The following is a 60,948-nucleotide window of genomic DNA, read 5'->3' as shown; positions in this document are numbered from 1 at the left end:
TTTAGTTTTTCTAATGGAGTTAGCCCTAATAATCACAGTATTCAAACAAATTCTCTTCCACAATTTTTTTAGGTGTTTGCTATTGTCAAAATGGAAGCAGGGCCTCCCCTGGTGGCGCAGCGGTTGAGCGCTGGGCTGCGAAGCTGCCTGCAGCCTCTGCAGCGCCAGTTCGATCCCCCGCCACTGGCGAGGGTCCCACATGGCATGCAGACCTCTCCTGCCGCACCCGCTGCTCCCCTCAGCAGTGTATTTCGTCAGTCTGCCTGTTCTGTTCTCCGCTCTTGCTCTGGTGAATTGTCACCCTCCCATGCTTCTGACTGTACCCAGTGCTTGTATAAATAAATAAATCTTTTAAAAAAAAAAAACCACACAAAAAAAATCAAATACAAAATGGAAGCAGCTCTAACACAAGGTACTCTTGAGGGCTAATGAAATAAGTCAGGGAGAGAAAGACAAATACTGTGTGATCTGACATGTGGAATCTTAGAGGAAAAAAAAAAAACAAACCCAAAACCGAACTCAGAGACAATGGGCAAAGATGGTTAACAGACTTCTACTTATAAAATAATAAAATTATGGGGATATAAAGTACAGGATGGTGATTATTCATAATACTGTATATTTTTAAGAAAATAGCTCTTAAAAGTTCTCATCATATTAGAAAAGATGTAACTATGTGGTTAACTAGGGAAAGACAGAAAACTTCCGAAGGCAGAGTAAATGAGCCCTTTCTCATGCAAATAAAAAATTACTGTCATTGCAGACTCATGGCAAGTGTTCACCTGGTCATTTCATACAGTGCACTTGAGCCCCAAATTAGAGGGAAGTGTGAATCGGTGGTATCTGCATTAAAATGGGAGTAAGAACACTTAGTTTCCAAATTCCAGCTCTGCTACTAGCAGTTATGATGGGTATTTCATTGCACCTTCCTGGAATTCCAATTTCTCCCTAACATGAAAAGAACCAAATTTATTTTGCATGACTTAGAAATATTTTAAAAAATTAATGTATGTGAAGGTAAATTATAAAGAACTATTTAAAGATACTAAGAATTATTTGAAAAGATTTTCCTAATGATATAACACTATAAAATGTAATGATTATCTGGAAATGATTAGATTTCTGTATTTTTATTTTACTGCCTTAAGAATGGGGTCCTTCATTGAATAGTTAATAATGCTACTGAATTTGTTTAATAGAGGAAAAATTATTTATTTATATCTATAGAGTATTAATATAGGGAAAATATGAACTTTGGACTTAGAACCTGGGTTTCCTAGATGTCATGTATTTGCAAATTTGTGTGTAGACATATTCTAAGTCTTCAGTTTCCTTTCTCTTTATATTAGAAATAATATCTTCAAAAAAAAAAAAAAAGAAATAATATCTTCCAGGGCTGCTGTCTGTGTTCAAAAGTATAGTGGCTAGGGCAAAGCTTGCAGGGAATATTCACCTCTTTCCCTCTTAAGAGTACAGTAATCTTGGGATACTAATTTTAAAATCTGAGTACTAATATTTCTCAATAGCTGAAAATTCTTAGCTATCATTTTTATTTGTTTTGCCTATTTCTATATCATTTTTAAGTATCCATCTCCCCACATGAATGCTTTTGGAAAGTAGTCTTTATTTTGTATGATTTTTCAGATAATAAGGAAACACCAGTTTAACTTAAGTTTACACCATGGATGGTGCAAAGAAGAATGACAATTACAAAGATGACCTTCTGCTTAGGGTGGGACTTAATGATAATAAAGCTGGAATGGAAGGATTAGATAAAGAAAGAATTAACAAAATTATAATGGAAGCCACAAAGGTATGTTTCCTGTTTCTTTCCTTTTCATTAGTATAGTAATTTAAAATTTTTCTGTTTAAAAGATACATTTTAAATATCTTTATTATAAATGTTAATATTTCAATTTGTAATATTGTTAAACTACAAGCAAAAAAAGAGGAACTTATCTCACACCACACACAAAAATTAAAGAGTCAAAGCAATAAAACTTTTGGAAGATAGGAGAAAATCTTTCAGACCTATGGTTAGCAAAACAATTTTTGAATTGTCACCAACAGTCAATAAAAGAAAAAGGTGATAAATCAGAACTCATCGAATTCAAAATCCTTGTTCTTCAAAAGATAGCATTAAATAGGGCCTCCCCGGTGGCGCAGCAGTTGAGAGCTTGGCTGTGAAGCTGCCTGCAGCCTCTGCAGTGCCGGTTCGATCCCTGGCTGCTCCCCGGCCACTGGAGGAGGGTCCCACGTGGCGTGCAGACCTCTCCTGCCGCCCGCTGCTCCCCTCAGCAGTGTACTTCGGTCCTTCTGCCTGCTCTGCTCCCTGCTCTGGCTCTGGTGAGTTCTCTCGCCCTCCCGCGCTTCTGACTGTACCCAGTGCTTGTATAAATAAATAAATAAATCTTTAAAAAAAAAGATAGCATTAAATAAAAGCAACATTCTGAGCAAAATGTTAGCAAAACACTCAACTGAAAAAGGATATCCCCAATATATCAAGAATTCTTATAACTCATTTATAAGACAAATAACCCCAATCAAAAAACTGGACAAAAGATAAAAGTAGATATTTCACTAAGACATAAGAATGGCTTGTGAGCCCATAAAAAGGTATTCAACATCATTTATCATTGGGGAATTGCATACTAATACCATCATGAAATGCCACTCACATGATTATAGGCGAGAATGGCTGTAATGAATAAGAGTGACAATAACGAACAACCACAAGGATATGGAAAGATTAGAACCTTTATACATTTGCTGGTGGAATGATAAAATGGTTCAACCACTTTGGAAAACTGTCTGGTAGTTCCTGAAAAGATTTTACATGGAGTTACCATATGATACAGAGATTCTACTCCAAGATACATAAGCAAGGAAAATGAAAACATGTCCACATAAAAACATGTACATGAATGTTAATTATAGCATTTTTTCATAATAACCAAAAATAAAAATAATCTATATGTCTATCAACTGGATGGATAGGTATTATTTTCAATGATGGGATGATGAGTACTTTAATGGTTTACATTAATTTTTCGAAGTTACATTTAAGTCAAAGTGAAGAAGATAACTAATAACCCAGATGTCTAAGGCTTTGGATATGTGCAGTGAGTCCTACCTACCTTGTCTCATAGAGTTTGTACTATGCTGAGTTCTGGCTCACACTATAGGCCAGTAATTTAGATAAATATAAATTTATTTTATAGATAAAAAACTGAGATTAAGTAATTTTAGGGCCACTGATATCAAAAGTAATGAAAGTAAGTTTTGAATTCTCATTCTGATTCCAAGGTCTGTGCTCTTGGCCTTCGGGTTACACTACCGTAATCACGCTTTCCTTTATATACTTTTCTTATGTTTTGTTTTCCTACATAGGGCTCCAGATTTTATGGAAATGAACTCAAGAAAGATAAGCAAGTCAACCAACGAATTGAAAATATGATGCAACAAAAAGCTCAAATTACCAGCCAACAACTAAGAAAAGCACAATTTCAGGTATCCGTTTAGTGCTAAATGAAGGGGAAGTTGGTAGAATAGTAATTGAGAGTAAACAATGCATCGTGGGCAAATCATACCTGAAAACACAGAGAAATGCAAACGTTTGATGTATTATAAAGCATAAAAAATAACAAATGTACATTCTTTACTTTGTTAAACACTGATCTACTTTTTTAATAAAGACCCTGCACGTAGACCTTCCATTAGGTTAAAGAACTTGCGCAGTTTCATGTAAGTATTTCACTGAGCTATGATTTAATACAAAATTTATATTCTAAGTATTATATACATACTTTACTCTTTGAAAAGACCTCAGGATAAATGTGGCATGTTTTCAGCAATACTGATTGTACAAGAAAATTTGGGGGAATATGTTAACTGATTAAAACAAAAGTAAAATGCCAACGTGCATGAATTTTTTAGATAAAATGCAGTACTTCTAAAAATGTGGGGACTTTGACTTCTCTGGTATATTTGGGAGTTAAATACTCAAGAGTTTTCTCTGGTATTAGAAATTATTTCAAGGGAGAAGTTTGAGAAGAGCCAAGCTACAAAGCATCACATGGTAGATTGAGAACTCAAAGCATCAAGGTTCTGCTAGTAAAACTAAAGTTTACTTTCAACTTTGAAAACTAACTTTAGTTTTACCTTTTGTCAACATCTGATTCAATTTAGTAAAGCACTTTATGCTATAACATAACTGTAAATTATAGTGGTAAGCTAATATGCTATAAAATTCTTGTGATAGATTCAGAGATCATAGATTTAATGTTTTCTTTACTAATCTATAATGTGTTGTTATTTTCATATATACTTTCCCAAAACACAAGCTAGTTTTAATTTCTTTGTTGTCTGCAGACATGACAAAATATGATTTCTCTGTAAAATCACTATTGTAATGCTTTATAGTATTCCACTGTATGGCAGTACTGTAACATATTTACGTTATCCACCTTGGCTTCCATATTTTGTTTTAAATACAACCTTATAATGATCATTTTTACTCACCTATAGGGGAGAAAAGCATTTTTTCCTTCTACCCTTTTAGGGTCTTGGCCGAGATAACCCCTATTAAAAAGAACAGATTAGCAGGACAAAAGCATATTTAATTTTGTGTATATGGGACCGCCCCCCACACACACTTAACACTCCCCAATAGTCAGGCAATTGGAGGTTTTATGCCATCGAAGTTAGAGAGAAGAGGGTAGGACTCTGGGACTTCAAAGGGATAGAAGAGAATTTACAGGAAGATAGGAAGAACAAATATTTGGTAAACAAATGTTTGCCATACAAGGCAGAGACAAAGGGACATAGAATTTTAACCAAACAGGCTAACAAGTTCCTTGCTAAATCTCTCTCTGTCTACCACATAGTCTTTGATATAGCTTATATTCTTTGTAATTATCTCTGGTGATATCTCTTTTCCTGATATTGGGCTTCTGTCTAAATTATTTTGGATAGTTGAGAGGAAAAAGTTTTTCTTGACTGATGAGTCTTAATTGCCTTCAGTTTAAAATAATCCATAAGCGAAAGCATACATTTGGGGAAAGCTTGTTCTGAACCCCTGTCATACTTCTTTATACTCTTGTTCTGTTATTTTCACTAAAATTGTATGTACCATTTTACATTTTTTACATAAGAGTGCTGTTTCCTCACATATTTGTTTAAAACCAATTGATAAAATTTTATCTATTTTATCAATCTAAGGTTTTGCTGATAACAGCATCCCAAATACTTCATAGTTGTTTTAATTTGACTTCTTTTGATTATGACAGAGAAAGAACATTCTTTCATATATTAGTTGGCCATTAATATTTTTATCTTATGGGTACTTCCTCTTTATTATCTTAGAATATAGACTAAGTATTTGACACAAGAGCCCCAAAACATAATGGTTCAAACTGAGATCTTTTTTTCACATAATAGCTTAATATTTCCAGTGGGTCAGGTATTTATGATCACCATAGTAATTTAAAGATCAATGGTCTACAAGGATGATGATGTTCCATCATCCCCTAGTGTCATCCTTGCCTGACTTGACAAAACTGGATTACCTCCTATACATAGTTCAGCCCTTGGTGGGGAAGAAAAAATGAGGGAAAAACCAAAGCCAAATAATTTGCCATTAAACAGGTGAAAAAAAAGTTGTGTGTATATTGTACACACATTCTTCACATTCTTTTGGCAAGAATTTAAAGTTTCATGGCAACACCTATTTGCAAGAGAAGCTATAAAATACTCTGGTTCTCTGCTCAGCTAAAAATCTATTACTATGGAAAAATGAGAGAATGGAATTGGTGTTCAACTAGCCATCCAAAACCGTATCCTCTGCCCACATTTCTAGATGAGTTTGTATCTTTTTCTCTTGATTTATAGATCTTAGCATATATGTATTTTTTTCTCTGCACTGTTTTAAATATTTTTCCAGTATTCTGTTTGTCTCTTAATTTTTCAGACTTTTTTCTCTATACAACTTTAAATATATATGTGATTAAATTTTTTTTTTCTTGGCTTTGGTATTTATAGTTATTCTTCACAAACAAGCTTTTATCTTCTTAATATTTTAATGTATTTGTTATATTCAGAGCTTCAGTCCATTTGGAATTTGTTTTGATGTGTAGATATAAAGTTTGTTCCATAAATTATGAGTATTATATTTTACCTAAATAGTATTAATTTTCTAAATGAAGATTAACTTACCCCAACACCATTTATTGAATAACGAGTCCTTTCTCCAATAAATTGAAATGAGACACTCCCATATACCAAATTCTCATTGTATTTGAGTTTCTGGACTCTTCTAATCAACTGAATCTTTTCCTGCATCAGTACCATGTATTTTTAATGATTTTTAAAATAATTTTTTAAAAGATTTATTTATTTATGCATACAAGAGCTGGGGTTCAGGCCAGAGATGCAGGGGGTGAGAGGATTCACCAGAGACAGAATGGGGAATAAAACAGGCAGACTGACTGAAACACACTGCTGAGGGGAACAGTGGGCGAGACAGGAGAGGTCTGCTGCGCCATGTGGGTTTCTCCCTGCCCGGCCAGGGATTGAACTCATGCTGCAGAGGCTGAGGATTGCTTCATAGTGCGGTGCTTAACCCCTTGTGCCACCAGGGAGGCCCTTTAATGATATTTTTAAAGATAATATTATAACTTTATATATTCTCTCACTGCTCTTAAATTTTTTTTAATGCATTGTTACCTTGAAATAAATTTTAAATATCATTTCATCAAGTTAAAAAGAATTTCCATCTGTTCATAATCACATTGCTTTTACATTGGTGTTAATTTTTAGGAAATTTGCTTTCTGGATCTCTTTAATAAAGCTTTAAAGATCAAGTACACATGAGTAATCTAGTCCTTTGCTGTTTATACTCTTTGTAAAGCTCATATTCTTAAGTATACTAATAATCTGAAGGAATAGAAAATACCTTACATTGTGTAGCAGGACTTCAGACTTTGTGCAGTTTCTGTTGGCTATTACATGGGAGGCTCTCTGGCATCCTTTGCAAGGGGAATGGCAGGAAATGTGTTTTTGTTGATTGTTAGATTATTTCATTTGTTGAGCTTCCTTTAAAAGAAGTTGCGTAAATGGGAGGGGCTTGAGGAAGTTCTTAGGAGTCAAGAAGCTCTGAGAGAACAGAGAGGTTTTCATGGGAAATGTGTTTTTATTTTTAGAGTTCTAAGATTGCCGAATAATAGATTTTATTATGAGTGATAAGATAGGCCTTGTCAAGCAGAGGTAACTGTTCCTATAAGCTTTATGAAGAATCTTTCTGTTTCCTAACACATCCCATCCTCTTCTTAAAGACAGTTATTTTTGTACAAGCTCAAACATGTTATAATCTGGTTTCATAAATTGAATAGACAAACATCCATGTTATATTAAATAGTAACTACACAGCAAATCAGTGCATTTTAATCATTTTAATGATTTTATGAACTCAAATATACTCAACATTTTTTAGGGTAATACTAAAATCAAGAAAATGAAAAACAGTATTTCTGAAAGGCTGCTAAGTCCATTCAAAAGGGGTTTTTATTAAGTAAATAAATAATTTGAATATAAAATATACCACTGGAGTTTGGTTTGAGCTTATTTCAGTGTTAAAAACTGAAAAAAAAAAAAAAATTGGGACCTCCCTGGTGGTGCAGAGGTTAAAGACACAGCACTATTAAGCAGCCACTACAGCACGAAGTTTGATTCCTGACCAGCCAGGGAGCTAACCCACATGGCACAGCAGATCTCTCCTGTAGAACTCGCCTCTCCCCTGAGCAGTGTATTTCAGTAGATCTGCCTGTTCTTCTTCCCACTCTGTTTCTGGTGAATCCTCTCACCACCCCCAGCCCCTGCACCTCTGGCCTACACCCCAGTTCTTGTATGCATAAATAAATAAATCTTAAAAAAAACACTTAAATAAAATCTATTTTAGGGGATTATCATAAAACAATAGAAAGAGCACAGGGTTTGGGGTATTCTAACATTTACCAACTGTATGACAGAGCACATGCTTAATCTTCCTCAGCTTTGATTTCCTCCTCTATGAAATAAGAATAATAATTTATCTCAGGATTATTTTGACCTTTAAATGATAAATGAATTAACATAAACATTTAGTATATTATATGGCATTTATAATATACATAGTAACATACCACTCTGCTTTTAGAAGTATAAAGTCATTGACCTCTTATACCATGTCCCAGGATAAGTACATTACTTGAGTATCTCTTTTAGTTCTTTCAGCCTTTTGAGTTTCATTTAGTCTCCCTTTACAAGTAAGGAAAGTAAGGTTGAGAGGGGTTAATCTGCCCACTATCATGTAAGTAATAAGTGTCAGACCTGGAGTCCACACAAAGCCCTCTTCACTACTGTAACAAACGGTGGTTCTGAACAATAGTGAAAGGGATAATGTCCATGTTAGAGACACATCAGAATTTGAAAGTCACTTGGTAGAGAAAGTGAAAGAAAGGAAAACCTGAATGAGGATTTCATTCGAAAAACTTGAAAAAAGCAGTGGTAGTGTGCATTTGGTATCTGTAGAAGGGTTGAGACTAGAGTGACTGATGAGAGATAGTAAAAGAAAGTGGAATGTATGAGTCATTGAGTGGGGAGATTTCCTTTTGGCAACTGTTCGCTTGCTTTAAGCACAGAAAAGACAATAATAGATTGTTGGAGAAACTCTCATGGCAAATATACTAGTTCAAGGAGTATCTTCCCATTTGGTTTGCTTTCTATTTATTATCTTTTTCCTTTCCAGTGAGTCAGGGTTGAAATATTTCAGATGCTGCTCCCTTCTCAATTGACTCATGACTTAGGCATATTTTCTGTATTAATATAGAGTATTTTTTTTTAATTTACCCTTTTGTTTGATAGTCTCCATGATTTGTTTACATCTTTTTTTATGTCAGGATGCTGTCTCCTAGTTTAATAGTAAGGCAGTGGAAGAAATAGTTATAAATCTGCTTGATAAATTGAACTAATGTTCCAAAATTTCATTTATTCATTTACTGTGGTATCTCATTGCAGGAGATCAGCCTTTTCCATATTTTTTTGACATATACTATTTTCTCTTTTTTAACCAAGAAAAAATTTTGTGTGTTAAGTTTTGTTTCTTTTCTCCTTCAGGAGAAAATTTTCCTCCCTGAGGAAAAAAATTTAAATGCAGATGAGGTCTTTCTCCTGATGGAATTCACAATTTAGTATCTAATGCAATAAGTGACAGTAAAATCAGGAAAACAAATAAAGGAACATCAAATTCTGTGGTACAGATGACAGAGATCCAATTAAGTCACAGAAACATAGCTGAGCTGATCCTTGAAAGCTTTGTGACTAAACTAGGAGGGTCATTCTAAACAGAATAACAGCCTGAAAAGGGCACAAAACACCCTGGATTGTTCAGTGAGTTGCAGCCTAAACCGGAGACAGCTTTCTAGAAAGTTTTTCAGTGGTTACTGGAGACAAATATGATTCAGGATGATTGTTTCCCAAAAAAAAGAGTTGCAGTTTTAACTTGGAACTAGCATCACTATAATGCTAAGAAGGAAGACCATAAGAGAAATTTCTACAGCATGGAAGGAAGGTTGAAATCCAGTGAAGGGGAAATCCTGCTATAGGTATTGCCACATAATGGAAATTGCTTTTGTTCCACAGTTCACCCCACTTGTTTATTTCTGATTGTCTTCCCCTTCTTTTGGATTGTTTTGGATTGTTTTGCAGTTATTTATTGATCCTTTCCATAATCAATTACATTTATTGAGCCTGCCACATATGCCAACCACTCTTCCATGCTTTTTATGTATTTTATCTCATTCAGTAGCTTCTTTCTCTTTTTTCTCATGATTTTTCCCTTAATGGAATTATTGACCTTATATGTTATATATTTCAAAACAGTCACCCTCAGCTTCAGGGGAATCTGTGACAGTGTATATTTAGCTTTTTCAGTAAAGGCCACAAAAAAGGAATTCTTGGAAATGAGTTTGTCTGGTACATAAACTCTTTTCTTACTGCCCTGTTTTGGCTATTTCTACCCCTTTTTATTATTTTTCTTCTTATCAATCCAACTCTTTGTCTCCAAAGAAATTTGAAATTTGTTGAAATTTCATGAAAGAATAAATTACAGCTTAACTTTTCTGTTTTGATTTGTGTAAGTTAACAGCTATCAAATTTTAGCCTTTCAAAAGCAATTCTACACAAGGAGTGTTGTAATTATATTTTGTTACATCTAGCTGTATAATATTCAGCATAAACATCATATGCCAAAAAGTATAATCATTTGTTGTGTATTTCCTTCATTGCTGTTTTAAAACATTAATAGCATGAGTCAGATGGGAGTTGTTTATTTTACCTAACCTGGAACTTTTCGTCATAATAAGTTTGCCAAATTTTAAAACAATAGAATCAATCATTTGATACAAGCACTTGGAATAGTTGAATCGTTCAGAAATATTTATTATGTTACCTGTTATGTGCTTGGTGGTGTTGAGAGATAAAAGATTTGGTAATAAATGACACTTGAGAGCATATGACCTATGTTCATGAAAATAGAAGTAATTACTGGCCTTAATAAACAATAATCAAATAGATGAGTAGATGGTTGGGTGGGTAGATAGGTGAATGGATGGATGGGAGACAGACACATGGAGAGACCTACTAAAAATAATGTTAATTTTATATGAGAGGTGTTTGACTATTACATTGCCTGAAAGTATGTTAACCTTTTGAAAATGAAGGTTGACAAATTTGCAATGGAATTAGAACAGAACCGGGATCTGAACAATACCATCGTGCACATTGACATGGATGCTTTCTACGCAGCTGTAGAAATGAGAGACAATCCAGAGTTGAAGGATAAACCCATTGCGGTGGGATCAAAGAGTATGTTGGTAAGTAAGTAAAGAGCAAAAAGAAAATTTCATAACATACTCAAGTAAGCCTTACTGGTTCATGAAAGGGGGAAGGAAGAGCCTTTATTCTATCAGTTTGTTGAAATTTTTTTTCTGGCTGCCAAATGTGTTCAATTACTGAATCCTTTCAACATCCCTGAGGTGCACATTTTTATCTCTATTTGACAGATAAGGAAATAAATTCACATATTTAAAAGTTTCCCCAGTGTTAAAGTCCAGTGACTATTAAGACTGACATTGTATCTTTGTTTTGCAAATTATATTTTTCCTAAGTTAACTGTTTTAGTTAAAGAGAATTGAGGGGGAAAGAAAAGGAAATGAAAGCTCAGATCTATTGTCAGCTTGCAAGTTTTGTCTTTTTCCTTACCATTTGTTTGGTTTCACTATATTCTGCATATAAATGATACCATCCAATATTTATCTTTTTCCTTCTGACTTATTTCACTTAGCATGATCCCTTCCAGCTCCATCCATATTGTCACAAATGGTATGAGTTCACCATCTTTTTTGATTGTTGAGTAGTATTCTGTTGTGTACATATACCACATCTTTTTGAACCATTCATCTATTTTGGGGCATTTAGGTTGCTTTTCAAAAGTCAGAAGAGATAGCAACCAAATTGAATGGAGAAAATATTTGCACATCATATATCTGATAAGGGACTCATATCAAAGATCTACAAAGAGCTTATACAACTCTACAAAAACAAAGTCACAACCCAATCAAAAAATGGGAAGAAGAACTAAATAGACACTTCTCCAAAGAAGAAATGCAAATGGCCAACAGATACATTAAAAAAATGTTCAACATCACTTTTATCAGGGAAATGAAAATCAAAAACACAATGAGATACCACTTCACATCTATGAGAATTGCCCATGTTAAAAAACAAAACAAAACAAAACAAAACAAAAAAACTAGAAATAACATATGCTGGTGAGGGTATGGAGAGTAAAGAGCCCTGTTATACTGCTGGAGGTGATATAAACTGGTCCAGCCACGATGGGAAGATGTGTGATGTTCCTCAAAACACTAAAAATGCATCTACTATATGACCCAGCAATTCCACTCCCAAGAAACTACTCGAAGGACACAAAAACACTAATTTGAAAGGAAATCTGCACTCCTTTGTTTACTGTAGCACTGTTTACAAAAGCTGCGTACTTCTTAAGGGGTAAGCTCAGGACACACACAATGTTATTTTCCTCACATTCTTCTGGTTAAAGCAAATCACTTGGCATACAGAACTAGAACCCATCTCTTAATAGGAAGAATTGTAAAATAATGTGGCTAGAATTTACAATCTGCCACAAGCTTAAAAGTTAAAAGAAGTCATATTTAAAATTCTGTTTCTATTCTACTAGAGATCTAGTTTTTATATCAATTCCATTAGACTTAATTTATATTTAAAACACTAGACCTTATATTCTAGTGTTAACTACATTTATTGTTCCATATACTGTTCCAGAATATTTACAAATGATTAGCATAGTTTTGAGTAATAGAAAAATTTTAAATGATGTTTGAAGATCACTAATCCCAAATTGAGAATATTATTCTGAAATGATTCTGTCATTTGATATATTCTGTTTTGCATTTCTTTAAATTTTCACTTGAGAATTCGAAGATCCCATTTGCAGAAAAAAATTTATAAATGATACCGTGGCCTATTCCATTGACATATTTTCTCATAGTATCATCAACAGGGTCTAATAAGTAATGTTCTTCCCTTTCTAATACCATATTTTTTTAGGTCCATCTCCTAGTCAGAACGTTTTCGTCAGAAGATTTTCAAGTCTTAGAAATAAAACTTAATTTTTGGGCCTCCCCAGTGGCGCAGCGGTTGAGCGCTGGGTTGCGAAGCTGCACGTGGCCTCCGCGGCGCCGGTTCGATCCCCAGCTGCTCCCGGCCACCGGAGGAGGGTCCCATATGGCGCGCAGACCTCTCCTGCCGCCCGCTGCTGCCCGCTGCTCCCCTCAGCAGTGTACTTCGGTCCTTCTGCCTGCTCTGCTCCCCGCTCTGGCTCTGGTGAATTCTTTCACCCTCCCGCGCTTCTGACTGTACCCAGTGCATGTATAAACAAACAAACAAAAAAACAAACAAATAAATAAAAAAATAAAATAAAATAAAACTTAATTTTTAAAGTTCTTTTAAACTTTAATAACTTCCCTCTGGATATTTAATTTGCTTTACCATATAGCAGACCTTCAATTCCTGTTCTAGATGAAAAATTTCCAGAATATCTAGTAGAGCAAATTTCAAATCTGTACTCTTATACTATACTGTTACTTCCTATATGATATTTTCATGTAACATTTATGGTATTTGTACTATAGTGTCACTTTATAATTATACTGTTACTATACAACTGCTTTCATGTAACATCACCCACTAGCATCCAAACTTTGATATATTTAGTCTATATACAGGTATGCCTTTAAACCAGTAAAGTTTAGTTACTGGAAATGTAAGATAACCTTTTTATTAGCATAGTTTGGTTATTACCTGATTTCACATTGTAAATATGGGGACAGCCATGGGAAAGGGTCATACATTAGAACATTGTAATACAATAAAATAAAAGCTTGGTTTGAGACTGTGACCTGAAAAAAATGTCCTTGGAAATGCCTATCAGTACTTTGTTTCTTATGAATGTATTGATCGTTATGGCCATTTACGTTTGAATATTTTCCCATGTGGTCCATTTTTTTTTTTCAGTCTACCTCAAATTACCTTGCAAGGAGGTTTGGTGTTCGCGCAGCGATGCCAGGATTTATTGCTAAAAGACTCTGCCCACAACTTATTATAGTGCCCCCAAACTTTGACAAATACCAAGCTGTGAGTAGAGAGGTAAGTCTGATATCTCACCTCTACCTAATAGCCTTTCACTGATTTCCTGTCACCTACAGAATCAAGTTTGAATGCCTTTGCACATTAGGATTTGGCCTTATTAGCTTATCATTTTAGTCACCTCTTGCCACTTTTCAACTTATTTGACTAATAATACATATGGTATCTAGAATACCCCCATCTACTTCCCATGACTTTGCTTTCCCACATCTTTTTTCTGCTCAGAAAACTCTTATTGGGCCTCCCTGGTGGTGCAGGGGTTAAAGTCTCAGCACTATGGCGCTATCCCAGCCACTGCCTCATGAGTTCAATCCCTAGCTAGGGAGCAAACCCACATGGCTGGGGAGCTAACCCACATGGTGTGGCAGATCTCTCCTGTCTCCCCTGCAGTTCCCCTCAGCAGTGTATTTCAGTAGATTTGCCTGTTCTGCTCTCCACTCTTCCTCTGATGAATCCTCTCTCTCTCCCTCTCGCCCCACCATCTCTGGCCTAGACCCCAGTTCTTGTATGCATAAATAAATAAAATAAAACTTTAAAAAAGGAAAACTCTTATCTTCCCAGAAAACTTTGAATTGCCTTATTATCATGTAAATTGACTTTAGCTATTTTTTTCTTAATATGCAATATACATTTTCTTCTAGAATCACCTTATTTTTATCATTTACAGAATCTACCCAAATCATTAATTTTAACCTTTTTTTCTGAATACATTTTTATCAGTGTTTTTATTTTTTTGTTTTTATTTATTTATTTATTTATTTATTTATTTTTGTACAGATGTTTACGTTCTTTTCTTTTTCTTTTCTTTTATTTATTTTTTTTTTTAAGATTTTTTTATTCATGAATACAAGAACCAGGTACAGGCCAGATGCGCGGGAGGGTGAGAGGATCCACCAGAGACAGAGTGGGGAACAGAACAGGCAGACTGACGAAATACACTGCTGAGGGGAGCAGTGGGCTAGACAGCAGAGGTCTGCTTCGCCATGCGGGATTCTCACTGGCCAGCTGCGATTGAACTTGTGCTGCAGAGGCTACAGACAGCTTCACAGTGCAGCGGTCAACCGCCTGTGCCACCAGGGAGGCGCCTATCAGTGTTTTTAAATAGTGACAAAATTATTTTGATTAGCTGCTTTCCATACAATTTAGTGAAGATGCTTTTAAGTACTTAATGTCTAAGAAACTGATAACCAGAAAAAGGGAAATAATCCATTGCTTTGAAAAGGATCTCTGAAGTATAAAGATTTGACTGTTCACTAAAATTGCCTAACTCATCACATGAAAAATTAATTTTTTGCTATTTTTGTTGAAAACTAAATTGTCATGCCAGCACTTGAACTTAAGCCATAAATTAAAATTTTAGAATGTTACACCAAACCCTTTTAGACTATTATGGTAAAAGGCACTATGTTATTGACTTTGTCTGAATTAAAGCACTTAATTATGGCTTAGCACCTATCACCATGTAGTCATGCAAATAGTTTTTAGATTTGTCCATCTTACTTGTATTTCACTTCATTTCCCCTAGAAATGAACTTCTCCAAATTAAAATAATATCCCACTTCAAATTTAAAAAAAAAAAATGGTTTTCCTTCTTTCAAAAAGAGTCTGTGGGAGCAAATGCTTTTATGCCTACCTCTGAAAAGGTGGTGGGAGACAGGGAGGTACTTTCACATTGGTTGCTGTATATTTCTTTTACTGTATTCTTATTAGAAAGAGATAAAATGCTAACCATAATTATTATGGCCTTTTAATAAATTTGAAATTCTTCAAGGTCTTTTGTTAGAAAGAATTTTTTTAAAGTCCTCAGTATGACAAGGAGAACTAAATCATATTAGTTACCTTTAGTCTGTTTTCACATGTCAAAAAAAATCTATCTTTAATTTTGAGCAGAACCTGCCTAGTGCATTTGCAGATAACAAATGGATTCTTGATTGTAAATGAATCTCGGCACACATTTACTGACTACAAAAGCATTAATATATATGGCTTGGTATTAAAGTTTAAAGAAAAGTCATTTTTTATCCACAAGAGTGGAACAGCTTTAACTATTCTCAAAGACTATGTGCTTGATTTTTACTAGAAGGTGCCTGTTTCATTTTGAAAGCAGTATCCTAAGTAAAGGAAGTTAGTGAGTCCTCATTGTCTTTAGGGAGTACTTCTCTTTCACAATAATCTCAGTTGGCTGCCAACCACAGACTTTCCAGAGTTTCATTCTCACTGGAAAAGATTCCGTTTGAGTAAAAATGGCTTCTGTTACTGAACAAAAGTAATAAAGGTACTCTTTTGTAAAGGGTAGCCATTTTCTGTCACCATTTTCTAAAATTATCTTTGACTCAACTGTTCAGAAGTATATTAAGCTAAAAAGCTTTCTTTTTATAAAACATCAAAGTTTTCTCATAATACAACAGACAACTTTTAAATACTAAACAGAAATATAGTTCATCAAGAGTTTTTCTCATACATATTATTTTGGCAACAGTTTTTTCTAATTTCAGCTAACAATTCCATGGTTAAAAAGTCCATAGTTTTATAATAAAACAATTTTATATAAAAAGGAATTTCTAGAATAATATTGAGATTCTGATCTCTTTATGTATTTCTTATATCCGAAGATACAACTCCAGATTTTTCTCCATCATTTACCGTAGTCAAATACTTACACTACAGATTTTATCATCTTTTCCCGCTCTAAATCTCAATAATTGAGTTTTGTTTTACTTAAAAGACACATGTATCAATGTGTATATTGTGTGGAGTTTAATGTGCATACAGTAATTAATTGAATTACATCTCCTTTCTATAGCATTGTACCTTCATGTAAGATTGTTCCTTTTTAAAATGAACTAAAATGGGGCCTCCCCGGTGGCGCAGCAGGTGAGTGCTGGGTTGTGAAGCGCTGCGCTGGATCCCCGGCTGCTCCCTGGCCACCTGAGGAGGGTCCCACATGGCGCACACCTCTCTTGCTGCTCCGCTGCGCCCGCTGCTCCCCTCAGCAATGTGCTTCAGTCCTTCTGCCTGCTCTGCTCCCAGCTCTGGCTCTGGTGAATTCTCTCACCCTCCCACGCTTCTGACTGTACCCAGTGCTTGTATAAATACATAAAATAAATAAATAAATAAATCTTTTAAAAAATCAAAATAAATAAATAAATAAATAAAAATTTAAAAATAAATAAATAAAATGAACCAAAATGAACAAAGCCATCATGAAAGGTGATGGGGAGCAGGATCCATCTTTCCCATTTCTATTTCTACTTTTGACCAGCAATCTAAATTATGTTGCTTAACCATTTTTTGTGCCTACCAGAATTATGTTTTTTGAAATTTATTTTAATCACTTATTATATCTAGGGTATATGTAGCTAAGTAGATATTGTAGCAAATGTAATTCTTTCATGGTCATCTGCCTTCATGATCTATATTAATATAAAAGAATTTGGACAAACTTGCCTTGACAGTAAATTATTTATTCCCTAAATCCATGATTATTGATTGCAGAATCATTACTATAGTTTCAAAGTAAGATTATTAATGTTTCTTACAGCTGTTTATGACAGGTTTTGCTATAGAAGCAAAATTTAAATCCTATCGTTCCTTTTGAAGGTTAAGGAAATACTTGCTGATTATGACCCCAACTTTATGGCCATGAGTCTTGATGAAGCCTACTTGAATATAACAAAGCACTTACAGGAAAGACAAAATTGGCCAGAGGACAAAAGAAAGCATTTCATCACAACAGGGAACTCTCTAGAAAATGGTAAGCAATTTATTAGAACAATAAAACTAGAAAGCAAACCAAAGACCTTGTTAAATAATTAGCTTGTATAAATGGTAAAACTATGAAAATTATTAAAAATTAAATATCAGAAACTTAAAATATACCAGTTGGCTTTTTGAGTTAAGTATGTGGAATGTTACTTTTAAACCAAATGAGAATTTTAAATCTCTAGACTTTAAGAGTATGCAGAATCCTGTACAAATTAATTTCAGTCAGCTCTTTTCCTAACAAAGGGTTGGATTACATTGAATCTGTTTATGTTGACTTTGTTGTAGATGTTAATAGAAAATAGATATTTTAAAAAACTTTGCCTTAAAACTATATCAAAATATTGGGTTTTTTTTCTTCCCTTCTCAAATTTTCTGTAATCTCATTATACACTGATTATGAGTGTTTTCAACCTTGCCAAAATGAATGATTCCCCATCACCCTTCTTTACATTAGACCTTATTTGATTCTTTTATATAGAATAAAACAGGAGTTTCATTGGTTTTCCAGATGGTCCCTTTACTACCTATCCAAAACAGGGCCAAGAAATATGCAGCTAATACACTTACTCAACTGTCTGTCAATTGTGTGATTACTTTTAGTATTGGAACTGACATGGACCCTAAGCAAAGTTCACTTGGAAAAAAGGTAGCAACAGGGTTTGCTCATAACCCACAGCTACGGTTCACATGAACACCTGATTAGCTACTTTGGTGGGGACAGGCAGTAGTGGGAAACTGATTTGTAACTTTCCCTGAAGGAAGTGGCAGATCCTCAACAGCATAATCTAAGTCATATTGTTTGGGATTCACATCTATGGAGCAAGTTTAATGTGAACACCGAATCACAACTGCATTGGTATTTAGAACCCTAAGAGGCAGCTGTCTTCAGTAGACATGTTAAACAATGAAAAAGCATAATTTCTGGACATGGAAGCTTGGAGTAACAGGTTATCTTTGCTTATTCTAACTATTGGAGGAAGTGGCACACAAAACCTGATGTCGTTTTAAAATCTCATTTTGTTAGTTCTTTAGTTTTCATAGTGAAGGGAGAGGAACCTTGTAGGTAACATCCGAGAATCCCCTGAAGGCTTCCTATAACTATTTCACATTATGTTAAAAAAAAGTACATTGGCACACAGGTAAATATTTTCATTCTCTGCTAATGTTCTTTTCATTTGTTTAAAGTCCAAACTCATTATGAGGATGTGTCAATGTGAATGAGGATATGAGGAAGTAAATTTTTAATGTCTATTGCTTTTAACATATTTATGTACTTTCCTCTTCATGCATCTCATATTCTTAAGCAATTTAAATAGTTTTACTTTTTTCCCCACATATATAACTCCCTGTGGACTGGACTTTCAGGCATATTTGTTCCATATTATGCATGAGAAGCTGTCAAAGTGAGTTGGAGCCATGGTAGGTGATTGATACTGTTCCCTAAAGTCCAAGGCATTTTTGTTTGCCCTTTTTAAAAAGGTCCAGTCTTTGGAAAAGTATTGCTAATTACCAGTAATAATTATTGTTATTGTGTGTTTATTCTGCCATATAGGTCTGGATGGTGAGTGCCAGCCAATGTATTAATAAGAAGCTGAAATACTATAAACCTTTTAGCACTTGCCATCCAAAAGGGATGCTTGGGCCTCCCCTGGTGGCGCAGTGGTTGAGCGCTGGGCTGTGAAGCTGCCCACAGCCTCTGCAGCGCTGGTTCGATCCCTGGCTCCCGGCAAGGGTCCCACATGACGCGCAGACCTCTCCTATTGCGCCCATTGCTCCCCTCAGCAGTGTATTTCCGTCAGTCTGCCTGTTCTGTTCCCTGCTATGGCTCTGGTGAATTCTCTCACCCTCCCGCGCTTCTGACTATACCCAGTGCTTGTATAAATAATTAAATAAATCTTTATTAAAAAAAAAAAAAAGGAGGATGCTTTACTCCTAGCGTTGCTGAATATAAGAAACCTTAGTTTTATACTCTGAATCCCTCGATTATGAGGATTATAAAGATATTTCTTTCAGAGAGCAAATTTCAGCAGTTAGTTGCACAGCCAGGCCTCACAGAAAAGTACACTATTGTGACCACACCTGAGGGGAGAAATCCTATGCTGTGAAAAAATAAACAAAGGTGTTAAGAAACAGAAGAGACAGAGTGAAACGGTAACCATGTCATTCAGCAATAGCTCTCACAATGAACCCGGAAGACAGCACGATGGTGTTTTTTTTTACCCCCACTAGAGTGTTCTACCATCAGAATGACTCACCTAAAGGCATTTGGTACACAATGTGGCTTAAGGGCTTTTGCGGAAGGAAGGGCTGTTATCTTATTTATTCTGCAGATTTTCTACAGTTTCTTTTACCTTCACTCTACCCATCCAGGTAGAGAAAAGGGGGTCCAGATAGATAATCTGTCAGTTGTGCCAGTCTTAGTCCTCTCTGAACTGCTCTGTATTGTAAAATCAAAATATGAAAGGAAAAGGAAATAACGCACATCACTTTGATCATAAGGTGTATTTTGATATCACCTGGGGATTCAGATTTAGAAAGCCTCTGTCTAACAATGCATATTACATTCTTCAAAATTTGAAATTAATCAAATTTTTGTCATTATTTACATTAGCTTAGAACATTTTCTTAAAAGGTTAAGTTCATTTTTTTAAGTAATATACATTCTGTGTCCTGGAACTGGAAATTTAATTTTTGCTTCTACATTTACCTTAATTTGAAAAATATTTATATGTAATAAAATTATGAAATGGGATCAGAAAGCTTTGTTATTAACCTTAGTTGTTATAAATCCATTTAAACTGCATTTCTATTCCATTAAGCCCAGAGAGTAAAGTCTTTAATGGATTTGTATTTGATAACCCAGTTATGAAAAATGCAAATAAAATGAGGTAATAAATAGCTTGGTATTTTTACTTTGCTTTTCAAAAATAATGTTAGTTTATAAGTTTGTTGATAGTAATAAAGACTTCTTTGTCTTAAACTTGGACCGTAGTTAATCTGATCAGACTTTAAGAATGTGTGTATTTAAAGAAGTATAACTTCCAGAAGTAATTTTTATTTTTTTCAGATGTGCCCTTTGTAAAGTAATACTTTATAAACAAGCAAGTCCAAATTAAAACCAGCATTTGAAAAAAGAGAAAATGCAGATTATGTTGACATTTGAAAATTTTCTTCTATAAATGAAGAAAATTTGAGTATTTTTCCCTCTTAAAGCAAAACTTTTTTTTAGGCATAATTATTCTAGATTGCTTCATGCCTTCTTTTCATTCCTAAACTTAAACCTAAGAAATTCTTCCCCCCTCCCACCTACAGAGATGAGTAATGGAAAAGTTTTTATTTTTACTTTTTAAGAAAAAAAATAATGTGAATCTAAGTGCAATTCTGGGTTTCGGTTAACTTGTGTTAACCGAATATTTCCTCTTAAAATGTATGCTATGGAAATGGATATATTCTTTTTAAGAAAAACCTGGAATTAGTGTTACCAAAATATAAGTGATATCATTTTTTCTCTTGGCTCTTAGAAACAAAACTAAAACTAGATTTGTTTTGACCTTAGAAAGAATGTAGACAAACCTAATATATGAAGTATGTGTTTCTTAAGATGAATTACAATTCCTGTTTATCATTTAGATAAACCAGGAAAGGATATTAATAAACCGAGTGAACTTGAAGGCTCCATCTCTCCACTACTTTTTGATGACAGTCCTCCTGAGTTACAGCCCCCAGGAGATTCCTTCCCAGTGAACTTTGAAGAACAAAATAGTCCTCAGCTACTCCAAAATTCAGTTGTTTTTGGAATATCTGCTGAGGAAGTGGTAAAGGAAATTCGTTTCAGGATCGAGCAAAAAACAAGACTGACAGCCAGTGCAGGTACTAAAAAAGATATTGACGGCTACAATGGTTATAATTTTCACACTGACTAATTCAAGTGTATTATTAATAGTGTCTCATAATAAAGCATATACTTATCTATTTTTTATTCAACTTCTAAAATTTTACCTATTAGAATGCTGTTAACAATGGGTAACTTGAAATTAAGCAACAAAGTCTTTAAGCACAAAGAAAAATCTAACATAAGTCTCCTATAACTATCCTTTTTTAAGTACAAAATATATTTTAATTGGCTTTGGAAGATTTTAGCTATCTCCAAGATTACAGTGTAAGAGAGATCCAACATGACCACAAGGTAGGAGACAGAAGAAACAGCAACACAGAAATCTAGGACCATCTAGTGAAGGATAAAACAGTTTCACATATGTCAGTAAGGGTATCACTGTGTCTTAGCATAGAAACTGATGTTCATCACGAGGATCCTAAATTATCTTACAAAAAATTCATAATGGTTAGGTCAGTCTTTTCTATACTAAAGCATGCGAATAGGTAATAAATGGTAGAGATATGCATGAAAACTGATATGATTTATTTAATCATTGTATTTAAATATGCCTATTTCAAGTTATTTGATCATTAAGGTTCCTAAAAATTGTACAATGTCTTTCTGAAAAGTAGTGATTTATTTTGTGAATAACATAAAAATGATGCATGCATTTATTTATCATTGTTTTAGATATATTGCAACTCAAATTCTTTGGTATTTTTCCTTTATATGTGTAATCTCTACAAAAGTCCTTTTCAAAGAGTTAATATCCAACCTAATAATACTCTAGATCTCTCCTATAAGACAGTACTGCATTCTTATGAATGACAGTGAACTAATAATAATATCACTAAGTGAACTCAAATTACTCTTATATGCCATGGAGAATTAACTATTATTTCTATTGCCACAATTACTAATGTGTTTCCTTTTTCTAAAGTGATAGCAAGTCTTGAAGAAATCATTAGTAGTCAAAAGTTATTTTTATAGAAGCATTCTTATCATTTTAGAATTTTGTACTTAATATTTTTTTCTATATTGTCATCACATATTTAAAAATCATACACATCAACTTCTTTGAATCATCAGAGTGTTCTTCTTTTAAGGCATTGCCCCAAATACCATGTTAGCAAAAGTTTGCAGTGATAAGAAAAAACCAAATGGACAGTACCAAATTCTCCCCAACAGACAAGCTGTGATGGAGTTCATCAAGGACTTACCCATTAGAAAGGTGAGATTGTTTATAAAATTTATCGTCAATCTATCTATAGTCTGAGTTCTGGAGAGATACTATTCAAGATGATACTAATCTTTGTTAAAACAATGGATAACAAGCAAGAATTATAATAGATAATTATTTGAAGTTGAAGAAATCTTTCTGAAAATAGGGCTTAGGCATCTTATTTGCTGAAAAGTTTGAAGAAAGTAATAATAGATAAAAGAGTTTTATGTGTACCCCTGCCAAGGAGAAGAGAAATAAAAAGAATATTTGCAACAGTCCTTTCAGTTGTAACATAATACACTATCTGAGATCAAAAGTCCAGATTGCTACCAGATTAATAGGTATGATACTTCAGAGATTTAGAATTTTAATTTTTTTTGACAAAAAAGTAAAACCAAAATATCTTGCCATCTTTAAAATGGGGTTATGGAAAAGAGTTTTTTTTTTAAACTTCTTGATTTTTTTGCACATATATATATTTTAACAATAATTGCACTATATATTATTTGATGTTCTAGGACTTGCTTTTCTCACTTAATGGGTGAATTAAAATAAGGTATTTTTCTTTTTTTAATATTTTATTTTATACAATTCTTAGATCATTTTTCATTTTTGCACAATGTATGCATTTTCATTTTGATTATATTCCCCATACAATTGCACCCCCCCTTATTTTGACCCTGATCCTTCCTCTCCTCGCCCTTTCACCTCATAGTGTGTCTCTGGTTTATAGTTGCTTGTTGATTTTGATTTTTACTTTGTATTAATTAGTCTTTTTCCTGGTCCCTTATTTAGGTTTTCTAAATTCCTGCTATGAGTGAGACCATCTGGTATTTTTCTTTTTCTTTCTGACTTATTTCGCTGAGCATGATCCCTTCTAGCTCCATCCATGTTGCTGCAAACTGCATGTGTTTATCTTTTTTGATTGCTGAGTAATATTCCATTGTGTATATGTACCACATCTTCTTGATCCAGTCATCTGTTTTTGGACATTTGGGTTGTTTCCATAGCTTAGCTATTGTAAATAGTGCTGCTATAAACATAAAAGTGCAGGTACCATTTGGAATTAATGTTTCTGTGTCATTTGGGTAAATACCTAGGAGTGGAATTGCTGGATCATATGGAAGCTGTATCTTTAGTAGGTTGAGGAATCTCCACACAGTTTTCCATAGTGGTTGGACCAGTTTGCACTCCCACCAGCAGTGCAGGAGAGTTCCTTTTTCTATACAACCTTGCCAAAAATTGTTGTTGCTAGTTTTTTTAATGTGTGCCATTCTCACTGGTATAAGATGGTATCTCATTGTAGTTTTGATTTGCATTTCCCTGATTGCAAGTGATGTTGAACATTTTTTCATATGCCTGTTGGCCATTTGCAAAAATAAGATATTTTTGCAAAATGTCTAATATATAATGGTTGATGAATAACTTATTGTATTTAAGGTATGGCTATAAAGCATTGTTTCTCAATAAATGTAATTGAATGATATTTTATTTTTCCCCCATCAACATCCTTTATGTCCCTTGTTCCTTTCCTTCCCCCTGCTCTTAATTTCAGAGTCCTCACGATGTTTGTTTATGCCCAGTAGTTTTTGAAAATGTTTTACATTGTCAAATTATCTGTTATATGAATGTCTAGTATTTGTTTTTACCATTCTAACTTGTTTTGCTAAATATAACTTTTTCAAATTCCCTCCATTTTTATTGAAAATGACTGCATATCATCCTTTCTTGTGGCTATGTAGTATTCTAGGGTATGTGGTTTGATCCAGTCATCCGTTAAAGGAGATTTAGGTTGCTTTTATGTTGCAGCTATTGTAAATATTACTGCTATAGATATTGTAGAACATAAAGTTTTTTTTGTTGTTGTGGATGGGTTTCACATTATGTGGCTAGGAGTGGTATTTCTGGTTTTAATTTTAAATTTTAATGTAAATCCAGATTGCCTTCATAATGGTTTCACCAGTTCACCAATTACAAACATGGAAATTGAAACAATAATAAAAAATCTTTCAAAAACCAGAAGCCCAGGACCAGGTGGCTTTACAAATTCTATTGAACTTCTAAATAAAAATCAATGCCCACATTGTTCAAATTGTTTTTAAAAATACAATGAATCCTCCCTAATATATTTTATGATGCCAAGCATTACCTTAACATTGAAACCAGACAAAGACAGCACAAGGAAAAATGATATACCAATATCCTTGATGAACATTGATGTAAAAATTTCCCACAAAATACTAGCAAATTGAATTCAACAGTATATCATAAGGATTATACACTATTATCAAGCAGAATTTATCCCGGGGTGCAAGGATTGTTTAATATATGTATATCAATTACTGTAATCTATCATAACAATAAAAACAGATAAAAATCATTTGACATCAATAAGAGTCAACATTCATCTATGATAAAAGCTCTAAACAAGATGGAAATAGAAGGAACCTACTTCAATATAATATATATATATTGACTATAATATAATAATAATGTAAATATGATAAAGGCACATAGCAGAAACCAACAGCCAATATAATACCCAGGGGTGAAAAACTGAAAGCTTTCTCCATAATATCCAATATATTTTTCAAAATATGAACAGGTGTTCATTAAAAAGGATTCTAGGGCCAAATAACTTCAGAATTTACCTGCCTTTATGGGTCACAAGGACAGCAGTATATTGAACATTCCAATCTTGCAGTAAAACTTTTTTTTTCTTTTAGCCTTTAACAATTCTGTGAAATTTTTAACTTTAAATTTCCATGGAACACAGGTTTAGGAAATGGGGACAAAAAGTAATTAAAACTCTTTTTTTGTACAACTGGTGAAGATAGTCATACCTTTATTGGTTATTCATACCCTTAATAATTATAAAAAGTATAATGAGAATATAATATCAGTTTTTACCTTAACTTTTAAACATGTTGATGATAAATATTGATTCTCATCTAGGTCTCTGGAATAGGAAAAGTTACAGAGAAAATGTTAAAGGCCCTTGGAATAACTACCTGTACAGAACTCTACCAACAGACGGCATTACTTTCTCTCCTGTTCTCTGAAACATCTTGGCGTTATTTCCTTCAAATCTCCCTGGGTCTAGGTTCAACACACCTGGCAAGGTATTTATATGCATTGTCATTTTGCTTGCCCTTTATCATTTGCTGAAATAATAGTTTTAACCACCAGGAGGAAGCTATACAATTAATCTGTTTTAAATTCAAGATAAGTTCAATTCAGGATATAATTTTTGAATTAGAGTTAAAAGATTGTATATGGGAGAAAAGGAAAAGATAATGAATCACTCCTAGGTTTTTGGCTACAACACCTGGATAGATTACAAGAGGAATGATGAGTCCTCTTTTCTGATTTACTTGTTTTTTGTTCAGAATATAAGAATACTGTCAGATTTTTGAGGAAAGAAAGATGATACATATTCCAGAATTTACCCTTTAAGCTAGGAGGTCTGATGATCCTTCATGAACTAACTGTATTTCTTTTCTTTTCCAGGTTTGTAAATGAGTCATTCATTTAAAACTGAGTATTTACTTTGTGTTAGGCACTGTGCTAGGCACTAGGTGTAATATGCAATAAATAAAACAAAGGCCTGCCTTATGGAGTTTACATGCCAGTGTGGGAAACAGAAAATTACCAAATAAACAAATGAAGACCGAAAGGCAGACAGACTTGACTTGAGCTAAGGGTGGGGTTAGCAGCAGTCATTCATAGACAGAGACCTTAGCCAGCCATCTAAAGATCTAAGAGAAGAGTAAACAGTTAGAGGAGAGCCCCTGTGTTTTCTTCCCTCCACTCTTTCATCTAGGTATTTAAAAAGTATGTCTTGCACTAGAAGAGCACACTGTTGGGAATGGATAAGAAGATTTTTTTTTAAGTAATGTCAATTAACAGTACTATTTTTACAATTTTGTCATCCTTTCAGCCTGACCTTAAAATAACTCCTTTATATTCTTAAACTAAAGGAAAACAGGATTTTTATGTGAGGAGGCATATAAAATAAGTTCGATTAGTCAGTATTCCAGAGATTGCCAGGCCTGTAGTGGTGCTTTTCTCATCCCTTCATGTTCCTCATTCTTTTGAATCAAAACAGTTAGCTGACTTTGATTTTGAGAGTATATAACGAAAAATCAGTACTGTAAATCATCTAGTATTTGAAGATAATAGGTAATAAAACTTTCTTTAATTCAAAAATTATCCTCTTCTTATTTCCAGTGCTTAAAAACAGTGTAGTTCTTAATATAACATAGCACATATTATAACCTGTGGTATTTAGAGATGCAGGTAATACTTTTAAATAAAGTTCATAGGTAATTTATAATAATATAAGATAGCAAAATTCACTTTCCTTCTATACAAATTCTCTATTCCCCTACTCTGCTTTAGTTTTAAATCTGTAGTACTTCTCTCCTTCTATCCATATTTACTTCCATAGCTCTTCATCTCCCTCAACTATGATATGTTTCTTAGGGTAGGCATATGGACTTTTTTTGTCTATTACCATAACCCCAAGGCCTAGAAAAGCATTTGATTTCATAATAAGTTCACTTATTGCATGAAATATACATGTCATTTCAATTGGTTTCAACTACTCTTATCAGAGCAGCTAGTATCCGACCAAACAAGATGGTTCAGATTTCAAGTATTCATCCTATTGCTGTCTACCAAATATTAACTGAAGTTCTATAGAGTGTTAATGAATAATGAATAAGATACAGGAAAGTGAAGCTATTATACTATGTCAAAAACTAGAAAATTGATATTAAATTATTCAAATTTAATTATATCCTATAACTCCAAGCCATTATGCTACTACCTCCTATTGGCTTTTGTAAGTTGTGGGCTTTGATTTTCTGGCTTTTAATAGAAGCAATTTATAATATCTAACTATTTTCAAATTTGTTCTCCTTGATCCATTACACATGTAGCATCTTCTATATCTACATTCTATAGTGATAGTTTTATTTTTAGATTAAAATAAAAACACTGTTTTTCATAAATTGTAAACTTTAACCAAAATATTGTTCAGACCTCTATAGGATAATTGATATGTTAAATCTTCTTAGTTAACTAAAAGGAACTCAGTCTTTGAGAAAGCAAATAAAAACTTATTTTTTTCATTTCAAGGGATGGAGAGAGGAAAAGCATGAGTGTCGAGAGGTAATTTTAAAAATTTATTATTCATAATTCATATTGTTTTAAACTAATTTTTAATTTTAGTAAGCTATCACTGGAATTAAATCTATTTACAAATCAAATAATAATTTTCAGCAGTTGACTCCTCTAAAGTAAATATCCCATTATAATGCTTTACTATTTTCACTTGCTGTGTACTCAATAGGAAAAATACTAACTGCAGTTATTTTTTTTTAATGTTGACTTTGCTCCTATTCAGTGAAAACCAAGCATTTTGAGGTTTCATATCTTAGTTTCTAGTCTTATTTGTAAGACAAATTATACTGAGTAGTTACTTGGGAAATTTAAAAAGTGATAATGGAAATTCTTCAACAAACTCTTCTCATATTGATAAGTGATCATAGGCATTAAATCATTAGGTATTGATGAAAGAGAGCTTAGAAATGATTTAGTTCAGGGGTTTACAATCTTGTTGGAACCTTATTGTTTTGAGGTATATATCATTGTTTGAAAATCCTTCAGTTTTCTCTTCAAAGTCCCGAAGTTCCTCTGACACATTTAAGAACCACTGACCTAGAACAAGATTGTGTTCATTTTTTCAGTATTGTTTGTGGTAAGAAAAGCTGAATGACTTTCATAAGACAACACACTCAAATAAGTGACTTTGATTAAAATTATTGCTTAGCCTATGATTTTATAACAGATGTGAAAGGAAAATAGGAGGAAAAGTATACAAATATGAGGTACATTGTCTTATTTCATGAATTTTTGTTCATTTTTTCACTTGGTATTGAGAATACTACTTACTGTGTAAGAATATTAATATTGGTTAATATTAATATGTCATAAGAAATAGCAAGCAAGCCAATAGAAAAAAGAATACAATCTAATTAATTTTTTAACAAAAAAGGAAATACAAATGTCTCTTAGAACATGTAAAAATAATCCAAATTTCCTTTGTAGTTAGAGAAAAAGAGATTGAAAATTCTCTAGATAGCATTTTTCAGTAATCAGGTTGGCCAAAGTTCTAGCAGGTAAGGCTATAAATCTCAGTGGGGGTGTATTAGTTTTTATTGGTGATGTAACAAATTTCCACAAATATAGTGGCTTAAAACAACATAGATTGATTTGCTTACAGTTCCAAAGGTCAAAAGTCCTAAAATTAAGATTGAAGTCCTTTTGGAGGCATCAAGGGAAGTTTTCCTTACTGAAAACTTCTAGAGGATGCTTTCATTCGTTGGCTTATGACCCCATCCATCCTACATCTTCAAACACACTATCTTCTCTTTGTCTGAGTCTGTCCCTCCTGCCTCCTTTTAAGGACCCTCACAAGGGAAGAGAACTGGATAGCTGGGACTAGAGTTATAGGGGAACTTTCACTGACTAGTCATTTGCTTAGGATTTTTTACTTATTATCCTGAGCTCTCTTTAGTATCTTCTTATGTCAATATAGCTGCTCAACTTCTTTTAGCACTCCTGCACAACTGAATTCAAATTTTCTACATTTAATCTAACCAACCCCTCATTTTTAGCATTTTTTTATTGGGAAAAGTATATTGAGACAATATTCAGTTGTTTTTCAGGCATCTAACAAGATGCATGAATCAATCCCTTAAATCTACTTGTAAAGTTGTATGTCTTCCAAAAAAAACATGTCTAATAACTAGAATGATGTTCTCATCTGTACTTTCTCGAGATAATCCTCTGTAGAGGAGTCTATATGCACATATACCCTAATGTGTTTTAAGTTTAGGGCGTTATCATTATTGATGACATAGTCATCTTTTTAAAAAATATTATAGAAAGAGCAAATGGACCTTTGCTTAACAGATTAGCTATCCAAATGAGTTTCTATTATTTAGGTAGATCTGAGGTGTTCATTTTGTAGTTGTAGAAAATATAACACAGTGCTAGGCCATTTAAGTGTACTCTGTCATTCCTAATTATTTTCATTTATAGTTTATGCAATATAATCATTCTCGTCTTTCTAGGACATTCAGTGAGATAAGTAAAGCAGAAGAACAGTATAGTTTATGCAAAGAACTTTGCAGTGAACTTGCTCAAGATCTGCAGAAAGAAGGGCTTAAGGTACTATATTTCGATGTGTTTTTAGTTTAAAATTTATTAATAATAAAATGCTACTTTAAAGCAAGAATTAGATTTTACATTTGAATGAAAAATGGGAAGTGTCAGAAAAGAATACTTCCATGTCCAACAGAAAAAATTCAGTCCTGACCCATTTCTGAGACTTATGATGAGGTCAATCTATCAAGAAGAAACTTATAAGGGTGGAGTGGTTCCAGGATATTTCCAGAGAACTTTGTATTAACACAGGAGTACATTTGAATAAGTTCCAAGTCACGGTTACATTGGCTTTAGAGAATAAAGGTTTTCCCTAGAAGTGTATTTACATATTATAAATGCCTTTCCAATCGTCCTTTAATGTTTCTCTCAGGTAGACAATGAACTTCTAAAATGGGCATTTTGTTTGAAGGCTTTAATCCAGGTTGCTGAATACTTTAAGAACAAAACCTGGAAGACTTTGAACTTTCTGTTTTATAATTTCACTCACAACAATTTATATTTATTGTTTTCCAACACTCTCAAACCAAAAATGGACTTATTATAAAGTGTGTAATATAAAAGCATTAAATGGGGCCTCCCCGGTGGCGCAGCAGTTGAGCGCTGGGTTGCAAAGCTGCCCACAGCCTCTGCAGCGCCGGTTCGATCCCCGGCTGCTCCCTGGCCACCAGAGGAGGGTCCCGCATGGCGCGCAGACCTCTCCTGCCGCCCGCTGCTCCCCTCAGCAGTGTACTTCGTCAGTCTGCCTGTTCTGTTCCCCGCTCTGGTGAATTCGCTCACCCTCCTGCACTTCTGACTGTACCCAGTGCTTATATAAATAAATAAATAAATAAATCTTTAAAAAAAAAAAGTTAAAAAAAGCATTAAAAGCATATTATAAAAATGGAATATCTGATGAGCATTTTTCTGATACTCCCTCTTGTTCATACCTGAATGTAAAGAGTTGTTTTAAATATTTTTTGACATAAGCCTTTAATTTTATTTAATTTTTTTTTTTAAAGATTTATTTATTTATACAAGCACTGGGGTACAGTCAGAAGCGCGGGAGGGTGAGAGAATTCACCAGAGCCAGAGCGGAGAGCAGAACAGGCATACTGACGAAGTACACTGCTGAGGGGAGCAGTGGGTGGCAGGAGAGGTCTGTCATGCCATGTGGGACCCTCGCCCGGCGGCTGGGGATAGAACCAGCACTGCAGAGGCTGCGGGCAGCTTCGCAACCCAGCGTTCAACCATTGCACCACCGGGGAGACCCAGCCTTTAATTTTAGAAACATTTTAAACTTACAGAAAAGTTGCAAAGACAATATAGTCATTACTATTATCAATAATAATAATATCTTACCTCATTATCATGAGTTTCCCTCATTATTAATATTTTACATTAGCATAGTTTGTCAAAACTAAGAAACTACCATTAGCACATTGCAGTTAACCATACTCCAGACTGTTGAGTTTTATCAGTTTTTCTAGTAGTGCCCTCTTTTTGCTCCAGAATTCAATCCAGAGAGCCATACCACATTTAGTTGTCATATCTCCTTCATGTCTCCTCCAGTTTGCGACATTATCTCAATATTTCCTTGTTTTTCATGACCATGGCAGTCTGAGGAGTACCAGCCAGATATTCTAGAGAATATCACCCAATCTGGGCTTGTCTGACGGTTTTCTCATGATTAGACTAGGGTTATGGGTATTTAGAAAGAATACCAAGAGGTAAAATATTCCTTTCATCACATTCTGTGAGGGTATATGATAGCCACATGACATTATGGGTAACATTATCTTTTTATTTGGTTAAAGTAGTGTTGACTATGCTTCTCATTTGTGAAGTTACTATTTTTCCCATTCCATACTCTATTCTTTGAAAGTGAATGTAAACCATTTTTGTCATCTCCAGAGAGTTGCTTAACATAAAATTTTAACCCCTAAGTATACATTTCAGTGGCCTTGAGTATGTATTTATTGGACAACTGTCACCACTGTTGATCTCCAGAACTTTTTCATTATCCCAAACTGAAACTCTGTAACCACTAAATAATGACTGTAAGGAGTTTACATGTAAATTGTTTAACATAATATGTGGCACATAATAGGCACACAATAAATGTAACCTACTCACAAGATCTTTTTAATGATAGATACCCTTTTAGAAAGATTTTTCAGTGAAAAGAAAAATGATCAGTTAACTGTCCATTTTATAAAGGTCTTATATAAAAATTCAGTTGGAAGGGGAATAGTGATTATTGGCCAAGAGAGATTTTTAGATTACTTAGGGATTTAAATTATTCTTTATGACAATTTTCATTACCATGTCTTATAAATAATTGAGCACTCTTCCATATTTATATACATAAAGGCCTGTCTGAATTTTCTAAGCTGTAAAATAACTTTTCTAGAAGTTAGAAAGCTATACATAATTTCTATTTGTTGTAGGGTAGAACTGTTACTATTAAGCTGAAGAATGTGGATTTTGAAGTAAAAACTCGGGCATCTACAGTTTCATCTGTTGTTTCTACTGCAGAAGAAATATTTGCAATTGCTAAAGAATTGCTAAGAACAGAAATTGATGCTGATTCTCCACATCCCTTGAGATTAAGACTAATGGGTATCACTTTTTCTTTTCTTTTTCCTTAAATCTGCAATTCTAAACGCCAACTCTACAACTAACATTGGGTCTTTAGCTGTACTTCATATATGGAAAGATCACACACTGAGATTGATTGAATAAAGTATGTTAATTAAGAGAGTTAAATGATTAACACTTTTGTTGATAATTGCATAAACTTGGAAGCAATCTAGTTGTCCTTCAATAATGGGTGAATGTTACATCCAGACAATGGAATATTATTCAGTGAGTAAAAGAAATGAGCTATCAAGACACAGAGGAATCTTAAATACATATTAAGTGAAAGAAGCAGATCTTAAAAAACTGTATAATGTATGATTCCAACTGTATGACATTCTGGAAAAGTTAAAACTATGGAGACACTAAAAAGATCAGTGATTACTTAGGGTTGGGGAAGAAGGAAGGACAAATAGGCAGAGCACACAGAATTTTTCTAGCAGTGAAATTATTCTCTATGATGTAATAATCATGGGTACATGTAATTATGTATTTGTCATATCCCATAGAGTGTATATTAAGAGTGACCGCTAACATAAACTTTGAACTTTGAGTGATATGTGTAAATGTAGATTCACCAGTTGTAACAAATGCAACATGCTGGTACAGGATGTTCATAGTGGAGACCACTGTAAATATGTGGGGGTAGGAATATATGGGAACTCTCTATTTTCTGTTTAATTTTGCTGTGAACCTCTAAAAAATAAAGTCTATTGTGGGAGAAAAGGGCTAAAGCATTTGTGTGGTTAACCCCAATTAGTTACTTGGCATATGATATCGTGTATTAGATAATAATTGAAAGGCCTATATAATCATGCCAACTTCAGAACATACTTAATATTTATACATGATCTTAGCCAAAAGGTCGAGAAGCAATAATTACTATTTAGTGATACACAATTTATGAAGGAGAGTAAATTTCTACTCAAAATACCAACTTTGGAAAAGTGTTCTTTAATTTGGAAAGTTTACAGTGTTATTATTTTTCTCCAAAGTCTTTTTAAAATGTGTTTCACAACAATATGATTTCATGCTTTGTGAATAAATTGGTTTAAATTTGAAATCGATTAATTGTGGTTGGTTTAATTTAGGTGTGCGGCTATCTGGGTTTCCCAGTGAAGAAGACAAGAAACACCAACAAAGGAGCATTATTGGCTTCTTACAGGCTGGAAACCAAACGCTGTCAGCAACTGGGTGTATACTAGAGAAAACTGACAAAGATCAGTTTCTGAAACCTCTAGAAATGTCTCCTAAGAAGAGTTTCTTTGATAAAAAACGATCAGAAAGGAAATGGAGCCACCAAGACCTATTTAAACATGACACTGTTGATAAGCAAAGTTTACAGACATCACAATCATTCCAAGTTTTAAAGAAGATGAATGAGAACTTAGAAACATCAGAAAATTTAGATTACTGTCAGATATTTACCTGTCCTATTTGCTTTAAGGAACAAGGAAGCATCAGTCTGGAAGCCTTTAATAAACATGTGGATGCATGTCTTAATGAACCTTCAATCAGTGAAAAGGCTACAATAGTCTCATGTTTACATGCTTGCTCCACAGAAGTTAACAGGAAGGAAAATGTACATCATCCTAATTCGTTTTATGAGAAGAAAGATTATGAAACCCATCAGAAGAATATAGAAATCACTTCAGTAGATGGTATAGACTTGGTAAAGACTTTAGGTAACCCATCTGAAGCAGAAAGTGTAGATACTTTAAGTAATAAACACAGTGTAGAGAAATGTTCTCGTCTACCAGCCAAATGGCTTAATAATGACCACTGTTGTCAGAATTCTTCTCGTACGGTTTCAGTGGAAAATGAAGATGTGGGGTCATTAAGTCGGCAAGAACCCCTGGAAACTTATTTACATGAAATGATGACAAACCAAGCTCTACTTTGTCCTGTTTGTAACATAGAACAAAAGACTTCAGATCTTGACCTGTTCAATGTGCATGTGGATGTTTGCTTGAATAAAGGCATTATCCAGGAACTGAAAAAGGATAAAGATAATCCAGTTAACCAAGCTGAAGGAAGCACCAAAAGTACTGGTGAGTTGCCATCATTTTAAAGAACTTGATTTTCTAGGAATGTTTTATTAAAACTGAGTTGTTGTTAAATCTGAAATAACTATTAAAGGGAGAGTTTGTGTATGCTGCTGCCATTTAGAAAAATGGTAATGACCTTACCATAGCTTAGAATTAACCGAAGCCATTATATTTTAAATTTTGGGAAAACTTTGGTTTGAGATTGATTTGACAAAAAATGAACATAAAGGTTTATGGAACTGAATAATCTAATCAAAATAGAAATGTTCCAAGGAATATTTGCCAAAGCACAGTGGTATATTAATGACAATCACATAGCCATTGACCTGGTTTTTGTTTTTTGCTTGTTTGTTTTTTGGTGTTCTGACTGTAGCCAAATTTCTGAAATAAATTTAGAAATAATAAAGAAATTATGCTGAAAAAAGAAATTATGGAATAAAGTTAGTTTCTGGTATGTGTAAGTATGAGCTATATAGTGCTAAGAAATTTTTATTATCTTATATCAGTCTGCCTTAACTTGCTAAGTTTTTATACAGCCTTTAATTATTTCATATTACTCATCATAGAATTTCTTGACATTTCTTCCCTCTAAAGGTAACTCAGGCAGAATCCAGAGGACTATAACAAAGAAAAAAAGGTATAGCTAATTTGAACTTTATTAAAGCTGACTATACAGCTCAAAATTTGAAGTCTTATTTTTAGGATTTCTTAACATTTGCTTTTATATTGAGTGAAATTTTAGAGACCAATTATTTGCAAAATTATTTTTGTAATGTCCTTCTCCATTTTAATTGTGTGTTCATTTTTTATTCCAGGTCAGGATTGATGACAAAGAACTCAACATCTAAGAAAATAAAACCAAATAATCCCAAAAATACCATTGATACATTTTTTAAATGAATATCAAGCCATTTTGTGATTCATTTTAATTGAAACTTTATTTTATAATCAGTGAATCTGTTTTTCCTCATTTTAAGGTTGTAGATAATTTAGGGAAAGACAAATGCAATAATCCATCCCCTGATGATGTTCCCCTTATATGAATTTGGAATATATAGTAATTTATTTCTAATGCCTGTTTGATAATCATGAGAATTTCACTTCCATTATACAGCAATTAAAAACCAGTGCTATTAGAGATCATTTTAACATAAGAAGTTAGGAATGAGATAGGAAAGTTATTTCTTTATTATGTTGTATAATGATTATAAAAACTTATTTATAAAGGTTCTCAGAGTTTCACACAAACCTTTGTTATCATAAGAATTTTTTTGCACTTAACCATTTTGTTAGCACTGAACTGCTGTATTTGACCTTAGCACCTTCCGTGACTTTGTATATTCATATTTTAGCTACCTCAGAAGAATTCATAATTAAAATTTATCATACTTCTATGAAGAATATTACCTTAGCAGAACCAGCATGAGTGGTTTTGTTACCTTTAGGAAAATCATATCCCAGTAGTATTTTCTGTGTTAAAAGAATTTTTGCTTAAACCATAGTTATTCATTTGATTTTTTTATTTAAATTTCTTTCATCTTATGAATAAGTACTTGATTCACCTTAAAATATATTTATTCTGGGATTCACCTAAAAAATATTTAGTCAAATTATTTCCTTATCTAGGGCTTTTAAAAGGCAATATTTTGTTTCTTGGCAGTTACATTTATACTTGATAAAAATATATAAAAAAGATAAATTGTACACTCACTTTATTTTTATTATAACCTAGAGAAAAATGTGCAATTCAAAAGATTAATGTGTATTAAAACAATTCATATATCTTAGTTATATATCTGCCACATATTTATTAAGATTTGTGAAGGAAGACAGCTTGGCAGTAGTTAGCTTTATGTAGTCGCTCAAAATACTTTTGTGCTATCAATGTATTTGTCAAAAGGACAATTATTTAATGAAAACATGAAGAAGGAAGCCTATTTTCTGTTACTGTTTTAGGAAACTGAATCTTTTGTTGTCTTACACATTTTCATTTTTCCTATTTTTCCTATTTTATAGCTCATCTAAATTCATAAAGACATAGAACTTCTCATGGCCTTATGCTAAAGTGGTAACTTGACTTTAAATTACTTGGTTGTTTAAAATTAGGTTTAACGTTTCTCAGCATGCTGATCTCATACCTAATATTATATGTTATGGCAAATACAAAGTCGTAGAACTGTGGTTCTTTGTTGTGTGATTTACATATATAAATTTTGTATAAAATTGAAGTCCAACAAAATACTGATTTAATGTACTGAAAGGTAAATAGCACTGTATTTATTTTCCATCTTGCCTCAAGTTTATTTTTATTGTGCTTCCAACATTAAATGCTAAATTATTTTCATTTAAGTAATTCATTTAATTGAATGTTATTATTTAGTAATATATAATAATTTAAAATAAAATTTTCTTTATCAATCTTTTAGTCTATAGATATGGTTTCCTCACTCTGATATTCTTCCTATAACTGGAGTTTTCACTCTTATTTTCTTTGCCCAGAATTCTCTCAATATCCTCTTCTGTTTTATCTAATACAGCTAATTCTTGTTCTATTTATTATAAATTTGCTTTGGGTCATTTTTAAAAAATATAATAAAGCTGTAAAGAATAAGCACCTGTAAACTTAGAGTGTGAAAATATAAGGAACCGTTGGTAAAACATTTACAACACAAAAATCTGGCAAAAAGCTAGTATCGAGGGGCCTGCCCAGTGGCACAGCAGGTTGAACACAGCGCTGTGAAGCTGTCCACAACCTCTGCAGCACAGGTTCAGTTCCCAGGCAGCCAGGGCGAAACCCACATGGTGCGGCAGACCTCTCCTGCCTCGCCCGCTGCTCCTCTCAGTAGTGTCTTCAGTCTGTCTGCCTGTTCTGCTCCTCGCTCTGCTGAATTCTCGCACCCTCCGGCGCCTCTAACTGTACCCCAGTTCTTGTATAAATTAATTTAAAAAAAAATCTTAAAAAAAAAAGCTAGTATCCAGAATATATAAATGATTCTTGTGAATCAATAAGAGAAGACAGCCAATAAAAATTTGGACAAGGGACTATAAATGGCACTTCACATAAAAAAAATCCAAATGGCCAAGAAACATGAATACATTCTCAGCCATTTTAATAAAAGGGAAATGAAAAGGAAGAACACGAAGAGGTATCTTTACATCCCTACCAGAATCAAAATGAAAGCATCCAACGATACAAAGTTTTGCTGATATTGCAAAGTGAACTGTCACTTGAAAACAACCACTTTGGAAAACTGTTCTTCTTTAGAAAGTTTGGAGATGTGCTCACTCAACAACCCAACAACTGTAGTCCTAAACATACCCCTTTGCTGGTTATCTTCTGTTTACCTTCCCAATCCACTCTCTGGTCTGTAGCAGCTTGCTTTACGTCCAGTGAGGTGCCACAGCAATGAGGGGGGTACTGCGGGAGACTTGAGGGAAGAAAGATGAGTTTGGGTCATTATTCCTTCACATTCCCTTTTGTAGGATCATCACAAGTTGTGTAGGTCCCTTGACCAAAAGTCACAATTTCTTAAAGGTATTCCCATCTTCAAACTGCATTCTCTGCTCACTTTGGTTTGAACAGCCCTTTCATCCTCTCATCCCTTCAATCTAGGGGTGGCAGCAGTCTTGCCCTTATTAGCCCTGGGGTGCTGCACTGTCCTTTGTGGTTTCCCCACACCTCATACCTTTTTGTAAATGGTTCCTTTTTAAAATGCATCTCAATATATAGAATATCTTCCTGCCTGAACCCTTACAGATATACCATGGGAAAAACACCGAACATGTTCCATTGGAAGCATGTGTACCAATGCTCATAGTGCTATAATAACCAAAAATTGGAACTTGGAACTAAACCAAATCTTCAGCAATGGTAGAATGTGGAGCAAAAGAAGCATGTCATAGAAGGATGCCATCCACAGGATTCCATTTTAATCAAAAGTTTAAACTATCATTTTAAGGATAGGTCCGTATGAGATCAAATTATAAAGATGAACAAGTATATTAGTATCCCAAAAGCTAAAGTAGTGATTTCCTCAGTGTGGAGGTAGAAGAATATGATTGGGGAATGGCACATGGAGCTGCTGAGACACTGACAAGTGTTCGATTTCTTGTCTGGGAGTGGTGGTTGCATGAATGTTTGCTTTTCTGATATTCTTTAAACTGTGCATGTATATTTTACACACTTTTATTCATGTTTGACCTATATCACATTAGAAAGGAAAATGAAGAAAAAAAATAGCAGAAACTGCTCTCCTCATCCAGATATATTCCTCGATCTCTTCAGGGTACTAGCTTCCACAGAAAAAAAGGACATTTCTTTCTGCCAATCAGTCTTTAAAAAGAAAAATCAGTTTTAGTTTTCCCATGAGACATGAATTTCATTGGTTAGTATTGGCTGGGGTGGGGGTAAAGTATATATTAAAAAATTCTCATTTTCTCGGCTTCACATGATCAACATAAGTTACCCTTTTCCACATCCAGCCTTACATGTGAGTTCCTATAGGTAGGAAGATCCAACAGAAAGGATAACAAGTCTTTCCTACTTTTAAGTAGCTTTCCTGGAAGCCCTAGTTATCAATTTCCACTTAATCTCATTGGCCAGAACAGTGTCATATAGCTTCCCCATACTAAATGTAACACATATTAAAAGGTAGCATACTGCTACTTTAAATTAAACAAAGTTCTGTTAATAAATTCTACCTCACCCATAAAAAAATTCCTGTCAAAAATTTTTTATGAATTATCACATATAATGGTGAAATTTTAGAAGTTCCATAGGAATAGCATAAGATTATCCCATATTGGGGCCTCCCTGGTGGCACAGTCAAGCGTCAGCACTATGAAGCAATCTGCAGCGATTGTAGCATGAGTTCGATCCCCGACCAAGGAGGTGGCCCACATAGTGCAGCAGATCTCTCCTGGCTGGCCCGCTGCTCCCCTCAGCAGTGTATTTCAGTCAGTCTGCCTGTTCTGCTCCCCGCTCTATCTCTGGTGAATCCTCTCACCCCCCGTACCTCTGGCCTGTACCCTAGTTCTTGCATGAACAAATAAATCTTAAAAAAGAGTATACCTTATTATTTTGCTGGAAATCCTAACCAATTCAATAACTAAGTAAGATGAATCAAAAGTGGAAACAAAGAAATATAAAACTATTGTCAGGTGGTATGTTTGTCTACATGTTTAAAAATCTATTTAAGAATTCAAGGTTATGGTTAGAAGATTATACAAAATCAGCATTCTTATACATCAATTATAACCAATTAGAAAATATAACATCTTTCATGACAACAATCTACAAACTACCTAAAGGAAGGTAGGGAGGAATCTTATCAATGTGCAAGAACTTGGGGACTATAATATTTCATTTAAATAAATGAAAAGAGAAATTCTATTCATGAACAGGAAGAATGACTATCTTAAAGAATTATCCTTTCCAAATTATCCTATAAATTCAAAACACTTTATAGTTTTTCTTGGGACCGTTAAATTTGCAGTTTAAATCCAAAATTTTAGATGGCTGGAAAGGCCCAAGAAGAAAGCAGAAAGGCAGGCCCCATTGTGTATGAAGAGTTATTACAAAGTTATAGTAATTAATGTAATGTGTTACTAGGGTGGTATCAACATGGACATTTTAGACAATGCAGTACAAGAAGGGATTGACGAATAAATGTGTTAATATTATTACCTACATAGAAAAAATAATATTTGATTTCTGTTGTTTCAGGAATCCTCAAGACCAACCTATGGCCAGATAAATTAATAAAAGGACCTGCAGAAGTCAGAAAAGTTGACAGACTCGTGGTTACAGTCCTCTTTGTTAGCATGAAAGGATACATTTGAAAATCAGCAAAGGGAAAAGGCAAGTGGGCAAAGCCAGAAGAGACGAGTATAGCACATGCAAAGTGTTGCCAAGCAGGGACTCACCCAGTCCTTGCAGTCCAGGGTTTTTACTAGGGTTAGTCATATAGGCATGCACTGCCATGTGACTGACCTTAGCTACTCAATCCCCCAGCTCTACAGAAATCTAAATGAGATCATGACTCAGGGTCTCAGGCTCACAAAACAGACATTCACATAAGTCATGCTGATAACATAAACTATCTCTGTCAAACTAATGCCATGTGGCACAAGAACTTAGCATATTAACTAACACTTATCATGCAGGATCTTCCAAGTGGTCAAAGGTTATTTCCCAGAGCCAGTCAAGGGCTGGTCCTCCTGAAGCTGGCCTTTCTTTGGAATGTGCAGGGCTTGAGTAACCTGAGACTGCTGAGTTAACCCTTTACCCCACATTTACAAAATAAACATCAAGTGTGTTCAAATAAAGTATAAAAAGATAAAGGTCACAGAAGTAACTCTTTCGTGCCTCATTCATAAAATATTTTGCAGAGAATTTCATGTTTGTAAAATGTTTAGGGAATTTTGGATTAGGAGAATGGCCTGTCCATTTGGAATATATCATTATTAGCATATAATATCAAAAGTGACCTCTTATAAATAGGCTTAATAATTGTTTGCATCTATGTAATCATCTCTTCAATGGAGTTCAAAGATCTCTTTTTTAATACCAGTCTTTACATGGTCCCTGTAGTATAGGACTTGTACATATACTTCAATCGTATGTAATAATGGGAATAGCAGCTTTAAAAAAGTATTTATAAAGTCAATTTACTCATCAGAAATGCTTTAATTTTAAAGTTAGTATAGGAACTGTGATCTCTAGGTAAACAATTACCACATAGAAGTACTAACCTGCAAGACTAAAAAATAAATTTCAGTATTCACATGAATAATATGTCATATTATAGAAGGAACTCTGGTGAGAAAGTGCAGGCAATGGATACAGACATTTATTTTAAAAAGTTGAAAATGAAAGACAATAGGAATTACTTTTTATGTTCTCATTTTACAAAGGCTTTTATTTGTCATTATTTACCTTTTAACTCATCCTTTCCCTCGTTTCCATCTCCACCTCGCCAAACTCCGTATCTATTATTGAATTGACAGGGTCCCTTGAGAACATCTATTTCTTATCATTCATTTTTGTCAAGCCCTTATCACTTGCCTAAACAGTGTCCTTCCAACTGATTTCTCAGCTTTCCCTCTTCTAAATTATCTTATGCAATTTTTGTAGATTAGCCGTAAACAGTTTTCATAATGTCACTCTTATGTTACAAGCAGAGGAGGGTTTTGCAAAAAGATTTCAGAAGCTCTCAACTCTGTAGGATCATTAGAGAAGAGGGGAGCTGATTTTTAGTGTATGATTTCTGTGGTGTAAATACAGAACATTTCAAGTGACAGACGTATCAAACAGCTCACAAAATCGTTGAAAATTTGACAATTGGCTCCTGCAAGCTGGTCCAAGCTAATTCCTTCATATCACTGTTCACAACGCACACCAAACACTGGCTTAGCTTTCAAGGCCAGTCAAGTCACACTGCATAGCTAGTAGTGTCCTGAATAGACCAAGCTGTTTCCTCCTCCTGGTGTCCAGTTGCACCCTCTGCCCAGAAAACACTGCTTGAATACAGCTTTGTCCTCTCTCACCAGATCCTACCACTCACCTTTCAACTCATCCCAAGACTACCTTCTGGAAAAGGTCCCCTGCCCTCTGGAAAAACTAGTAACTGTAGTATTTTTCTAAGAAGGCTGAAACATTCTTTGTTATCTCTAACTAGATTGTAGAGAGCTAGAGAGTCTGGGTTCTCTTTCCCTGATATCTGAATTGCAAGTATGAATGATGTCTAACAGTAGATGTTAACAATCATTTGTTGACTATGAATAAATACTATGTGGCCACAGAGTGGCGTCTGTTACTATTTTACTTTTTCTTTTTTTAAATTTTTTTATTTATGCATACAACAACTGGAGTATAGGCCAGAGTTGCAGGGGGCTGGGGGGTTGAGAGGATTCATCAGAGACAGAATGGGGAACAGAACGGGAGGATTGACTGAAATACACTGCTGACAGGAGCAGCGGGCAAGATAGGAGAGGTCTGCTGCACCATGTGGGTTAGCTGCCTGGCCAGGGATTGAACTGGTGCTGCAGATAGCTTCCTACTGCTGAGACTTAATCCCTTGTGCCACCAGGGAGGCCCTGTTATTATTTTACTTTTTCTTTGGGAAGACAGGGTGGGGTTGATATATGTGGCTAGATGCCTGCAGGGCCGTAAGAGATGGACATTCTAGGAAGAGGGAATTGTATTTCTTTCCCTTTATTGGATAATTGCTTGTTTTATAAATGTTTATTAGTATGTCCTTTTGGGGGAGACATGGAAGTATTTGGAAGAAGGTTCAAAATATGACTGTTAGTCTAAGATGACAAAAATGCCTTTTGAGGAAATATTCCATTTTGAGAACCATTCCTGATGCTTGGCGCTAGTTTTCCTTTTTAATGTACCATTTTGAGAGGTAGTGATGTTTGAACAGTACCTGGTGTTGATAGAATTTTAGTGAACTTCACAGAGAAGTGGTATTTATTTCCCTGGAGCAAAAACTGTTCTTTTGTTGTATAATTAAGGTTGATCACTTTTGCTTTGTAATACACAACTGGATTAACAGTTGTTCAAAACAACTCAAATATAATAATGAGTGTTAGAAACATGATTCTATTTATTAAGCGAGCCATACTACTGAACTGTTCCCCCGACAAGCTCGAGGTAATTTGTGAGTGGCTTATTTCTGGTTGTCTACAGGCAGCACAGGGAAACAGAAGATAATTCAGAGGCAAATAATATTAACCCTTTCATTCTAACCTCAGTTTCTTAAGTTTTTTTAATTTCAACTTCTTTCACACCTAGACGTACAACATAATACACACACGATCAGTCAGTTCTGAGGTCAGCTCTAGTTCTGTTCTATGAGGGACCCCAATTTTTCTTTCACTCCTAGAACATGCAATATTTCCAACGTGACCTCTGAGACCATCCAAAGGTATGAGATGTGTCACAGTTTAATTTTGTTTCGTAATTTATTCATCAAGCAATTGCTAGGAATTCAGGGGAGAGATCCTGGCTGTCTTTTAATATTCTACTTTTCCACATTATTACTAAATTTTAGTTAGGTACAATGGGTCATTATATCAATTCTTTATTTTACAAATCTCTAAGAAAGAAATAACAGCCAAGATGGGGACCAATAGATTACCACTGCAAAAAGTGGAAAGTTAAGGTTTACACTTTTGCAACACGAAATTGAGTCTTGCTTTAGTCCAAAGAAAATTCTGGAAACTCATTTAGAAATGATTTAATATTGAAGTTCCAACAGTGTTGGTTCAAATCCAACCTCGATATTTCTCAAGACTGTACAAGGATTGCTGAGGTGTGAGCCGGAAGTATTCGTAGCACCTTTATTTCAGGTAAAATCAAACCACGTCACCGCGCGCCCCTGGCAGGCCTGCCCGCTCGGTCAGAGCGAGGCTGGAGAAAGCCAGCTGCCCGGGGCACCAGGAGGGAGAGGGCGGCCGGCCCTCCTCCCCGGGGCCCACCGCCCGCCCGCCCCCACCCCGCGCCAGAGTCTGAGGCCCGCCCGGCGCTCGGCGGGTGTCGGGGGACCGGGAAGAGGCCAAGGGCCCCGCCGGGTGAGCCGCGGGTCGCCAGGCGGCGGCCCAGGGGCTCGGTGTTCCGGGCGGCGGCTGCGGAAGGACTTCTGACCGCCCCAGAGGCGCGGCGCCGGCCCTGGAGCGGCTTGTTCCGGATCTTGAAGCGGGAGGGGCCTCGAGAGAAGGAGGAGGAGGTGACTGGGCCACTAGTTGCGTGAGTGCGGGGTTGAGGAGGGCGGAGGTGATGAGGGGTGAGAAAGGTGGGTCTGGAAAATCAGGGGGTGGCGCCAGGTGGGCTGTGGATGAAGGCCGGGTGGAAAGCACTAGTTCAGAAGGGGCCTCCCGACCCTGTGGGGAGTTGGCAGGAGGAGTCAGCCAGGGTCCCCTTCCTTTGCCCCTGCGCCCGCTGTTGGCTGCTTTTCTCCTTTGAATTCCACCCTCACTCAAGTTTTGGTTCACATTTCTCAGGATGTTTTATTTCAGGTTAAACCTACACCATGGGTGGAAGGAAAGTTAGTTTTTCTGAAATTAGAACAGTATTTTAAAAGACGTGATTAAATCTTTTTGCAAATAGGAGTTTTATGTGCTGTTATCTCCTCTGTCCTGACTCATGTATTTATTTATTATGTGACTTTAAATCTTAGTGTACTTAAGCCTTTTAAAAGCATGGAATGGATCATTTATGCCTTGGAGATAACATAAACTGAGGCACAATGTTGAAGAGTCTTCAAAGGTTGAGAATGGTATAGCCTGCCAACAGGACTCTCCATCCAAGCCAGTGGCTGGGATGGCCTCATTTCCTAAAGACCAGCCCCAGTTCCTTAATATACAGCCATGGGTAACATATCCTAGGCGGAGGTTAACACGGATGGCATAAATGACCATATATGTGACCACAGGCCCAGTTACAGCACATACTACAGTGTAACTACAGGAGCAAATAAGAAGTCATAGATGATGCAGCTTCTCCTCCAGGGTGCCCTTCTGAATTGCATTGGGAACAAAACAGAGAAGTAGTGTTTGCAGAATAACATACTCTCTGTGATATACACAAAACTATGAAATTGCCTACCACACATTTCTGAGAATGTATCCTGTCATAAAGCAATGCATGATTGTAATATGCAATTAGTTCACCTAGCCATTCATTCTGGAAATATTTTCAAGGGATTACCATTCGTTAGATGTGTTCTAGATGTGGTGATGCCAAGAGAGCATGACAACACCTCTTCTGGTGGGACTCACTCCGGTTGTGATGGAGTAAGCAAATAAATGAGTGAGATAGTTTAAGGTAGTGGTAAGTGCTGTGGAGGCCATGAAATAGAGTGACAAGACTTGGACAGGGCACACCCAGGAAGACTTGAGATGTGGTGGTCAAGGCAGACAGTGCATTGAAACAAATACCTGGGTGATTGGAAGTAACCAATCATGGGAAGTTCATGCAAGTGCAAGGCAGGGATGAAACTGATAGATTTGAAAGCATACCTAGTTGGAGAATTAGAGAGTGAAAGAGAGATTAAATGAGGTCAAGGCAGTAAGCAGACCCTAAGAAAGAAGTTCAAATTTGTTATTGGCAGTATTTTTTTTAATGTTAGTCTTTCTAAGAAGTGTGTATGGGTTTCTCTCTGTAGTTTTAATTTACATTTCCCTAATGGCTAGTGATGTTGAACATCTTTTCATGTGCTTTTTTGCTATTTGTGTATCCTCTTTGTTTCTTCTGTGCTCCAGTGAAGTCTATTTCCTATTTCTAAATTGGATTGTTTGTTTTCTTACTGTTGAGTGTTGAGAGTTCTAAATATCTATTCTGTATATTATATATTCTGAATATAGTCATTTGTCAGATATGTGATTTGCAAATATATTTCCCCAATCTGCAGCTTGTCTTTTTATTCTTAGTAGTACTTCTCACAGAGAAAATTTTTAAATTTTTAAATTTTTATTTATTTTTAATTTTATTTATTTATTTATTTTTTGTGGGACCCTCGACGGCGGCTGGGGAACGAACCAGCGCTGCAGAGGCTGCAGGCAGCCTCGCAGCCCAGTGCTCAACGGCTGCGCCATCAGGGGAGGCCCGAAAAATTTTAAATTTTAATGAAGTCCAGTTCATCATTTTTTTCCTTTTACAGTCATGCTTTTATGTGCTATGTATAAGAATTCTTTTTTTTTTTTTTTTGTCTATCACCACCTTTATTTATTTTTTTTTTTGACAACTAATGGTGATTTTATTTTTTTTTTTACATTGCATTTTTATTTATTTATTTTTATTTATTTTCTTTTTTTTTTTATAAATTTTATTGTTATATTCCCCATACAATTGCAGCCCCCCATTCTGACCCCAATCCCTCCCCTCCCGCCCCCGCCCCCCTAAAAGTGTCTCTGGTTCATAGTTTTTTGTTGGTTTTGATTTTCACTTTCTTATAGTTATTCATTTTCCTGGTCCCTTATTTAAGTTTTCTAGATTCCTGCTATGAGTGAGACCATCCAGTATTTTTCTTTTTCTTTTTGGCTTATTTCGCTGAGCATGATCCCTTCCAGCGCCATCCATGTTGCAGCAAATTGCATGTGTTTATCTTTTTTGAATGCTGAGTAATATTCCATGGTATATATGTACCACATCTTCTTGATCCAGTCATCTATTTTTGGGCATTTGGGTTGTTTCCAAAGCTTAGCTATTGTAAACAGTGCTGCTATAAACATAGGGGTGCAGGTGTTCTTTGGAATTGATGTTTCTGTGTCCTTTGGGTAAATACCTAGGAGTGGAATTGCTGGGTCATATGGAAGCTCTATGTTTAGTAGGTCCAGAAATCTCCACACAGCTTTCCACAGTGGTTGGACCAGTTTGCACTCCCACCAACAGTGCAGAAGAGTTCCTTTTTCTCCACACCCTCGCCAACATTTGTTGTTGCTAGTTTTTTTAATATGTGCCATTCTCACTGGTGTAAGATGGTATCTCATGGTAGTTTTGATTTGCATTTCCCTGATGACAAGTGATGTTGAACATTTTTTCATATGCCTGTTGGCCATTTGCATTTCCTCTTCAGAGAAGTTTCTTTTAAGCTCTTCTGCCCATTTTTTGACTGGATTATTTTCTTTGTTGTTGTTGAGACTCATCAGCTCTTTGCAGATTTTTGTGATCAGTCCTTTATCATTAGTGTTGGGTGCAAAAATGTTCTCCCAGTTGGTGGGGTTTCTCTTTGTTTTTGTTATTGTCTCTTTTGCTGTGCAAAAGCTCTTTAATTTGATATAGTCCCAGCTGTTTATCTTTGCCTTCACTATCACTGCTTTGGGTGATGTGTCTGTAAAGATGTCTTTGATGTGCAAATCACGTAGTGTTTCGCCTATATTTCCTTCTATATATTTTATGGTTTCAGGTCTTATGTCTAGTTCTTTAATCCATTTTGAGTTGATTTTTGTGTATGGTGTGAGGTGGTGGTCAAGCTTCATTCTTTTGCATGTAGCGACCCAGTTTTCCCAGCACCATTTATTGAACAAACTTTCTTTGCTCCAATGCATAGTCTTTGCTCCTTTGTCAACGATTAGTTGACCATAAACCTGTGGGTTTATTTCTGGATTTTCTATTCGATTCCATTGGTCTGTATGTCTGTTCTTGTTCCAATACCATGCGGTTTTGATGATTATGGCTTTGTAGTATAGTTTGAAGTCTGGGAGTCTGATGCCTCCATTCCCTTCTTTTTTTTTCAGGAGAGCTTTGGCTATTCGGGGTTTTTTGTGATTCCATATGAATTTCATCAATAATTGTTCTATTTCTTTGAAGAATGACATTGAAATTTTGATTGGAATAGCATTGAATCTGTATATTGCTTTTGGAAGGATGGCCATTTTAATAATGTTTATTCTTCCAATCCATGAGCAGGGGATGTCTCTCCATTTCTTTGTGTCTTCTTCTATTTCTTTTAACAGTGTTTTATAGTTTTCTTTGTATAGGTCCTTTACCTCTTTTGTTAGATTTATTCCCAAATATTTGATTTTTTTTGTTTCAATAACAAAAGGGATGGTCTTTTTGATTTCTTCTTCTTCAGATTTATTGTTTGTGTATAGGAAGGCTACTGACTTTTGCGTGTTGATTTTGTATCCTGCCACTTTACTGAACTGATTGATGAGTTGAATTAGCTTTTCTGTGGAGTTTTTGGGGTTCTCTATGTATAATATCATATCGTCTGCAAATAGTGATAGTTTGACTTCTTCTTTTCCTATTTGGATTCCTTGGATGTCTTTCTCTTGTCTTATTGCCCTGGCTAGGACTTCCAGTATTATATTGAAAAGCAATGGTGAGAGTGGACATCCTTGTCTTGTTCCAGATCTTAATGGAATTGCTTTCAGCTTTTCACCATTGAGAATGATACTGGCTGTTGGCTTGTCATAGATGGCCTTTATGATGTTGAGGTATGTTCCTTGTATCCCAAGAATTTCAAGGGCTTTTATCATGAATGGGTGTTGCACTTTGTCGAAACAGACATCAGAGAAAACACATACGTAGTGGGAGACTTCAACACACCACTATCAACAATGGATAGATCAACAAGACAAAAAATAAGTAAAGAAACCAAAGCTCTAAATAAAGACCTAGAGCAATTGGGCTTAACAGACATCTATAGAACACTAAACCCCAAAAAAATGGAGTACACATTTTTCTCAAGCGCACACGGATCATTCTCCAGGATCGATCACATACTGGGGCACAAGACAAACATCAACAGATACACCAAGATTGAAATCATATCAACCATCTTTTCTGACCATGAAGGCATCAAACTAGAAATAAACCATAAAAAGAAGGCAAGGAACTTTCCTACCTCATGGAGATTAAAAACCACACTACTGGAAGACCATTGGACTAATGAGGAGATCAAAGAAGAAATTAAAAAATTTTTTGAATTGAACGACAAGGAGGACACCAATATCCTAAATGTATGGGATGCAGCAAAAGCAGTAATAAGAGGAAAATATATAGCAATAGAAGCTCACATCAAGAAACAAGAAAGAACGCAAAGAAACAACCTAATCTCGAAGCTCAAAGATCTAGAAAAAGAACAACAAAAAAACCCCAAAACCAGTAGAAGAAAAGAAATAATAAAAACCAAAGCAGAAATAAATGAAATTGAAACTAAAAAAACAATCCAAAAGATCAATGAAACCAAGAGCTGGTTCTTTGAAAAAAATCAATAAAATAGACAAACCCCTAGCCAGGCTCACAAAGGAAAAAAGGGAGAAAGCACAAATAAACAGGATCATCAATGAAAGAGGAGAAATCACAACGGACACAGCAGAAATCAAAAGAATAATCAGTAACTACTATGAACAGTTATATGGAAACAAGTTTAACAATCTAGAGGAGATGGACAAATTCCTACAACTCTACAATCACCCAAAGCTAGATAAAGAAGAAATAGAACACCTAAACAGACCAATTACAATTAGCGAAATTGAAATGGTAATCAAAAACCTCCCCAAAAACAAAAGCCCAGGACCTGATGGATTTACAAATGAATTCTACCAAACATTCAGAGACGAATTAGTGCCTATCCTTCACAAACTCTTCCAAAAAATTGAGAAGGAAGGGACAATACCAAACACGTTCTATGAAGCCAACATTACACTAATACCAAAACCGAACAAGGACAACACAAAAAAGGAAAACTACAGGCCAATCTCCCTAATGAACACTGATGCAAAAATCCTCAATAAAATTTTAGCTATCAGAATCCAACAATGTATCCATAAGATAATTCACCACGACCAAGTTGGATTCATTCCAGGGGCACAAGGATGGTTTAACATCCGAAAATCAATCAACGTTATCCAACACATCAACAAAAAGAAATATAAGAATTCTTTGATTAATACCAACTGAAGTTTTTCTCCTGCATTTTCCTCCAAAGGTTTTATAGTTTTGTTTTACATTTGTATCTGTGATCTATTTTGAGTTAATTTTATATAAGATGAAATTTATATCAAGGTTTATAGTTTTTCATCTGGATGTCCAATTTTCAAATACCATTTGTTGAAACTATTGTCCTTTCTCCATTGTCAAAGCCTTCAAACCTATGTCAAAAACCAGTTGGCCATATTTGTGAAGGTTTAATTCTGCAATCTGTATTTTATTCCATTACTTAATACTCACTGATCTAATTCATTACCCCCAAAAAGCACATATAGTAAAATCCTTGTCTGAATGTTATTTAGCTGGCCTGAAAATGAATGTGTTTGTAATTTATGTGGGTCTTTATCTCAGCTCTGTCACTTACCAACTGGACGATAGGAAGTAATGTGTTGGTAAATGTTTAACTATCATCTCTTCAGGAAGGAGAGTCCTCATTCATAGAATTTTCTAATTTCCTTTGTGTAGTATTTCCACCATGACTGATTCCAACCTACACAGAGTTTAACACAGAATTGGGATGAGATACACATAATTCTTATTAGTCTGTATTATTATTATTAGTCCAGGTTGAAAAGACAGGGGAAGAAGGACCTGGAGGGTAACACAGAGGTGTTTTACTGATTCAGCTCTGAAGTGACACACCATCCCTTCTGCTTTCCGCTTGCTGGATAGACTTCACCTTAATGCATCCAGATTGGGGTGTATATGTATTCATGTGTTCAGACAAGAGAAAAACCAGCATTGTCTACCACATCATGTGCGTATGTTTTTCTCTGGTACTATTTAGCTGTTAGGTGCAGAAATGAAGCAGAGAATAGGTAGATAGAATTTCAGAATGAGGATTCTGATCAACTAGTCTGATGGAGGAAGATTGCAGAGAGGAGAGTGGCATGGAAGTGGTTACAAAGATAGATCATGGAATCTAAAATGGTTAAGAAGGAAGTAAGGACATGAAGGCTGAATCATATGGCAAGAGGGTGAGAGCAGTGGATTGGAGGACTTGAGAAGTTGCAGAATTCTATATGGAAAAATGGGGCAGGTTAGCTGAATGAATGAGGTGATGATCTGAGAATGGTGTTCTTAAAGGTGGCAGAGACAGTGTAGTTTTTGATGATGATCAAATCAGGGAAAGACCATGAAGCTGGGTGGCTGAAGTCAAGTGAAGGGAAAGATTGTTAAAGGGAATCAGAACTGAGAGATGAAGATATTAGATTAATCATCCATGTGATTACTGAAGTCCTAGATGGTAAGAAGAGTAGGGGTACAAAGGAAGAAAGGGATTCAGGTGATTGAATGAATGAATGAATGAGTGTATCTCCCATAAATATACTACTCCCTGGCCTTTGACTGGACTTAGCAGCATTCCAGAGTCTTTGCCAGGTATGAGGAACACTACGTGGCAACACATCTATAGAACCTCTCTTAGGGGCTTTTTCATTTCTGGAGAGAGTCTCTTACTGATTTCACACATTCCCAGTTCTTGATCCCCTGATGTTGGCGTTGTCCCTCAGACTCCTGCTCTCCTTCATGACAATAAACTCTCACTGAATACTGGAATCCTTTCTATGCTAGTTAGTAAAACCTACCAAGTGAATAGGTATATGTGTGTGATGTGTAATGTTTATAGTAGTTATGAGCCTACTTTTATCTCCTTTCATATAAATGAGAATGAAACATATTCAATCCCTTTACTCCTTTGTATATTTTTATATAATATGCTGCATTTAAGGTTTTTTTCTGAAGGCCTGGCATCTGCACAGGGTTAAGCAGACAACAATTTTATCTCTATAATTTATCTCTATAAGCTTGCATGGAGCATTTGGACTCCTCCCTGTCTAACCTTGTGCAAACATTTCACAAACAACCTCCCTTGGGAAGCCCATGGCTACCCTCCGACCTGCTAGAGCCAGATGCTACATTGCTGACTTCAGGGTGGTCCTTGGGAATAATGTTTTGTTTGGGTCCAGGAATATTTTTAAGGGTGTGAAGACACTTGATGTGTGAGGAGAAAGTAGAACCTCGATGCCACATCTTTATGAAATATTGAAGCAAAATTCCCATGTCCAGAATAGCAGAATGTGAAAGGCTTGAAGCTAAGGTTTCAAATTTTTAGAGTTACACGGTTTGCCACATGAGGTTTTCTTTCTCCTCATTACCCTTACATTCCCTAAGTTATGCTTGCATGTTTGCTTTCAGTACTGCCAAATGAGAGAAGCTTCCAGAATGCTGCTAAAAGCAGTAATTTGCATCTTATGGAGAAGCTGTTTGGAAGGAAGGTTAACATTAATGCTGTGAACAATGTGAGTAGAAGTCACAAATGCAGCAAGTAATTACTCTAAGGGTGGCTTGGGTTTACAGAGATCGACTAAAATAATAAAAATAAAAGTGATTGTACTGGATGAGATCCTTTGTTGTTAAATCCAGAATATTTAAGCTTAAGGTGGGGTGAGTCCATGGAATAGGCCCTGCATGTTTTCATTCATCTTATCAGAGGGAAGTGCATGGGGTCTGTAGACACATCTGTGCAAAGTCTGTGGGTGGCCAATAAAGGCAACTGTCAAGGTCATAGGCCTGAAGTTGGCCTGGATTGTAGCCTGGATCACTTTGACCTCACACATTCTGGAAAGAACATCCCTTGCTATACAACTTCAGTTGTTTTCATTCCAGTGATTTCCTTTGTGGTTGAGTTTTTCCGAATTTGAAATCCAAAGATGAGTGTGTGTTTTCATTTACTGCTTTTGAAATATAGTTCATGTACATGTTGGGAGGGGCTTGCTTTTCTGAAACCTGGCTCTTATTTACTTGTTCTTCAAGTGCCTGGGTTTTGGAGAGAAGTCTGTTCCACCAATGTGGATTTCCTACTGCTTGGTTTTGTGGGGATTTACTGGTAGCCCCTTAAGTCAGGATTTATCAGAGTGAACAAGTTGGGAGTTATGCCAATTGCTTAGCACAGTTTGTGGAGTGGTTAAAGGAGCAGATGGCAGAAGTGGATTTAATGCTAAGTAAAACCTAAGCTTCAGGGCCCCTACTTGTACAGGTCACTTGCAAGGCAATGGAGGGTTCTAGCAACAAGTTCCCATAATTATATGATTTTTTAAAATCTGGAAAAGTAAGACATTTTAATGCAATCAATTAAGCTTTTGGATTCTGGCTTTAAAGAGGTCTCCCTAAAGTGTATAAACTTCAGTTTATGCAAGGAACAGGATCTGTCCCAGGCAGTGAGGTCACAGAAACTGAAGTCATGCATTACATGCAATGAAACAATGTTTAGCCATTGTGCATGTGTGTGTATGTGTGCATGTGCTCACGGGGATTTATGGGTATCTATAGCATTCATGGTCCATAGACATCTAGAATAGAAAACTGCCGGAGTCCAGCTCCGACCAGGGCCGGGTTTCCGCAAGGATGAGACGGCATCTGGGAAATGGAGGGATGAGGGGAGGGGAAATGAGGAGACACAGACACTTGATAAGGTGCAAGTATCTCCTGCTGAGAATCTCAGCGGGCCTTTATTTATACATTAGAAATTCCTTATGTGATCATTACATCATGCAATCATGTGATTTCACTTTTACATTGTTTCAGAACTTATTTTTGATTATCAATCAGTGCCCAGCCCTTTCTTAATTTTCCCAGTATATGATTAACTTGGTTGCTTGGTTACATTAACATGGCTACATGTTTTCTTAGGTGATGTATGTTTTTCGAAAAGTAGAAACAGGTGCTACACACAATGTAATTCAAGCAGCCAAGCTGGGTAACTAAAACAAGGCTAAGCGGGCATTGTAAAATCGCGGGCGGCCTTCTATTTCCTATATAGAACCAGGGGGTCCCGGTGTCATGGGAACAGTATGTGGTGTGTTTTTCTCGGACCTCTTTGCCTCCTGGGGCATCTCAGGGGCTTTCTTGTATGGGGGGACTTTTGCCAGGCTCGATTCCAAGAGCTCTATCAAGCGTGGCTTGCTAAAGAACTCAAGTGTTACTCATAGTAACAGAATTATAAATTGAAGGACGTGGAGAGTTGTTGGGAGCTGTTTCATGTTAGAAGGTGCTTTTCTCAAACTATGGAAGTGTGCATTACGGGCACTAATGCCAACATTCATTGTGTTAGTCTAAAACTTATAGAAAATTTCCATAGTTTCAATAACTGCCACCAACAAGTGAAAGGAAGCAGCAGGAGCTAGCTATCGAGTTTTCTGACTTTTCAGAAATCTTCCCCATGCCTGGACCTTTGTCAGACAGCGTGAGTAGCATGGCCTGCGTCAGAAAACAGCAAAATTTGCAGTATAATAATTAAGAGTCAAAAGAAAAGAAATGAAACAAAGAAGAAGGAAGGGGAAGAAAAGATATAAGCAAGGATTGTTGAATATAGTATCTAGATTTATTCAGAATAAGTAAAGCAATAATCATTTTTCCAAATGGCAAGAAATAGAATCCCCAGTGTATTTTTTTAATTATTATTATTTTTTCCTCATACAACTTTCTTATATTTAAAGCCATGTTTTCATATGAAAGTACTTGAAGAGTTAATAGAATCTAGGGCATTTACATTCAACATGGTAAGTTATTATAAATTCACAATGAATTATACTCTCTCATAACACCTCTTTCAGTTCTGTTTACAGCAAATGTTGATATGGTTACTTGTAGAACTCCTTAAAAATTTTGATGATAGAGATAAAAAAAGGTGCAAGTGGTTTTATTGAATTATTTTGGATACTGTTTTGACTTGCATCTTTATCCACAAATAAAGTTAGTAGGGGATTTTAGGAATCCAAATTTGACATACTAGAACATAGCTCTAGGTAGCAGGCAATATCAAGATAGCTCATGTTTTGTCAAACTTAGCTTGTCACCAGATTCATTTTTTTTTTAAAGATTTATTTATTCATACAAGAACTGGGGTATAGGTCAGAGGTGTCGGGAGTGAGAGGATTCACCAGAGACAAAATGGAGAACAGAACAGCCAGATTGACTGAAATACACTGCTGAGGGGAGCAGCGGGTGAGTCAGGAGAGGTCTGCTGCACCATGTGGGTAGCTCCCTGGCTGGGGATCGAACTTGTGCTGCAGTGGCTGTGGATAGCTTTATAAGTTGCGTCTTAACCCCTTGTGCCACCAGGGAGGTCCTAGATTCATTTTTAAGGAAATCAGATGTTTAATTAAAACAGTTCTTCTATCTTTATGATAAATTATTTATGTGAGACAAAGAATAGTAAATGCATGTCCAAGTACCTTCTTTGAGAGCTTTAGCATCTAGAATATGGGAAAAAATATAAATGTTTTTACTTAAGAGCAAAACATCCAGCACGAATTCGATCCCCAACCAGGGAGCAACCCACATGGCACAGCAGACCCTCCTCTCTCACACGTTGCTCTCCTCAGCAGTGTATTTCAGTACATCTGCCTGTTCTGCTTCCCACTCTGTCTCTGGTGAATCCTCTCACCTCCCACACCTCTGGCCTATACCCCAGTTCTTATGTGCATAAATCTTTGAAAAAAAATTTACAGTCCAAAAATTACACAAGAAAGATTATATCTGGATTGAATATCTAGGAAAAATTTTGTCATGTATTATCAGTATATTCTAAGCAGAAACAATTTGCTGTTATTGATGATTATATGGGGGGGGAATACATTTTTTACTAATTGGAAGTCAGTTGTATTGTTACAATCATGGTAAGTTCTGCGGTGGATTCTAGCTTGAGGCATATCTTCTAGTGAATTGCCAATTTCTGTGTTATTATCAGCTAATAGATGAAGGTAAGATTATAGGCAATACTCACTAGTTGCAAAAAGTAAATAAATAAACCAGATACAAATGCTGATTAAAAAAAATTCTGGCCACTCAAGAAATAGGAATCTTTAAAAGGTTGAAAAGTAATGATGTGACTGAAAACACAAATTATGTTTCCTCAGATGAACCACACAGCCCTCTTTTGCAGTGGGGGTGAGTCATTTGTCTGCGCTGGATTCCTTGCTGAATCACAAGGCCAGGGTGGATATTGCTGATAAGGTAAGCTCTTCTTCATTGGGAGTAGAAGGGATTGGAGCACAACCAATATATGAGATAAATCTCATTTATGTTATCTTTGCTTTACACACACATAAAATATTTTTATGAATAATATTCATTTTGGTAGGATTTCTTTAGAGAATATACATATTATCTGCTCTTTGTACTTGTGACTAAATTGTTTATCCATTATCTGTTGGACTTAGGTTTTCACTGATTTTCCCATATTAACTTGAGGCCCAGAGTAGCTTGCATTTGTAGGAATAAGGTGGTTTCCCAGAGTGTAACATGCAGCATTGCAGATAGATGCCACCTAGCCTCAGGGACATTAATTCTTGACTTTGCCCTGTGAAGTCTGATATATGTGACTTATTTACAATACACTAGGTATTGTCTTAGACTTACCCTTCCCCACCACCCACAACTGTGTGAGAAAAGTGTTATTATAATATTATATATTCTATGTAATGCTAGGAAAGTATCACTATAATAACCAATTTATTTATTTATTTAAATTTTTTTTGAAGATTTATTTATTTATTTATACAAGCACTGGGTACAGTCAGAAGCGCGGGAGGGTGAGAGAATTCACCAGAGCCAGAGCGGGGAACAGAACAGGCAGACTGATGAAATACGCTGCTGAGGGGAGCAGTGGGTGCGGCAGGAGAGGTCTGCATGCCATTTGGGACCGTCGCTGGCTGCTGGGGATCGAACTGGCACTTCAGAGGCCGCGGGCAGCTTTGCAGCCCAGCTCTCAACCGCTGCACCACCAGGGGAGGCCCTATAATAACCAATTTATAGATAAGGAGCCTGAGACCTGGAATGGTTAAGTATCTTAGATTACATCCAAGAAAGGGTAAAGACAGGGTTTGAATCTGATTTGTCTGAAGTCTATGCGTTAGCCACAAATAATGCTGATTATTTGCCTCTTTAACAAAATCCACCATGAGGATTTTTCCATCTACTTTTTTCACCTTTATTTGCTACTTTACCATGGCACAAAGAAATGACTTGGGCTAGAAAAACCCAACATCATGTTGAGCATTACCAGTTGCAGTAAAATATGACAGACTTTGACTGAAGTTTTCTGTTTTAATTATTCCAATGGATCATGATTCTTATTTTTTTAAGATTTATTTTATTTATTTATGCATACAAGAACTGGCGTATAGGACAAAGTTGTGGGGGGTGAGAGGATTCACCAGAGACAGAGTGGGGACCAGAACAGGTGAATCTACTGAAACATACTGCTGAGGGGAGCAGTGGGTAAGACGGGAGAGGTCTGCTGTGCCATGTGGGTTAATTCCCTGGCTGGGATAGAACTCATGTTACAGTGGCTGCTGATAGCTTAATAGTGCTGATACTTACCCCAGTGCCACCAGGGAGGTCCCTGGATCATGATTTTTAAAATTAAACTGTTCCAAGATTCCTACAGTAATATTCTCTTTTCTCTCTGGACTGATTCTTTGGAGTGTAAAGCTCAGTTTGCTTTACCTTCATGTCTCACAGGGCCTGACTTTAGCATGTGCTCAGTAAATCTTTAAATGATGAATGAAGTCAGTTCAAACCATTTCGTCTTGTTGGTTTTGTCAGCAATCATAGACATAACATAGACTTGATAATGATGAGAGGTTTTTTTTGTTTCACCAGTGGGCACTTCCTCGCTATATATTTTATTGCTCTGGTTGTGGAGGCAAATAGATTGATATATTACAGAATCAGAATGAATAAATACCCCTTTTTAAAATTTGGCACCAAAAGCACTCCAGCTTTGTGGAATGGAATAGGCTGTATATGTTTATGAGACTTAAGGAATATGTCTAAGGCTAAAAGTTGTTATCTGATTATTTTGCAAAATTAGTTACCCAGAAAGAACACATTGGTAATACTCTTGATTGCCAAGTGTGCATTCTTATTTTAACTTTGAAACTCTGGTACAGTTACTTTTTTTATTTCACTTAGATTTTAAATTAACATATGGTACAATTAACTTTCTTTTTGGCATATGGTTCTATGAATTTTAGTATATGTATAGATTCATATAACCACTCTCACAATCAAAATACACAACAGTTGCATCACCCACAAAATTCCTTCATGCTGCCTCTTTGTAGTCAAACCCTCTCCTCCCCTGACAATCAATGTTCTCCATCTGTATTATTTTGCCTTTTGAGAGTGTCATATTAATGCCATAATTTAGTAGGTAACCTTTTGACATTAGCTTCCTTCACTCAGCAAGATGCCTTTCAGGTTCATCAGTATTTATTTTGTCTATCAATAATTCTCTCTTCTTATTGCTGAGAGCATTCCCATGTATGGGTATATCACATTTATTTGTCTAGCCACCTGTTGAAGGACATTAGAGTTGTTTCTGGGTTTTATTGTTATAAATAAAACTGCTATAAACATTCATGTACAAGTACATATGTAAGCATAAGTTTTCTTTTCTCTGTTACAAACACCTAGGAATGAAATTACTGGGTCATGTATAAATAAACGTATGCATAACTTTATAAGAAATGGCCACACTATTTTTTAGAGTGGCTGTGCCATCCTCATAGGGTGGAGTATACTTACTCCATTAGCCAGACCCAGAACCTCAAAAACATAGTATGAAAGTGTGAAGACTCATACAGTAAACCAGATGAATAGCATCTGTTAAACAGCATGTCTGATTATTGCCATGCTTCTCATATATGAAATACAGTACTGGCTTGTGTCAGAGTGCAAACCAGTTATTCCCAAAATGAAGAGATGTTTTACTAGCTTGTTCTCTTTGAGGCTTTTTCAAACATATATTTATATATAACCCTGTCTAATATTTGAAGCATGAATCTAGCTACCATTAGCTTCTTGTAACTTGTCTTAAAGGATTAAAATGCTGTCAGGGGCCTCCCCTGGTGGTGCAGGCAGATGAGCACAGCACTGTAAAGCTGTCCGCAGCCTCTGCAGCGTGGGTTTGATCCCGGCCAGCCAGCGAGTATCCCACATGGTGAGGCAGACCTCTCCTGTTTCGCCCGCTGCTCCCCTCAGCAGTGTATTTCGGTCAGTCTGCCTGTTCTGTTCCCCGCTCTGTCGCTGGTGAATCCTCTCACCCTGCCATGCATCTGGCCTCTACCACGGTTCTTGTATGCATGAATAAATAAATCTTTAAAAAAATAAAATAAAATAAAATGCTGTCAGGCAGGGGATACGGTATTCCTGAGGTATCACTGTATTCTGCCTTGAAAGGTTCACTAAGTTAAATAATTGAATTATTCATGGTGGCATCTGTACATAACCATAAAATGCTTACTGTAATTCAAATATCACCACATTTGATCTGACAGGACAGCTTCTTTATTTGGGTAACAAGCCCTGAGTTTGACTTGGTACATCTGTCTTTTATTTTCAAGGAACCAACAATTGAACCCTTTCATTGAACAAATAAATCAATGTTTATTCAGTGCCTATTGTGGGTAAGTCCAGTGCCAGTTACTGGGAATTTCAACTTCATGTAAGTCCTTGCTATTCAGAATGTGGACCTGGGACCAGAAGCAGTGGCATCACTGGGAGCTTGTTAAAAAATAAAAATCTTGGGCCTCAGCCCAAACCTGGTAAATCTGCTACTTATCAAGATTCCCAGGTGTTTGTATCGGGAAGCACTGGTATGAATACAGTCCCTGCTTTGAAGGGCTTACAGTGTGTCTGGGGAGCAAGGACCAAGATCGGAATAGGTGAGTACAATTCAAGAAACTTCATGTGAAGGGTCAAATGCATGATCTGGCTGCCGAGAATTCCATGTTCAAAGTGGAAGGCATTCCTGAGTCTTGGGAAGAGGCAGACAGGATAAATGGAGGCTCTTCCTCAAGTTGTCACTATCTTTCTCAGGTGGAATTCATGTGGTGTTCAGAGGATAGTGAGAAGCATCTGCTCTCAGAGCATCTTGTCTCTGGGAAGTGCCTCAACAGCAAATGTTCTCTAGGGGACTCCTGAGAGGAGTCATGCGCATTCTCACCTGTGACCAGACTGGTAATGGGTATAGTTTTCAGTGACTGGACATTTCACACTTGCAGAAAGCAAGTGTAGAGAGCATTGTGTACCAACTTTGAGTGTAATTTGAGTGTAATCTGCTTGTAAACTGTCTTCAGACATGCCAGTTTCACTGCATAAGGTTTGTTTCATGAAGGTTCTTGTGGGGTATTTACATGTGTGTGCAGTGATTTTTTGCCTCTGAGGAATGATAGTTGCCCTTGGAATTTATGGTTTCAGAGATTCATGTTGTTTGCAGCTTGAATTCCTGGATTTTGGATTTTATGATAATTGTTTGGAATCTTTAAGTGTTGGCTGCTTTGAGGTTAGGAATGACCTGTTAGGGAAAAATGGAGTTAGTGCCAAATGTGATTTATCTTCTATCCCAAATATTTCTGGTCTCCTTTTTGACCATTTGTGAAACTGGATTTACTGTTACTGAATATAAGGTGTTGATTTATAGAGAAAGCTATTGAGGGGTGAGTGTTTACTAGACAAGAAACTTAACTAGTTATTGTACATCATTGTTCCTTGGGAAAAAAGAGTTTAGAAATTGGTACACACTTTTTTTTTAAGATTTATTTATTTATGCATACAAGAGCTGGGGTACAGGCCAGAGGTATGGGGGGTGAGAGGATTCTCCAGAGACAGAGTGGGAAACAGAACAGGCAGATTGACAGAAGTACACGGCTGAGGGGAGCAGCAGGCGAGTCAGGAGAGGTCTGCTGTGCCATGTGGGTTGCTCCCTGGCCAGCTGGGTATCGAACTAATGCTGCAGAGGCTACTGACAGCTTCATAGGTTGCGTCTTAACTGGTTGTGCCACCAGGGAGGCCCTGGGTAAGCACTTTCTTGAGAGAGCAATTATAAATATATAAATAGACTAACAAATCATGACTGAGTGAATGAATTGTACTGTTAATCTCCATAATAATCTTA

At 35.7% G+C, this 60,948-nt stretch overlaps 1 protein-coding gene across 1 annotated transcript; it reads left to right on the top strand.

Annotated features, from left to right (window-relative positions):
* Positions 1-1,681: 1,681 nt before the first annotated feature.
* Positions 1,682-35,443, top strand: POLK (DNA polymerase kappa; the record flags this gene model as incomplete). Its single annotated transcript, XM_084233816.1, has 14 exons — positions 1,682-1,813; positions 3,391-3,510; positions 10,755-10,907; positions 13,648-13,779; positions 17,380-17,533; positions 21,175-21,414; positions 22,528-22,652; positions 25,599-25,765; positions 27,786-27,818; positions 29,786-29,882; positions 32,306-32,477; positions 33,587-34,546; positions 35,138-35,180; positions 35,359-35,443. 14 exons carry the CDS (start codon positions 1,682-1,684, stop codon positions 35,441-35,443), a joined length of 2,613 nt encoding a protein of 870 aa, XP_084089942.1.
* Positions 35,444-60,948: the final 25,505 nt, after the last annotated feature.

This window comes from Talpa europaea (assembly GCF_964194135.1).
Source record: "Talpa europaea genome assembly, chromosome: 5".
In the NCBI taxonomy this organism is placed as follows: domain Eukaryota; kingdom Metazoa; phylum Chordata; class Mammalia; order Eulipotyphla; family Talpidae; genus Talpa; species Talpa europaea.
The sequence above is the reverse complement of the archived record's forward strand: the minus strand, read 5'-3'. Positions and strand labels throughout refer to the sequence as shown.